This window comes from Aedes albopictus, unplaced genomic scaffold (assembly GCF_035046485.1).
Source record: "Aedes albopictus strain Foshan unplaced genomic scaffold, AalbF5 HiC_scaffold_142, whole genome shotgun sequence".
NCBI lineage: Eukaryota > Metazoa > Arthropoda > Insecta > Diptera > Culicidae > Aedes > Aedes albopictus.
This window is the reverse complement of record NW_026916835.1, coordinates 1-57,670: the sequence shown is the minus strand read 5'-3', so window position 1 is coordinate 57,670 and position 57,670 is coordinate 1. Positions and strand designations below refer to the sequence as shown.

The 57,670-nt window shown below is 39.1% G+C and overlaps 1 long non-coding RNA gene and 1 other non-coding gene across 3 annotated transcripts; both read right to left on the bottom strand.

Moving 5' to 3' along the window:
• Positions 1–20,179: 20,179 nt before the first annotated feature.
• Positions 20,180–20,251, bottom strand: Trnav-aac (transfer RNA valine (anticodon AAC)). Its single transcript has one exon. It is a non-coding gene; the product is annotated as a tRNA-Val (tRNA).
• A 7,841-nt stretch (positions 20,252–28,092) lies between these two features.
• On the bottom strand, positions 28,093–57,646 carry LOC134284454 (uncharacterized). 2 transcript variants are annotated; one of them, XR_009995780.1, is made up of 3 exons: positions 50,313–57,646; positions 28,223–28,482; positions 28,093–28,167 (listed from the first exon to the last, which is right to left on the bottom strand). It is a non-coding gene; the product is annotated as an uncharacterized LOC134284454 (long non-coding RNA). The 2 variants fall into 2 exon arrangements; XR_009995781.1 differs by lacking the exon at positions 50,313–57,646 and adding an exon at positions 44,191–44,209.
• Between the last annotated feature and the right edge of the window lie 24 nt (positions 57,647–57,670).

The window sequence follows — 57,670 nt, the reverse complement described above, 5'->3', positions numbered from 1 at the left end:
TAAACCACCCCGTACGAAGATAAGCACGCACACAGGACGACGACGCGATGCAACGACGAACCAAGACGGACTGAGGAAGTTATAAATATTCTAGAAAAAGTCATAATTATCCGATAGCCATTTTTGAACTGTTATATCTCTGGATTCAATGAACCAAATGCAATGGAATTTTGAGCGTTTATGACTTGTATAATAAGCTTTCAAAAACTTTTGACATTACCTAAAATTGTTAACACGGAAGAAAATTATAGCGTTTAGATTATTTTTCTGATATAACACCAAATTATCGAAATTTTCAACATCGCTTCAAAGTCAAGATTTTAATTGTAGTTTATTTAAATTCCCTCTAATTGACTTTCATATAAATATGTTTTGACAGAAAGAAACAAAATAATCGGCAATAAATTGAAAAAAAAAACAATGGGAAGCATATTGCAATTAGACCAATTTACTAAAAAATGATTAAATAAATAAAATCGCTGTTACTTTTTTTCTTATTAATAATTTCAAGTTAAGTCAAACTTTTTTCAAAGCTCATTATATAAGTCATAAACGCTCAAAATTTCATTGCATTCGGTTCATTGCATCCGGAGATATAACAGTTCAAAGTTGACTGTCGGATAATTTTGACTTTCTGTAGAATTTTTCTAACTTCATGTAGAATTGCCCGATCTTTCCCAAATTTTGATCACATGTTTGACCATAGTTGATCAACTTCCAGTAAAAATTTTAGATTTTTTGATGCATTTTCCAAAAAGTTACAGCTCTTATACTATTTTTTGAAAAGTGAAATTTTTGCCAGTCCCGATCATTTTGTCTATCCCCTGTATATTCGTCTGTTTGCCACTATAACTCAGTCAATTTTGAACCAATTGACTTGAAATGTTGTACACGGGTAGATACTATACCTATCTCACCACATTCTAAATGTTGTGCCAATTGGTTCAAATTTGATTGAGTTATAGTGGCAAAGAGACGAATATAGAACCTCCGCCCAAGTGGCGCGATTCCCTATTTGTTTGTGGTATCTATTTGAGGCCAAACAGTGACCCTGAGTAATTTGTCGCACACTCCGATTGCGTGGAACAAATTCTCAACAAGGCAGCATCCGGCGATTCCGTAATGATTGTCGGTGATTACAATCTGCCACGTTTGATTTGGTACCACGATGACGATGTTAATTCTTTCCTCCCATCGAATGCTTCTACTGAGCAGGAGCTTGTATTTGCCGAACACATGATGCCTACTGGACTACATCAGATTTGTAATGTATGTAATGACAACGGTAGAATGCTTGAATTGGCCTTCGTAAAGAACAGTGGTGAAGTTGAACTGATTGAAGTGCCATCGCCGATTTTATCTTGTGACCGTCACCATAAACCATTTGCCCTGCACTTGATCACGCATAGTATCAACGATAGTTTCGACGGAACTTCAGACATTCATGACCTCGACTTTAACCGGTGTAATTATGACGCAGTCATGGCAGATCTTCATTTGACGAATTGGGACGAAGTTCTTACCGGTGACAACGTCAACGAAGCAGTCGATACGTTCTACTAGTAATCCTACACGGAGAAACGAAACTACCCAAAAGTGAGTTCTTTCCACCCTACTTCGGGGTTGCGTGCGTCAAGCCAATTTTGAGTTGATGGAATCGATGTTTTTGTTGGGTTGTTCCCGCTTGCTTCCATGTGAAAAAAAATACCTAATTTTAAGTTTTTTTCCACCCAACCGAAATTTTGACTAGGTTGTATTCACTCAAATTTGAGTACTGTGCTAGAAACTCAGTGTTGGCTTGACGCACGGAACTGCAAAAGTTGGGTTGTTTCTCTCGTCACTCTCTGACAACAATAGAAAGAGCGCATGAAAAGGGAGATGAAAAAGAACTCAAAATTGAGTTTAAAAGTACCTAATTTTGAGTTTTTCAGTTTCTCCGTGTACATTATAGAGATCTGCGGAGGCGGCCATTGTGAGCCAATCGTGCAGAGAGAACTGTCAAAGTGTGAGCCAAATGAACATGCTTATCGTTCGTAGGAAGGCGTCGTTTGAACGGTATTGCAATCGGAACTAAATAAATTAAAATGGTTTATTTTTAATATCGAGATATTGGCGGCATATGTATGTTTAGTAAAAAGATAAAAAAATATTAATTCTGCTTTCAAAAGCTCATGCTTATGACGACACTTTTGTTGCTGAACTTGTCGAAAAAACTTCCATTGCTGCTTCTTGCTTCACTTCTGCCGATATGATTAGCGTAACACTTTTGCAATGAATTTCAGATTTCTTCGATTACTCCGCTATTTCTACAAAATTTTGAAAAAAAAACTACCATAATTAGAAAATGTAAACAAAACAACTTGAACCACAACGAAGTCACGCACAAAGTTTGAACATCTAGCTTTGTAGCAAGTGTTGGCAGCTGTTGTAAACAAAACAAACAGCGTTGCCGAATCGACGTATGTAACTTCCGCTCATCTCTATGTATAGGATTTCTACGTTCTACTCTCTGCTTTTTGACATCATCAGCAGACACACTTCGCTCCGCAGACCCTCCCTTCGGCATTCAAATAGTCAGCCGTGGTGGACGGCCGAACTTCGACACCGCCGCAATGTTCTCCGGAAAGTTCGCCGCCGCTTTTTGCGTCATCGAAGTGACGATAATAGGATCCTTCTTCGTAGCCTCGAGACGAAGTACATATAACGAGTGCTTATCTTCTTCGTTCCGTGAGTATATCTTTCGCATTGAAGATGAGGTGAAAACGAATCCTACCTCCTTCTGATGATTCTTCAAAAGTAGAAAGGGTTCACAATCCATTCCTTCGGAGGTTTTTTTTTCGGCGATAGAACCAGTCACGACGCCGTAGTATCAGTGGAGCGTTTCGTCGATTATTTCAAATCCGTTTATAATGCAGTCTCTCCTCCGGATTCGCCAGGACTGTTGAATTCTCTGCCATCTCATAATATTCTTCTTCCGCTCCTCACAATCACTACAGCTGAAGTCATAAGTGCTTTAAACTCTGTGGATCCGTCCAAAGGTCCTGGACCGGATAAATTGTCATCAGCTTTCATTCACCTTCTTCTTCTTTATGGCTCTACGTCCCCACTGGGACTTGGCCTGCCTCGCTTCAACTTAGTGTTCTTTGAGCACTTCCACAGTTATTAATTGAAGGGCTTTCTTTGCCTGCCATTGCATGAATGTGTATATTGTGAGGCAAGTACAATGATACTCTATGCCCAGGAAGTCGAGAAAATTTTCCCGACCGGAACGGGAATCGAACCCGCCGTCTCCGGATTGGCGATCCATAGCCTTAACCACTAGGCTATATGGAGACCCCATATGGAGCTTTCATTCAACGATGCGCTAATGAACTTGGACCACTCATTTGCCGATTATTTAACTTGTCGCTATCGTCAGCTGTCTTTCCGGATGTCTGGAAGCTCTCTGCAGTCACGCCCATCCACAAAGCTGGAAATACTCATGACGTTTCAAATTATAGGCCGATTTCAATTCTTTGTTGCTTAGCCAAGACATTGGAACTAATGGTGCACGAGAAAATGTACTTAGCTGCAAAACCTCTAATATCGCCAACATGGGTTTGTGAAAAACAGGTCCACTACTACAAATCTCATGGTATATGCAAGTGCACTTAACTCAAGCATGGAAAAACGCTGCCAAGTGGATGATATCTACGTAGACTTTGCTAAAGCTTTTGATAAAGTTCACCACGAACTAACGTTGAAGAAACTCGAGCGACTTGGTTTTCCAAAGTAGTTGGTGAAGTGGCTAGGTTCGTACTTGCATGAACGATTTGCCTACGTAAAACTGGGATTTGCTAAGTCCGCCTCTTTTGGAACTCCATCTGGCGTGCCACAAGGGAGTCACCCAGGACCTCTTATCTTTATTATTTTTATTTACGACCTGAGCCAAAAACTGAATTCACATCACCTCCTGTATGCAAACGATCTAAAAATCTACCGTATTATCAGCTCTACTCTTGATTGTGCTGCCTTGCAACAAGACATTGAAGCTATACAAGACTGGTGTGTTTTGAACGGTATGGAGATGAACGCGTCGAAGTGTAAAGTAATACCCGAGCAGAGGTTAAGTGCTAACGATCAAAATGTGATATTGGTTTGTTTGAGATAAAAGGTAAAAGTACTGAAAATAATAGCAAAAATTTGTTCTTGAACCATCTAACCAATAGCAAAATTTGATATTTGAAGATCAATCAAATAGCTCACTGCTATTGGTCAGATCTTACCAAGAGCTAAATGTACTATGATGATATTTATTATATACCGTCGTTGGGGGTGAGAATGGGTCAAAAAAGCATACTCAAAGATTGTTTGTTAAGTAACAAATGCAGTTGAAGTCGGAATAACTTTTTATTTGGTATGTATACTCTTCTATATGGTAATGATAGTTTAGCAAGAAAGCATCACATTATATTAATTGTCTACTTAACTACAAATGATTGAAAATTGACCCAATCTCACCCCTTAGAGGGGGTGAGAATGGGTCAAAGTATTCGAAGTCGCCTATCTAAGAATACAAGTTAGTTTTATTGATCATATCTAGTAAACCTGCTTAAAATACAATGTAACCATAACGAATAATAACTTAGGTAATTTTAAAAGATGATTAATCCACCTAAAAGGGCTAATACAATCGAAAAAATGGTTGAAATTTGATAAAATAAAGTTTGTATGTTGTATCGCCACTTTTAGCCACCATAATCATCCTGATTTAAAGTTTCAACCTCCATGAGAGGAGGGGGGGGGGGGATTACAATGAGGAAGAGGCGCATTGAAAGATTTATTGAAAAAAAAAAAACATGATATTTTTCGTCGTTCGTTCGTCTTCCGATATTTTGTCATGTTACCGGTTTTATGGCCCCAGTATTTCCTGAAGGCCGCTACCGACTGGTAGTTTCACGATATTTCCTTAAAATTTAAAAAAATAGTGGAGAAGAAAAACGCTATCAAGTCTATTTTGCGAGCTTACGATATTGCAGTACACTAAAGATTAGCTGATGATTTGAGGAGCAGTCCAAACGCATGAGTTTATTGTTATAAATGATTTTAGGCACTGAACGTATGAACACACTCGCTTGACACTTCCTCGACATATTTTCGAAAAACTCGTGCTTTTATGGTGATACGGTAAACATGGCACCATTCTAACGTCAAATGGGGGCTGGATAACAAGTTGAATATTTAGTTAAGGTTATGTGCACTCGATAACTTGCTTGACCCAATCTCACCCCCATTCTTAATATTTAGACATAGGGTCAAAAATATTGAATTTTTGAATAAAAAGTGCATTGACAGCTCGCTTTTTTCGTTGCATCAACCAGGTAATACCTACAGCTAACCACTTTTAAGATAATTTATGGTTGGGTACTTGTGTAAAACATTACGAAGGAGAAATTTTTTCAGAGTGATTTACTAGTAGTTTCATCATATAAGTTTAGCCACAAATTTAACAAAAAAATGATTATTGCTAAACACCTTATTTTTCATCATGACGTGTGAAAACATCTTCTCTTTGAAATAATATAAAGTTATCAATATAAATTAGCGATAGTTGATGAGCTATTTCCAATTTTATGTTTCTTCGTTTTGACCCAATCTCACCCCCCAGACCCATTATCACCCCCATCGACGGTATTTAGTTATCACCGTCTTCGACACTTCAATCGTACAGACTGCACTAAGTCTAGATTATCTTAAAATTACACAGATCTCATAATATAATACTTAAAACTAGTTTTGGACATGTTAAAATCAAATACACTAGATACGTCGTTAAAATGTCTAATACAAGAGTCCAACGAATTATTGTAATCGTAATTTGTCCTGTGATACGGAACTGCTAGTAGGGTGGAATATCGGAAGCGTCGAGGAGGAACATTGAAAGGTATGCGGACGAGAAGTTCTGGACAGTCTACGATTCCCATTATGATGTCGAAGATGAACAAGCGTTGATGATTTACGCGTCTGGTAGACAAAGGCTGCAAACCAATCAACTGGCACCGATCCGAATATGCAGGAAGGCCTCGGCAGGGAAGCCCTCGTAATGCAAATCGTACGAACTTCTTCGGTACACGTTCGATTGAAACAATGTGTGTAACATAATAAGGAGACCATACTGGAGCTGCATATTCTAAAAGATTCTGTCACATTCGCCCGAAAACCATTCGCCCGAATGACAAACGCCTGAATGACAATCGCCCGAATTCCAATCGCCCGAACCGACCATTCGCCCGAATAGGCCATTCGCCCGAAAAGACTATTCACCCGAAAGACCATTCGCCCGAAAGTCATCCGCCGTTTCCAGTTGTGGGAAATTAGCCTAAGTTCTTCTTCTTTCTTCTTCTTTATGGCTCAACGTCCCCACTGGGACTTGGCATGCCTCGCTTCAACTTAGTGTTCTTTGAGCACTTTTACAGTTATTAATTGAAGGGCTTTCTTTGCCAGCCATTGCATGAATTTGTATATTGTGAGGCAAGTACAATGATACACTATGCCCAGGGAGTCGAGAAAATTTTCCCGACCGGAACGGGAATCGAACCAGCCGTCTCCGGATTGGCGATCCATAGCCTTAACCACTAGGCTAACTGGAGACCCAAGTTCAAATTCACGAATAAAAAAAAATCCGCCGATTCCATGCAATTTCTTAGAACAAATTTTTTTCTGGTTTGTCACGATGAAAGTTTTAGGACACAAACATGGTGTACTAAGTATCCGATCAATCGCCAGAACAGCTGGACTGGCGCCAATAATAATCCAATCAGCTTAGTTTTTTGGGGAGCTATTGATAGCAAATCCAATAGTGTAGGAACTTGGAGGACTAGAGGATACAAAATTCGGTTTTCGGATCGGTTAACATATCGGATGTGATCTGATTGATGGTCAACTAATGACTAAAATTTATTTACAACAGTTACAGTTCAGGTCAATTAAACAAGTGTTGTGATAAGGCAAATAACGATGTTCATCGGTGTGAGAACACGAAGTTCTGGCTATAGTAGTGGTAGATCGCCAGCACGATGGTCGAATCCACCACAGTTTGTAAGAATGGCCTATGTTTGGAAGGCCCAGTGCTTTTGAAAGTATCACATTATAGATCATTTATTGTTATAGCATTGTTGATCGAAATGATAAAGACAAAACTTCAGCACGGAGTAGTCAACACTTTTAAATTAATACTGTTCACGACTGATCTACTCGAAATAACTACGTTCCGTAAAATGAACAATAATTGATAAAAATTTAAACGTGTGAGCTAACGGATGCTGCAAAAAACGTCAAAATCGCGAGAATTCAGCATTCTTATTTGAACAAGCTGTTCTTTTGAAACCATGTTTGGTATCCAGAAGTTGTAAGAATATAAAACGTCAAGGTTCCCTGTTAACTTAAAAGAACAGCCGATGATTGAAAAAAGGGTAAATTTCATTGGCGTAACTAGGATTCTTTCCTGGAGGGGGCCCAGGGGGGGCCTGACTTGAGATGAATTTTAAGCGGGATGGGCGCCCGATAAGTGAATATACAAATCAGTATTGTAGTTTTGAGTAATCAAAATGACTGTTTCAGATTTGTTCATAGTTTTGTAAACTATATGAGTACGAACAATTCCTCCAAGATTTTTTTTCATAGCTTAATTCAGTGATTCCATCTTGGCTTCTTCCAGAAATTCAATCAAGAATTCCTCTAGGGATTCCACTAGACATTTTTTCGGGGATTTGTCCTAGGATATCTATAGAGGTTCCTCCAGTAATTGTTCCAGTGCTTTTTTGAAGTTTCCTTCAGGAATTTCTCCAGAGATCCTTTAAGGTATTTCTGCAGGTATTCAGAGATTTCTACAGGGATATCTCCATAGCCTTCCAAAATTCCACTAGAGATTGCTCCAATAATTACATCTGGAATGATTCGAAGTATTTCTGCAGGAATGTATTCCAGAAATTCTTTTAGAAAATTTTACTTAGAGATTCTTTAAAAAAAAAACACTCCAAGAATTGCTTCAAAAATTTGTACAAAAAACCTTTAGGGATCCTAGTTTTTTATGTGTATTAACGAGATTTTTAGCCCTAGGCTAGTTCATCTCGGGGCCCACGCTTTATTTCCCTTCCGAAGGAAGAAGTCACATTTTGCGAGTTGTCGGGAGTGGGATTCGATCCCTCGGCGTGATAGTCAAGTGTTCTAACCATCCCACCAGGTCCGCTCCACTAGGGATCCTAGTATTCCTTCAACAATTACTGCAGACATTGATTTCTTCATTTTTTTTATCCAGGAATATTCCTACAAAAAATCTTCTGGGTATTCGCTAAGAAAGCTCTCCTGAGATTCCATAAAGAGTTTTTAATGGGGCTTGCTTCCGGGATTCCTCATCGGGTTTCTTCAGAAATTACTTCAAGAGTTCCTCCAGGAATCCACCGGAAATTTCTTCTGTTATTCTTACAAAAACGAATTCCGAGATTATTTTAAACATTTCTAGAAGAACTCTTATTGGGATTTCATCAGAAACTCCCGCAGGAATTAATCCAAGATTTCAGGATTTCCTCAGGAATTTCAGCGGTTTCTTCAGTATTTCCCCTGAGAATTCTTCAGAAAATCCTCCTGGAATTCCCTCAGAAATCGAACTTTGTATTTCATCAGGAATGAATCTTGAGATTCCTCCAGCAACTCCTTCGAAAATTCCTCCCGGATTTTTTTCAAGAATTATTCCAGGTATTCATCCTGGCATGCCTCTAGGATTTCATTCAGGCATTTCTCCAGAGACTTCTGCAAGAGTTCTACCAAGAATTTCTCCAGGTATTACCCCAGGTATTTCCTCAGGAATTACTCGAGGAATTTATTCAAGTTTGGATCCAGGAATTCTTCCATGAATTCCTCCGAAAATTTTTCCTGGAATTTCTTCTCTAAGGTTTCCTCTACACATTCCTCCAGGATTTATTTCATGGATCCCTCCAGGAATTCCACCGATGATTCCTGCAGTAATTCCTCCAGAAAATCCTCCTGGAACTCCACCAGAAATTCCTTTCTGAATTCCTCTAAAAATTTCTCCTTGAATTTCTTCAGAAATTTCTCCATGGATTCCTTCCAGAATTCCTCTAGAGATTCTTCCAGGAATTCATTCAGGGATTCTCAAGATATTCATTTAGGGATTCCTCCTGCAGATCTTCCATGAATAGTTCCACGGATTTTCCTCAAGACTTCCTATAGAGATTTGTCCAGGAATTCCTCCTGAGGTTCTCCCAGAAATTGTTTCAGGGATTCCTCCAGTTTTTTTTTTGCAAGAATTCCCCCAGGAATTCTTCCAAGTAATTCTCTAGAAATTCCTCTAAGGATGCCTCCCGGAATTCCTCAAGAGGTTACTTAAGTAGTACCCCAAGGATCCCTTCAGAAAGTCCTCCAGGAATTGATCCAGGAACTCCCATAGGAATTCCTTTAGAAATTTATTTATTTTTATTTATTTATTTATTTATTTATTTATCGAGATTCCTCCAGGAATTTATCCAAGAATTCTTCCAGGGATAGTTCCAAGGAATTTCCACAAAAATTCCTTTACAGATTAATCCAGGAATGCTTCCTGGGATTCCGCAAGGAATTTATCCAGAACTTCCTGCAGGAATTTGTCCAGAACTTTCCAGGCATTCCTCCTGAGGTTTCTCCAGAAATTGCTTCAGGGATTCCTCCAGGGATTTCTCAAAGAATTTTCCCAGGGATTCTTCCAAGAATTTCTCTAGAAATTTCTCTAAGGGTTCCTCTAGGAATTTTTCGAGAGGTTTCTTTAGAAATTTCTCCAGGGAGTTTCTCCATGGGCTCATCTCAGGATTTCTCCAGCAATTCATCTAGAGATTGCTTCGGGAGTTCTTCCAAAAACTCTTAACTCCACTAGATTGCTCCCAGAATTCTTTTGAAAACTCCACCAGGTACTCATCTAGAAATGTATCCAGAGATTACTCCAGGCATTAGTCCAGGAATTTCTCCAGGGATTTTTCAAGGCAATTCCCCAGGGTATCCTCCAGGGATTTCTTAAGGAATTTCTCGAGAGATTCCTCCAGGAGTTGATACAGACATGTCTCCAGGAATTTATCCAGGGGTTACTCCAGGCATTCCTCCAGAAGTTCCTCCAGAGATTTCTATAGGGATTCCTCCAGGCATTAATCCAGGATTCCTTCAAAAATTATTACCGCAATTTCTCCAAGAATTTATCTAGAGAATCCTTCAAGGGATTCATTTAGAAATTACCCCAAGAATTCCTCTCGGAGTTTATCCAAGAAAAATTTCAATAGTTCTTCCTAGGATTCCTGAATGATTTCCTCCTGAGATATCTCTAGGAATTCCTTCAAATATTTTTTCAGGAATCCTCCAGGAAATCCTCAAGGGATTCTTTTAAAAATTTCCCCGCAAATTCTTTCTGGAATTTATTCAAGAATTATTCCAGGTATTCCTCCTGGGATTCATCCAGAGTTTCATCCAGGCATTTTTCCAGGGACTCCTCTAGGAGTTCTACCACGAATTTCACCAAAAATTACTCCAGGTATTTCTTCAGGAATACTTTCGGTAATTTATTCAGGAATGGATCCAGGAATTCCTCCAGGAATTTCTTCGGAAATTCGTACAGCAATTCCTTCAGGAATTGTTCCGGGAATTCCTCCAGAAATCCTTCCAGGGTTTCCCCCAAGGCCCCCCTCTAGTTACGCCAATGGCGATTTCTCGAAGAATTACTCCGGAGATTCTTCCAGGAATGCGTCCAGAAATTCCTCCAAGGGTTCATCTATTTTTTTTTCTAGTAATTTCTGATGCTTCAGATTTTTTTCCTGAAATTCTCGCATAATTGCTCTTCGGATTCCTCCAGGAATTCATCCTGGAATTCCTCCAGGTATACTTTCAGAAATTTCTCCAGGGATTCCTGCAGGTTTTGCTTCGAGAATTCTTGTAATGATTTCTTCCGAAATTTCTCTCTGGATTTTTCAAAAATTTATTCAGCGATTAGTTAAAAAAAATTCAGTAATCCGTTCATAATCTTTACCACGGATTCACTCCAGGGTTTTTTAGGATTACTTACTTACTAGGGATTAGGATTACTACAGAAGCCAAGAAATTCTCCAAGTAGTCATCCAGGAATTATCTCCGAGAAATCTTTAAGGAATCCAATCATGAATACCTTCAAGATTACCCCTTGCAGCAAAAGCCAATTTCATCAATGGCCATTTGAATGTGTGCATTGTTTGATAGACGCACAAATACCCCTGGCCCACGAAACAAAAGATATTAGTGACCGACTAGAAATCACCTCCAGCATGGTTTTAAAGAATACACTCGCATTTATGCTTGAGCTACATGGATCATTTCTTATTATGTAACATCTATTCTCACTAGGAATGCAAAAACTTTTGCTGGAAGTCCATTGCAAATTAAACCAGATTTTTTCCCACATGATACTTGAATTCCTCTATGGGGTCAGCAATGTTGGGGAGAGAATTCGACCCATGCATTGTTACCTGGGTACATGCTATGCTAGCTAATCGAATAATCTCCTCTGAGCTTAGCGGTTCATGCATTACTGCAGTACTTCCCAAACTATGCGCCGTGGCGCCCTGGTGCGCCGTGAATCTTTCTCAGGTGCACCGCTGGTTCCTGAGATGAAAAAATAATAAATTCTGACTGATTTAAACCACAAAATATTTTTGTGGCCTTTTGATATTATTTTTGCAAAGAAAAACTAATGTCAAAACGTTTTTTTTAATCATGAATGTTTGATTGCCATTCTTAGTTTGTATCTAAAAATTCTTCATTGTATTTTATGGTATTCTGAGAATTTAAGTCACGATTCTGAAATTGTGTTTATGCTTGCCTGTTTTACATCAGCTTAGTTTTCTACTTGTATTCAAAAACTTGTTCTCCGAAGTAAATATTTATTTCTTTTCAGAATAATCACTCTCCCGGTCTTCCGGTATTGATGCCAAAGCATTGTCCAGTTAGAATCCGGACGAAAAGGATAATTTATTGTGACCCTCTCAATGATCATAATCATATTTTTTTACAGCAGTCTGATCATAAACAAGTCCTCTATTGATGGTGAAATTTTCATCGATTTTCTTGCTACGAGTTAAAAGTTATTGCAGATTGAAGACAAGTGAAGGAAAAAAATCTTGCACAAACACGCTGAAAACAAAGCGTGGTCAGGTACGACAGTCGCGAAAAATGTTAATGTCTCCATAACCATTATGTGTGATGTGCACAGATGTTGTTAACCATGCCATGAGGAAGTGCCCAAGGAAGATTGAAGTTTATGTTCATGGATAAATCTGCTTGGAATTCCAAGATTTGCCAGGAAGTTCGAGCTCTGGACATCGTTTTCTCACACACACACGATTTTGACACCAAATGTGTAGGGTAGGGCGGGGCAAGATAAGCACCCTAAGGATCACGTTGAGTTTATTGAAAGTTAACACAATTTTTCAAAGTACCTCTTAGTAGTTCTTTTCTATATCATGTTTTCTATCACTCATAAACATGGGAGGGTTCAAAATTCACAATAAGGATGATTTATTTGACTAAACAAAAAAGATGTTTTATAGTCAGTTTGAACATGCTACGGGGCAAGACGAGCACCCCTACGGGGCAAGAAGAGCTCTTCATTAAAATCCGAATATTTTAACAATAAATTGGCCATACAGTGATTGATATAGTGAACCTTGTTTATAGCTATGGTATCACGTTCTAAAATTATCAATTTTTTTCGGTTTTTGGAAAAAAAGCGATTCTGACATAAAAAACCTTATTTTATTCTGATGATTTCTTATAAGAAAATACTAAAAATTCATGCTATTGACTAATTTGACGATATTTTTTAATTCGTTCATTATGAAGTACCTACCTTTTATCAGGTTTACAAACAGGATGAACATTATTCTAACGGATTATGAAGTTGTTTGGGCAAAATTCATCAAAAAATGAAGTAAAACGGAGGGGTGCTCATCTTGCCCCGAATGGCCATATTGCCCCGTCCTACACTACAAAGATGATAACCTTAAGAATCGCGAGCTGCTTTTCAAAAATGCACACAAGGGATCTGTAGAGGTTTGAGCCAATTTGGTGAGCTATCACGACATGACAGCCTAAGATGTGTAGTGGTGTCATCACTGTTGGATAGTGTTTATTAACGAAAAAACACTCAAATTTCGCTTCTTTGGAATTCACTGAATAGCCCTTAATTTCGCAAGAAGAGAAATATTTGGCAAAGTTTCTTTGGAATCCTAAGCAGATTAGTAGAGGGTCTCAGGACACTACAGAGATGACCTTATTGTTAAACAAATCCGCCGAAGGGTAGTTAAAATTTACTACCATTGTGCAGATTTTTAAGGAAGTAATCACGGAAAAAATGATAAAATGTATTAAAAATTAAATTAAATAATTTTAATGATATTTTTCCATGAAACTACAGTAAATTATCTTTGTTTCTAGGGGTTCACCTTTTCTGTTTGTTATTCCACCTCTGAGATATAAGTGATTATCTGCGTCCGGATTTTAATTGGACAATGCTTTATTAATCTCAAATTTTCTGGGACACTTCAGCGATAACCATTCGTCCTGAAATGATTTTTTTTTTAAGTTCCTAAACTTGCTAAAGTTGGCGACACTGCGGAGCATAAAAAATACTTTCTAGAAGCTTGAACAACTTATTCACTTTCTTGAGCGTTTGGGGTTGTAACAGTTCCCAAAGTTAGAAGTTTTTTCCTAATTCTGTGAACCCTTTCGATTGAGTTTAATTACTTCATGTTTTGCCACAGTTTGGCAAAATTGTCGAAAAATATGGAGTTTTATACGTACCTATTAAGTTTTTAACAAATTTGTAGAGGTTTCACGAATGAGTAAATATGAATTTTGAAATATGAAGAAGGTTTTGGAATTCCCAAGAAACAGGCTTCTCTTATTTGAGTTGTTCTTTATATCTCGAAAAAAAAAAATAAAGCTACAATGTTGCCGTCTTGAGAAGAAACAGGTATTTTATAAAGTAAACTGATTTTGGAGATTAGTATGAATAGATAGAACAAAATGTTATTTCAAAGTCATTTTCTACAACTTATTCGAAGACAATATCCCTCCAAAATTAATTTTCCGGTTGATTTAGGGGCATCTGTCGAGGCAAAACGCACCCCCTTTGTTTTTCAGGGATTATCGGTTTTAGAGATTTGAAACCTTATCAGTCTAATAGAACGTCTTAATAAATGAGCATCTGGAAAATTTTACATATCTGCGTTACGTAATTAGTGAGAAAAATGAATAAAATTGAAAAGCACGATTCTGATGTAATTTCCCCCCCCCCCCCTAACTTAAACAGTAGTCTACGTAAATTATATGTTTTAAACTATTTTATTTTTTGCTATTGATTGGGGCAATATGCACTCCATTGGTTGGGGCAAAACGCACCTAAAGAAAACAAGCTGTAATAATATCTATGAGTGCTCTGTAAGTAATCGCAAACAAAATTGAGCTATTGTTTGTCTTAAAACCTTATAAAACATGCATTTTGTCTAAGAAGTAAAAAGATTTCTAAACTCGACGGTGCATCTTGCCTCAATGTTGTGGTGCGTCTTGCCCCTTTGTTTGAGTGCATCCTGCCCCATTGTTGTAGTGCATTTTACCCCGAGCAAGGGTGCATACTGCCCCGCATAAACATACGAAGCCGTAATGTTGGTCTTTACAAAAAACGTTATTTTCAAGAGTTGAACTGTATTAAGGCTGAAATTTTGTTTGGTTTCTCTTAGAATGAAAGTATATGCAATGAATGCATGCATTAAACCAATAAATTATTGCCTTTTTATATGCATTTGTGTTAGTGAAGGTAAATAAATCGTTAGCGTTTTTAGTCGATCGGTTTCCTAATCCATATATTTTTCTGTTTCGACCATCCTGTGCGAAAATTGCTGACTCAACGTTGAATTTCAACATCGCTGCATCGGAATTACCTGGAGTACAAGTGCTTTCAATTGCAAACAACGAATTATTTTCAATAAAAATTCGCCGCTACGCCCTGCATACAATGGACGCCGCCTCGGTTTGCTGTTCGTGTACTCTGGAGATGAACGGAACGGATGTAATTGTGTGTAAAGGTTTCTGCCGTTCTACTTTCCACTTGAAATGTGTAGAAATTTCGGATGCTACCCGTGATGAGGTTAAAACCTGTGCGCAATTATTCTGGATGTGTATTGCGTGCACAAAAATGATGGAAAATGCTACGTTTTGCCAAGCAATTTCATCTACAAATAGTGCGATAGAAGCTTCCAACGAAGAGCATAACAACATCCTCACGGAGTTGCGACAAGAAGTTAAACAAAACACCATCAAAATAAACTCGATTTTGAATCACTTGCCGACTCCTTCGCCAGCTCGTATAGTGACACCACGCAACACGAAATTCGACAAATCAAGGAAACGCCCTCGAGTCGATGATGAGCCGAGGACAGAGACATTTGCTGGCACCGCTGGCACCAAAGAAGCTGATCCATCCGTGATAGTACCACTAGCGGCGCGTCAGGAGAAGATTGAACTTTTTTGGCTGTATCTTTCCGGATTCGACCCTCAAGCGACGGAAGATAATATTCGTGACCTAGTGAAGTCAAATTTGGGCAGCAATGAGACCGTCGACGTCCGAAAGTTGGTTCCTAAAGGTAAAAGTCTTGACGAACTAACTTTTGTGTCGTTCAAAGTTGGCATTGCTCCGGTTCTGAAAGAGGCCGCACTCTCTGCTGCTACTTGGCAAAGAGGGATAACTTTCCGGGAATTTGATTTTCACATCCGAAACGATCGGAACGTTTTTCAATTTCAACGTTAACCACGACCAATCACCGAACCACACACATCTAAACTTCCCTGCTTTTGATGAACATCAGAATGCAACTGCGAGTAGCACAGATACCCATCCATCACCGATCTCCAATCAACCTATCTTCGTTTCAAATCGCCTACCTAATCGATCTCTCGTTCACCCGCTCACTCTGTATTATCAGAATGTACGAGGGCTTCGCACCAAAACAGATGCGCTTCACGTGGCTCTTTCGTCATGTGACTACGATATCATTGTATTTACCGAAACCTGGCTCCACGATAAAATATTGAATTCAGAGCTGACTGATGAGTTCATCATGTACCGTTGTGATCGTAGCCCCGCCACGAGTCAATACAAGCGTGGTGGTGGAGTGTTGATCGGAGTGAAAAAATATTTGCAGAGCAACAGAGTGCATATTGCCAATACTGATCAGCTGGAACAAGTTGTTGTGCGTGTGGTCGAGGAAAACAGCGTTATGTTTGTGTGCGCTATATACCTCTCACCCAACACTGCATCAATCAATTATGAACGACACGCTGTTTGTATTTCGAACATATGTAATCTGATGAAACAACAAGACCAAATCATCGTTCTAGGAGACTACAACCTACCACTGTTGCGTTGGAGGTTTGATGAGGACGTCGGATGCTTAATTCCAACCAATGCAAGCTCCGAACAAGAGACTTCCTTGGTGGAATCTACTCTCGCATCTGGATTGCAACAAATTAACGATTTGACGAAAGACAATGGGACATTGTTGGACTTGGTTTTTGTGAATGACTCGGGATTATGCGAAATTTTTGAGCCTCCTTTGCCATTAATGAGAGTAGACGGACACCACAAGCCCTTTGTGGTTAGGCACGCTGCACTTAGAGCGACAACGATAAATCGAGAAGAAGAGTACTACTACGACTTTCGCTCATGCAACTTCGACGAATTGAATAGACAAATTTCTTCAATTGACTGGGCAGAAATTCTTGCTACTGGAACCGTTGATGATGCTGTGAGCAGATTTTATCTGGAACTGGATACAATTATTCACCTGAACGGGCCGCTGCGGAAGCGATATGTTTATACGCAAAACAAGCGACCTTGGTGGAATGGAGAATTGCGGAATATGAGAAACCGATTGAGGAAAGCACGTAAGCGATATTTTCGAACGAAAAGCGAGGACCAGAAAGCAGTTGTGAGGGAATTAGAGCGCCAATTCAACTCTCTGAACCAAGCCTGCTTTAGGTCGTACGTTTCCCGTGTCGAAAACGATTGCAAGGAAAACCCGCAGCATTTATGGAGACACATTCGCCAACGATCAGCGACCAATGGAATACCACAAAACGTTTTCTACAGAGATGCCACCTCTACGTCACCGTTCGAGCATGCAAATTTATTCTCGTGTTTCTTTCAAAGTGTGTCAAGTAATAACTCACCACCTTTGAATGAACAATACTTGAATAGTCTGCAGACGTACAATCTCAACATACCGCTAATCCCATTTGCTGAGGAAGACGTGAAGACGAAGCTGTCTCGCATGGACGCCTCGAAGGGTCCCGGCCCAGATAAGCTGCAACCTTCGTTCTTCAAAGCGTGCTGCTCCTCGTTGGCCTTTCCTTCTACGTTGCTCTTCAACCGTTCGATGAGAGAAGGATGTTTCCCCGAGTTATGGAAGATGGCGGCTGTTACACCTATCCATAAAACTGGTGACATCCACAACGTTGAAAATTACAGGGGAATATCTATCCTGAATTGCCTGCCGAAGGTATTTGAGAGTATAATGTTAGACATCATATACCCGTCGGTGCACCGCATCATCTCTGACGAACAACATGGGTTTGTCAAGAAAAAGTCCACTACTACTAACTTGATGAGCTACGTATCTTTCTTGAAAGACGAAATGGAAAAACTACAGCAAGTGGACGCCATCTACGTGGATTTCTCGAAAGCCTTCGACCGTGTTCCCCACACCCTCGCTGTCGAGAAACTAAAGCGATATGGCTTTCCAGCATGGTTTACCAATTGGATTCATTCGTATCTGACGGATCGTAGTGCATACGTGAAGGTTGGATCGTCAGTTTCAGCACCGTTTCCTATCGCCTCAGGTGTACCGCAGGGTAGTCACTTAGGACCGCTTCTTTCTGTGCTCTTCGCTCTTGACCTCTGCACTGTGATCAAATCACCTAAAATAATGTACGCTGTTGATCTGAAGTTCTTCCGTGTTGTGACATCGCTCGTGGACTGCTGTGCGCTACAAATAGATATTGATGCCTTGTTGGACTGGTGCAAGAAGAACGGTATGGAATAGAGTCAGTCTAGTTAGAGTCTGGCGGACTGTCACTTTCGATCGGAGCCAATCGAGCATGACGTCACGGTGTAGCATTTATCGGTGAGGACACTATGACGTCATGCTCGATTGGCTCCGGTCGAAAGTGACAGTCCGCCAGACTCTAATTATAGGGACTCTAGTATGGAAGTCAACATCTCGAAATGCAACGTAATAACTTTTTCGCGACTGCGCTCACCGATTAATTTTGAGTACAAGGTGGGTACTACCGTAGTAGAGAGAGTCGCAGCTGTCAAGGATCTCGGCGTCATACTTGATTCGAAGCTAACTTTCTCGGAGCACATTTACGTTGTTACCGCAAAAGCTTTTGCTATGTTGGGAATGATCAGGCGCAATACTCAGGCCTTCACCGACGTCTACTGTCTAAAAACGTTGTACGTGTGTCTAGTTCGCAGTATGCTAGAGTATAGCGTTATAGTTTGGACTCCATATCATGCTGTTCAAATCGCACGACTGGAACGGGTGCAGAAGGCCTTCGTTAGATTTGCACTCAGACACCTCCCGTGGCGCGCCGATCATCAGCTTCCTCCGTATGAACAACGTTGTGCTCTTATTCGTTTACCAACTCTGCAGCAACGACGAGTACAGCTCCAACGTTTGTTCATCTTCGATATCTTGAAACACAACGTTGACTGCCCCGCTATTTTGGACAGGCTTCGCATCAATGCTCCGGTAAGGACGACCAGAAGATACGATTTTTTTCCGACTGGCTGGGCATCGCACTCAATATGGCCAGAATAACCCTCTAAATGTGTGTTGTAAACGTTTTAATGAAGTGTACCATTTGTTCGATTTTAATATGTCCAAGAATGTATTTAGAATAAGAATTAGTTTTAGATAATAGTCTGTATGATTTTTAAAGTCGAAGACGATAAATAAATAAATTTGGACGCATCTTCCTTAAGTGGTGCGTATTACCCCAGTATCCCCTATCTTTATTTGAGAGACTTTCAGCCCTTGGCTGGTTCGTCTCTATTAATTTTCCGGGTTAAAAACAATTCCGATTATTCTGGTCTTGGGAAAAACTGATTTTAGGGAAAAATGAAGAAAGTTTTTCACGATATCGATTTGCTATTTTAAAACCCGAAATTGAGTAAAAATGATGAAAATTTGTTGAATACAAATATTGGTGCGCCACGACATTTTTGAAAATTTCAAAAGGCGCCGCGATAATAAAAAGTTTGGGAACCTCTGCATTACTGTTAAAGCAACAAGGGGGTGTTCGCAAGGCGGAGTGCTTTCTCCTTTGTTGTGGTTACTGGTGGTGGATGAGCTTCTAAACAGCTTAGAGAGAAGAGGCTTCGAAGTGGTTGGATATGCTGATGACGTTGTCATTATTGTACGAGGCAAATTCGAAAGTGTTATCGTGGAAAGAATGCAATCTGCCCTAAATCACACTTTTTCTGGTGTCAAAAGGAACAACTAGGCATAAATCCTACAAAAACTTCCATTATCCCTTTCACCAAACGGAGGAAGGTCCAACTGAAACCCCTTTTCTTGAATCATACACAACTAGTTTATTTAAGCGAAGTAAAATATCTAGGTGTCATACTCGATGCAAAAATGAATTGGAACTGTCATCTCCAATCAGTTGTGCAGAAAGGTCTCAATACACTTTGGGTTTGTTCAAAAACCCTGGGTAAAAGATGGGGCCTAAAACCAAGTATGATCATGTGGATATATAAAACCATTGTCTGTCCCAGGACTACTTACGCTTCCCTTGTCTGGTGGCCTAAAACTAATGAGGCTGCTGCAAGGGCTAAGCTCAACAAAATCCAACGCACCGCTTGCATAGCCATCACTTCACAGTGTTTTATTTTGCCTATTTCGTGCGCTTTTTTAATAACGTTTCAACCGATGATTTTAGCGATATACGACTCACTTGAAGTGCAAATTTTCGGTAATACCAATTCGTGTGGTCAAATTATGAAATTCAAATAACTCAACGTACATATGTACAGATGGGTACATTATTGGTTAAATTGGGAAAAAATCCACAGCTCAGGTGAGATTTGAACTCACGACCCTTATTCGTTAGACAAGTGCTTTACCAACTAAGCTACCGAGCCAATTAAAGACCCGGCAACTTAGTTGTCATAAGGTTCAATTCTAATCTCATCGATCTATATCATCTTCCCCTAAACCGCAATTATAACCATCTCTGTTGTACATATGTATGTACGAAGAGCGAAAGCGATTTGTTTATTGTTTGAAACTGTTTGCCTATCGTACAGGCAACGCTTCCTCAACCACTTGTAGAGGAAGAACAATGCTACCTGGAAGGCTATCAAACGCGTCGTTCGCATTCTATTTGATACGACGGGTAACTACGTAGAGGTAGATGCTAGTCAATTATGACTTACCTTACGTTGTGTTCATTCCTTCCCGCCAGGAGGTGGACTCAGCGTTCCAACAGGCTCTATAAATTTCTTCACATATGGTTCGAAAATGAATAATCTGACAGGCTCCGGAATCTATGGCCTTAGAACAAAAATCTCTGTCCACTTAGGACAGGGGCCCACAGTATTTCAGACGGAAATATATGCAATAATAGAATGCGTGTTATTATGCCTGAGGAGAAAGTATACACCGAATAACAAGAGAACCCAAATTTAAGTATTTTTAAACTCACTTTTGAGTTCTTTTCTGCATCCTGTTTCATTCACTCTCTTTATTGTTGTCAGAGAGTGAATAGCACAACAACCCAACTTTGAGAGTTCGATGTGGTAAGCCAAAATTGAGTAAGTGGCACAGTACCGAAAGTTGAGTAATTTTTACTGACGGTTGAGTAAAAAGAACCTCGACTTTATGTACTTTGGCCGTATACGCCTAAATGCAAACCACCTACCTAAACATCGACTAAAGCAACTCAAAATTGGCTTCCTGCACGCAACTTCGAAGTTGGATGGAATGAACTCACTTTTGGGTACTTTCGTTTTTCCGTGTAGGTTTGCAAAAATATGTACAGGGTGCGTGCGATATTTTTGCACTAAATCATATTGTAATCTTAAAACACGTTTTAAAAATAATTCGACAACAGATCTATAATGATTTTTTCGCGAACAATTGTGATTATTTCAATGATTTAGGAAGAAAAAAGTGGTATTAATATCGATAACCTTTTTTGAACGATCCTGAGAACCGCTGCAAGTCCGTTTTAGTGTTGTTCTCTATACTTTGGTCAACAATTGTGTTATTTTAGGTAAAACTAGATTATTTTTTTGTACAAGGAGCTCCAATGGTATCATCGTTATGTGTGCCGTTCAAAAAATGTCCCATAAATTTGAAAAAGAGGTTTTTAGAAGAAAATGCAAACCACTTGAGTATAAATATATGGAGCAGCTGCATACTATCTGCATTTTCTCAGCTGTCAAAAACGCTATGTAGCTGATTTTTTCAGTGTAGTTGGGGGATTCCATAGGCTTGTTACCTACAAAAAACAACATCGCTGGAATGGAAGATAGCGGAGAAATAACTGGAAGCATAAAATGAGCAGCATAAAAGAAATGTCAGATTGAATCAAAACAAACCACACCAACCGAGAGAGAGAATCTCACGCACGTGTTGCTCCTACGTTAAATATGTTAAAGCGATGTGTCAGTTTGATTGCTGTCTCGCTCTGCAATCGAACGACGATTCCAACGGCGATTCGAACGGCGATTCCAAAAACGACGGTTCTGATTCGTCGTGTTCAGTTAGCAAATCCACGTACAATAGTATTCGCTAGGTTGCGAACAAAATTTTATTTCGATTGGTATAATATGTTGAGCAGCTTTGCTGAATATATGGCCATTCGTAGCACTTTATTCTTACACAGCTTCCCTTATGTAATGATGGTGATACTACAACAGGCAGAATCGCTCACGGTTTTGTTAATTGGCGGCACATATTGGTTACTATCGTCGGTAGGACCTATCGAGGTGCTAACGCCAGCTCTAACCATTACCCGTTCATGGCAAATTGCGCCAAACACTAGCTAGAACAACTGAAGCAACCGGATCACATTGGTTCCGCCATAGGTCATTAATCCAAAAATTTGACCTCAATGAAACTGTGATATCATCGCGGTAACATCAACTTTAATGCTTTAATAACTAGGATCAATCATTGCCTTTATCAATTGTATGCCGAAACTTTTCCGCAGATCTCATGAAAGTGAATATTTTTTTTTGTCTGTATTAACGAGATTTTTAACCCTAGGTTCATCTCGGGACCTACATTTGATTTTTTTTCTAATTTCAGTCCTTTGCATTCATCACTCTATTAAAAATTTTCATCCACTCGACATGTATTTAGTTGATTGTGTTCGATTCATACATAGTTGAAATCGATGTTTATCATACATCAAGATACCATTCTTTATCATTTTATTTGAATAAGTGTGACTGAATAAGATTCTTTTTCCACAAAGTACATTTGATTTTTTCTAATTTCAGTGCTTTGCATTCATCACTCTATTAAAAAGTTTCATCCACTCGACATGTATTTAGTTGATTGTGTTCGATTCTTACATAGTTGAAATCGATGTTTATCATAAATTAAGATACCATTCTTTATCATTTTATTTGAATAAGTGTGACTGAATAAGATGCTTTTTCCACAAAGTACACAAAAACTGAAAATTTTCAACGAGCTGGAAAAAATGTTTCCCCTTCCGACCCCTTCTGAAGTTCAACTACAAAACTTCCCTATAATCATAATAAATGATTTACTGGCAAATTTAGCTGCGACCAGATTGGTGGTAGTCATTTATGTGTCGTACCTTCAATATACTCAAAAACTAACAAATACATCCCATATTGCTTGGCATGGATCACTTTTTCCCAACTTTTACAATCTCTATCCATCACATTTTGCGTGCTTTCCTATTCTTGAGCAGTTTTGACTATCGTGATCCACCTAAACTAATTTTAGTTTATCCAAATGAGATGGTAACCCAAACTGAAAAATAATGATTTTCGGCTCCGTAAAGCCAAAAACTCGATTGAGCCCATTTTCAATAAACAATAGAAAAACGCATTTGCAATGTAAATATGCATCAAATTTAGCGGTTTCATTGTAAAACTCGAGAAAATCATATTTATGACCGCCCTTATACACACTAAGATGAGCTCGGCAAATGTCGGCACCGCCGTGTCTCAGCAAATATTTTTTTCTGAATCTTGGTAAATAAATACGTTTGTTAGATGAATTTCGGCAAAACATTTGCTGAACCTCAGCAAACCAACTGTACGCTTGCTGAGATCTCGTTGAAAAACACGTTTGCTGAGCGCTCGGCGGTGCCAATGTCGATAAAAAGCAAGTTAAATTGACAAGATTCAGCGAAAAAAAAAATAAGTGTGTATGGGGCTGGAACAAGTGTGCGGAAGTCGTCTTTTCATATGTGAAAAATTCTCGAGGCAGCGTGAAACACAGTCGACGATACAAATAGAAGCACAATCAGCAGTCTTCTTTTGGAAAATGATACGCCTCCGCGGAGTGCAATGGAATGCAACTGCACCGAACTGAACGTCAGCTACTCCAATTCATAGATCTACGCGATTGTACGACATTTCCCCGAAAATCAGTTCCCCGAGTGAAGTTTCCCCGAAAGTTTTATCCCCGAAAAACGGTTCCCCGAACGAACCGTTTCCCCGAATGGACCGTTTCCCCGAAATATTTATTATACTATTTTTAGAACTGGTTTCTGATAATTTTCTTGCTTATTTCCACTGTTCGACCTGGGGCCTGTAGCATAATGAAAATTTTACTAATAATATTAGTCTTGTAGCTTGTAGTTTGTGATTTCCTGTTGCATAAAAATTCTGCAAGTACAAGTTACAAGTCTAATACTACAAGTCGGTTGGACTAATATTATTAGTAGAATTTACCAGTGTCTGTTGCATAAACAAACTACAAGTATAAAGTATTAGCTATGACTTGTACTTTCGATTACAAGTCGCAAAGGTCTTGTAAACAATTTTACAAGTTAATTTTAATTATTGCAGAAGTCATATTTCGTTTGAAATATATTGATTTACCATTTTGAAACTCATTGGGAGATAATTGCGTTGATGTGCACGTCATTTTGTATACAAAATATCATTTCTGCTAAGTTGCTCAAGTTCTCCAAAGTATCTACAATACCCATCTTTGATTTATGTATTATCACAGACAATGTTATGGTTACTGCGGCACTGCATCAAATTGAAGGTGCAACTTGAAGCACACGTGAAGTTGCATATGCGAAATACATTTGAATCAATTGTTTTTATTGTGCATAATTGAGCTAATTAAAAGCTGCAATATGCACTGATCCGAATCGAGTGGATACATATAAAAGTAGGTAAAAGCCTAGGGGAAAGACACTGCAAACGAGAGTAACTCTGAGAAATTGTGAATAACTCTTTGTACCTGTGATCGATGAATTTGGTTGAAAAACATCCATAAAACTGCAAGCAAAGCGAGATATCGGGCAATATTGTTTTGATTTTGCGATAAGTCAGGCAACATCCATATAAAAACGGGAGTAATCAGGAGGAATTCTGAGCAACTCTGTGACGGAAAATGTACCCTCCAGCAAGCACAGTGTCTTGCCTCAAGGTAAAAGCTCAATTATCGCATCCTAGGTCACTTTGGATTTAAACAAGAAGTATGATACCTGTTGCTAAATCTTTATCCATTGTTTTTCAATTGAATCTTTGGGACATTTTATTAAAAATCTCGATACTTTGTTCAGCATATTCACTAATGCTGTTCCATGTTTTGTGTATGTATATTTGTCATTTATATGTTTATTGTTTTTGACGCTTTAGTCGTTTATTTGTCTATGAAAATGCCATAATAAAACAACTTGTAATAATCTATAATAGTAAAATAAAAAAAAATGTGTTACTTTATTTTGGTAATTGAAATACCATACTTAATAAAAAAAATATTTCGTTAGAGCGGCCGAAAATGATCCAAATAGCACATGCTTTTCTTCATGTATCGTATAATGCCTATGATCGCATAACTGTCCCATATGAATAAGAAACCCAGCAAATATGGGACTGATATGCGATCATAGGCAGTATAGAGATTGCAAAACTTCCTAATCTATGAAATTATTTTTAACGAACATTCTGTTAACTTTTTTTTCATTTCTCTTCCGGATGCTCTTCGAAAAAATGCAGGAAATAAACAAACAACAACTGCCATTTCAAATTAATAGTGAACTGTCGGATGAATTTTGTCAGGTAAATGAACCAAAACAACTTGTATTTTCATGGTCACTAATATTACAAGTGCTAATAATATTAGTGGAAAATCGAGCCTTTATGCAACACAAATTATTAGCACTTGTAATATTAGTACTTGTAACTTGTAGCTTGTAGCTAATATTATTAGCCCGATTATGCTACAGGGTCCTGGTTGTTGGAATAAAGTTGCGGAAAGTTAGCCTGAGTACAAAGAGGGCTGATATGCAGGCTTTAGAAAGATTTCAATATTTTTTACCTCCTTAGATTTGAGGAAATTTACGAATGGATGAAGACATCAAGATCATGGAAACTTTCTCACCTCATTGATGTTGTGCATCCCTTAGGGAACGTTCAAAAATTACGTCCAACATTTGGGGGAGGGGGGGGGTCTAGAAAAGTGTGACAGTATGTGTATTAGGTATAGGAAAATAGCGTGACAGAGGGGGGAGGGGGGGTCTAGAAATCCCAAAAAATGATGGACGTAATATTTGAATCTTCCCTTATCATCTATTTTACGAGATAAAATATGATTCATAAAGTTTGCTCTTCTTTTAAATATAGGTCGTTCTTTTCTGTTGTACTGATTGAAAATGATATGGCACTCAACTAAGAACACGCTCATCATAATTTTCCCTTCTTACATCCATAGGCTGTTCTTTCGTGTTATATTTTAATATTCAATCGATGAAAACACCCTTTAGAAACAATAATACCTTTAAAACGAGTAGTCGTAATTGTGGTAATCTAATAACGTTCATTATCAGCATAAAAATTGTATACTTATTATAACACACGTGATTGCGATAATGTAAAGTATGCTCGCTTACGAAAGATGTCTATGAGCTCTACTTTAATGTTTATTAACAGGCTTTGAAACGTAAGGTAATAAAATTTGTTTGACAAATAGATTTTAAACTAAGCACTCTTCAGAATTTTTGTAAATCGATACAAGTTTATCTTGACCGAACTAACATTTGAAATTTCAATTTCTGCAGAAAATATTAGTAGTTAGACTGCCGCCAATATTTCGACAACATATTTTGAAAGAACAGTATATGATGAAAGAAGGGAGAATTTCTGATGAGGATTTCTACTACATATAATGCCTATAGATACTAGAACAGTTGTACACGAAAACAAAAAAAAAACATTAATAAATATAGCAGCACTTAAATTACTGATGAGCTGTTCATCTTGAAAGAACAGCCTATGTTTGAAAGAAGGGAAATTTTATTATAAGATTGGTTCAATTAGGCTAAAAAGTCGGTTATTAAGCAGAAGTATGCCAGGCCGAAGTTCGTTGGGCCGAAGTTCATTTGACCGAAAGGGCCGTGAAAGTGATGGGTCATCAGTCCGATTATGTTCAAAGTCATAAACGGGCAATCTAGTGGAATAATTTGAATAAATTATATGAATAAACGCCAAAAAGGCGCCTAATAAAAAATGGAAACATTTGTGATAGAATAGCTGTTATGAAAAGAAGAATAAAAAACCAGTTTGACCAACAATAAAACCCAATACTCAAAAGAATATCCGACTTCTCAAAGAAGGTGCCATGATGTAGTCAGTAGTTTAATAGACTACTACTTATAAACTATGCAACAGTAAAACTCGAAAGAACTACATGTAATACAAAAAGAAAAATCTCAGATAGTATGTTGGCAGATTGATCATTAATATTTCCGTAACATTATAACATCAACATCAAGAAGTCATCTATGAGAGAAAAGGGAAAATGATAAAAGCATTCCATAAAATCATGGAAGTATGTCCCAATATCAATATGTATAATGCGCTAGATTCGAAGAATGTTAAAAAACTCAAGGGACTCAAACATCTTCTAGGACTTCAAAACCAAATTTGAACATCGTTTATAAAGAAAATTAGAAAAATAGCCAACTGATCCATTCGGCCTTATGAACTTCAGCTGAACAACTCATTCGGCTTAACGTGCTTCAACCTGACGTACTTTGGCTAAGCGTACTTCGGCCTAATAACCAGACCCCTAGTTGTGCATTGTAGTCATTGCGGCCCACGTGTACTACGTCAGTGTGAGCGTCAGCTGATGCTTGAAGAATGTTAAATGGCAGATGCAATACTCTTTTCGGGGGAACGGTACATTCGGGGAAACGTTTTTCGAGGAAATTGTACATTCGGGGAAACATCATTCGGGGAACTGGTTTTCGGGGAAATGTCGTACAATCATCTACGCATGAAATATGCTTAGATAAATAAAGAAATTTGATAAAAGATGAACGGTAAAATAATTCATGCAATTTCAGAATTATTTATAAAATTTGTTATTTTGGATGGTACGAATGGTTCAAAGACCACTGTTTGAAAACTCAATTCAAAATTAAAATTCGGAATAATAAAACGATGAGCTTTTAGTTCGTTCAGTTAGATATTAGAAGACGATGCAGGAAACTCTGTAGCCTGGTACTTTGTTGTTTTTAAATATCCCATGTATATAATATATTCAATATTTAAATTGCATCTGAAAATAAAAGCGTAATGTGAGTTTTATGAAAAGTATGAAGCGTTACGCATTCGATTGAAAATTAAAGAATAAAATGTAATAACCACAATTACAATAGTATCTGGAACGTGAAGTCTTTCCACAAGGAAAAATTATTCAACGTCGGTGATCTCACGCCTAAAACATGGAAATGTTTGGTTGGTGGTTCATCTTTTTTTGTCATCTCGACGACGTCATTTAATTGACAGGATCCGGGTAGACATAACCCCATTAGCACAGTTCTAGGCTGGAAAAGATTTAAACAATTAAAGGCAATATAACATTTGCTAAGTCTCACTTACCGGTCCTAATGTATGTGTATTGTTCAGCAATACTTTGAGCATATAAAATCCAGGTATGAAAGGCGGATTTTCATGCATCATTTCTGATGCTCCAAGGAAGTTTCCATTGATGTAAGTTAAATCGGTGTTTTTGTTGACCTTTGTTATGTTTTTGCTAGTTGTACTTTTTCGGTAGATGAAAGAACATTGCGTTATCGATCCTGTCCAGTAATTGTTACCCCAGAAAAATCCTTGATTGTATTTTCCGGATGAGTCGTCCACTGAAAAGAAGTAAATTAACGTAAAGGGTATGTGAGTTTCCTAGATTTGTGGTTTTAACAATCGTTACTAATCAAAATTGTGTAAGGGGTCTGTAAGGATCGAGAGGGGTACTGAGAAAGTGAGAAACAGGGCATATAGTATTGGCAGCGGAAAAGCGCTTTCAGAAAAACAAAGAAAACGGTGAAAATGAAAAGATGCTTCAGTCTTGTAAAGTAAATTGAACGAGAGAGTTGTGCAGCTCTCAGCTCTGCTAAACGCGGGTCAGTATCGGAGGAATCTGCTGCTCCAGGTGTGTCAGTCCCTTCCTCCGGACACTACACCCAGTACAAATGACGGACAAAATGGTAGAAGGTCAAGAATGTAGATGAAGGAAAAAGTATCAACGATATAGGATAAATGATAAAGGATAATATGGATGTAGGATGAAGAATGAAGAATAAATGATGAAAGATTGTGGATAAAGAATGGAGGATTTAGAATGAAGTATAACGGAAGAAGAATACAAGATAAAGAGAAAATGATGTAGGATGGAGAATGAAGGATATAGAATGTAGGATAATGTAGGAAGGAATAACGATGAAGAAGGATAAATGATATAGGATGAAGAATAAAGTAAAAAGGATGTATGATGAAGTATAAAGGATGAAGTATGTAAAATAAATAATGAAAGATGATGGATAAATAATGAATGATGTAGGGAGAAGAATGAAGGATATAGGATGTACGATAAACAATGAAGGATGTAGGATGAAGTATGAAGGATTACACACTATTTTTATTTCGCTGGAAACCAGCAAAATTTTGCTGGTTTTTGACAAGCTGTAAATACAGCAATCGATCCAGCAAAATATTTTTTGCTGCATCTCCAGCAATGTGTATTGACAGCATATTTTGCTGGTTGACCAGCAATTTTGACCGCGCTCGACTCCAGCTAAAAATTTTTGTTCTTTTTTTTTAATGTTTACAAATTGTCAAATTTTAAAACTAAATGGTTTAATCAGCATTTTTTAGCTGACCAACAATGCTCAAATGCAGGAAATATCAATAATGGATGCGATGCCTTACATTTCGGGCTGCAAGAGGCTTTTTTGTCGGAATTTCTTTGAATTCTCGGTAATCCAGTGTTTTGGAGAGGATGACTGCGCAACATTTTTTCCGGAACTACAAGTGTTTGACAACTGATTTGCTGATGATTCAGCAATTGCAATCATTGCTGACATATCAGTTACCATTACGGATGTTGCAGCAAAATGAAATTTTCTGGTTGCGTCTCAGCAATTCATTTTGCTGGATGAGAAATCCATAATTTGGTGTGTAAGGATGAATAATGTATAATACAGGATGGGGGAAGAAAGATGAATAAAAGATACAGCATGTAAAAAAATGAAGGATGAAGGATGATGGACAAGAATGTAAGATAAAGAAAAAGGATAAAGGATAAATGATAAAAGCTAATGTATATTGGATGAAGGATGAAATATAAAGGATGAAGGATGATGGATATGGAGTGAAAAATGACAAAGGATACAGGATAAAAGATAAAGTATGAAGGACAAAAGATAGAGGTTAAGAATGTTGTATGAAGGATGACGGATAAAGAGCAAGATGAAGGAAGTAGAATAAATGGTGAAAGATGATGGATTAAGAATGAAGAATGGAAGAAATGAAGGATAATGGTGATGATGAAGGATAAAGAATGTACGATAAAGAATGAATGGATGAACGACGAATGATAAAGGATGAGAATTATGGGATTATGAATTAAGGCTAAAGAAAAAAGGATATACGATGAAATATGTAGAATGAAGGATGATAGATGATGGATAAAGAATCAAGGATGTAGGATGCAGTACGAAGGAGGAAGAATGTAGGATGAAGGACGAAGAATAAAGGTAAAAGATATAAAAGAAAGGAAAAAAGATGAAGGATGAAGAATAAAGGATAAAACATAAATGGTAAAGGATACAGGATAAAAGTAAAAAGAGAATGGACTAAGGATTTATAATTAAGGATAAAAGGCAAAGTATAAAGGACAAAGGATATAGGATGTAGGCAGGGATTGGCGGCATGCACCGTGCGGTGCGAAAAAAGCGTGTGCTTCACACAATCGCAAGTGCTCGTCTCCCGTTTTGCCGAGAGACAAGAGACGTATGAGTGAGAGCTTTCATAATTGTGCGAGAGACAATCGCAGCACTAGCTCTACGGCGTAGGGAGTAATGCACGGTGCTTGGGACTGCGCTTGTCTCCAAACAGAAAAAAACAATTAATAAATTAATTGAAGAGTTTGTGTTTTCGGCAAAGTTGTTAAGCTTGTCAAGGGTTGACAAGTGATGGGTCGTTTGATTCGAAATTTTTCCAATCGTGCGTAGTATCAAGCCAAGCGCCAAGCACGGAGACAAGCACCGAGAGAGTGCATACGACAGAGCGTGAGAGACAGGAGAGCTCCAGCGCGCGGCAAAGTAAGCGAGCAACACACAACCGATTGCGCGTACTCGTCTCCTTCTAGATTGTTGTGCTGTCTCGTAGCAGAGTGTGCGGCACGCAAAGAGTTTTGAGTCGCACCCTATCCCTGGATGTAGGTGAAGGATTAGGGATGAAAGATAATGATGATGAGTAAATATGGTTGATAGAAACATAAGTTCCTTAAAATTTTCAATATTCATAAGAATAAAAGGGTAGGACAAAAGGAGGATGTAGGGATCGAGAGGGGTACTGAGAAAGTGAGAAACAGGGCATATAGTATTGCGGAAAAGCGCTTTCAGAAAAACAAAGAAAACGGTGAAAATGAAAAGATGCTTCAGTCTTGTAAAGTAAATTGAACGAGAGAGTTGTGCAGCTCTCAGCTCTGTTAAACGCAGGTCAGTATCGGAGGAATCTGGTGCTCCAGATGTGTCAGTCCCTTCCTCCGGACACTACAGGGTTGTTCATAAATCACGTAGTTTTTTTGGGGGAGGAAGGTCTGGGTAAAGTCTAAGGTCGGGACAGGCTAACAAGGACGCGATTTGTAGAACAAATATTTTTTGATTCCTTTTTGCATCCAAAGTAACTGTGCTGAATTTGGGTGCGATTGATTGTGTCTTCGTATTCCGCATTGTGATTAATATTTGTGTGGGATTTAAAATAGGAAAAAGGTTTTTTTTTGCATTTTTCACTTAAGTTGAATAAAAAGTTTACAATAATGTAACTTATAACGTTAAATCACAGGCAAACAGACGTCTTACTCTACCTTCTTCCCATAGTTTCCCTTTTTAAGGACTATTAAAATATTTTGTAGTTCACAAATCTCTCGCGCATGGCGCTTGCTCCTGTTTAACGTTTGCTCACTACCGCCTTCTGCTCAGCGAGTTTGCGCAACACATCATAATTAGCATTGGGCGATTGTAGTTTTGTGACGATAATTTTAATCGCACTTTGTTCAAAGTGATATACGTCTGTTTGTCTGTGGTTTTAGTATAGCCTAGGGTAAGCCGAAATATTTTGTAGAAGACCAGTTAGTAATCCGACGCTTATGAAAATAGTTAGAATTCTAATATGGCAGCACAATTTACAATATTTCCGAAGTATTATTTCTGATACTTTCCACAAAAGTATTGCAGAAGACCAAATACTAAAGTTATACCATATTCATTATTTGGTCTGCATTAGAACGCTAGAAGCACCATGTCAGGCATTATGCACATACAAAGTGTCATATTCATTGTTACACCTTGCTAAAGTTAAATAAATGATATGTGCTAAAGATGCAGCATTACTGACTGATTACATTGTTACAGAGGCTCGTAATAATATCGCAAAATTTAACAGTCTCAAACGAAACTGATGCCTATAACAAACTTGCGTAAAACCAGCTGTGCGAACTGCTAAGTAGGTGATGGCTTGACATCATTAACTGCACCATGGACAATCAATATGTTGTAAGCATAGTAAATTAAAAATTAAAATTAAGTCACGTTCGCCCGCTTCGCAGTGGCAATGACATTGAGTTTTCGAAAACACGTTGTTTTTAAATTGATTGACTTTGCAACCGAAGGAAACGACGAAAAGAAAATAGAAAACTATGCATGATATCTGAAGGAATAAATCAGTCTCTTAGGTGGTATGTTTGGGTTTGAATATTTACAGATGATTCAGGTGATTAATGGAAATGTAGCTGTCCCGAATTAACAATGTACAACTACACTATAATAATCTGCAAACATGATGAATTCGCTATATCTATATAAACAAAAACGGAATGGTGTTTGTATGTCACGAGTTGGCTCGAAAACGGGTTAACGGATCTGCATAATTCTTTCATTTTGCATATATGCAGGAATCCGATGTCTTCGTGTGAAACAAAAACAAATAGTTGTGAAAATCGACCGGGAAAGCAGTAAATACGGGGAAATTCGAATCTATAAATTTTGTGAGGCATTTCACGTATAGTAGGCAGGCATTATGGTGTTTGCCGGGACAGCTAGTGTACAATAATGTTTACCAATTTCCTTCGGGCAGCCAAATAAACGCCCCAGAATAAATGAAAAAAAAAAATCATAAATAATTTGAAAATTGCCAATAAATAAATAGGGGTAAAAGCAATGAGAAACTATAAAAGATCCATAAACAAACCAAAAATTGCATTAATAAATCAAAATTTAACATAAATAATTGATTTTCGAGCAATAAAAAATGTACGAATTTCCACAAATAAATCAACATTTGCAATTCCAACAAAAAAAAAATGAACATTCTATTTTATAGAACTATAAAGACTGAAACTATGTGTGCAATTCAACAGACAATCGCTAACGCTTGTCGGACTTTAAAAAGGGATAACATCGCTGTTGGCATTATACCGGACAAATTATTGTATCTGTGGATTGTCTATAACTGAATCGACGCAGTTACGGCGCGTCGGATTTCGGAAACTTCTGCGGCCTTCTGCTACCTCGGTTACTCAATTCTCTATGCGGCTTCACCGCCTGACTCGCCTGATACTTTTTGCTAGATTTTTTTTTTCAAATTTCAATTGTTTTTTTTTGTAGTTTTTTAATTTATAATTGATAAATCAGATTTATTTTTGAAAAATTAAAACTTTTTTTGTGGAAAACTGTAGTTATTTATCGCAATTATTAAACTATTCGTGGAGATTTCGACATTTTTTATTGCTCAAAAAACAATTATTTATGGGAAATTTTGATTTATTTAAGCACTTTTTGATTTGTTTATAAAAATTTTGTAGTTTATTATTGCTCTCACCCCTATTGGCAATTTCTGATTACGTTATGGAAAATGATCACTTTTTTATGAGTCGTTTGTATTTTAGCCATTTTCTTCTAAATGTACACGCAAACAATTCCAACATTAGTCTCTATGTTTCATAACACATACTTTTGCGGGAAAGTTCATTCCATTCTTGACCGTGTTTACATCCAACGATTTGGTCTTGTTGACGTTGATGGTAAGACCTGCCGCTGAGGAGCGATAGACAAGATCATCGAGCTTGCTCTGCATATCAGAGCGCCGTTGACCTAGGAAAGCAACGTCATCAGCCAGTCCGAAGTTATTTAGGTGCTCCATGGTTATGGGCTACTACAGCAATCCACGATTTGGTTCACGGTCAATCCCACCTACCAGGATCTCGTCGATTACTTTTCATCACTCCAGCAACGACCCGGATGGGATCGGACAAAACACCGTTTTGCAGTTCTCTTCTCTAAAATTTCCTGTACTGTGCTTCAATGAGGCCGATGATTATCTTAGGGAGACCCTTGCGCCGGAGGGTTTCCCACATGTTTTCGTGATTGAGACGATCGAAAGCTTTTTCGTGAACACCAGGTAGAGAGACTTTTGGAATTCATTGATTTGCTCCAGAATGATACGGAGCGTGACAATGTGATCCACACAGGATTGTCTGGCATGTAATCTTGCTTGCTGCCGTCGGAAAGTTGCGTCAATCTTCTCCTGTATCCGGTTATACATCACTTTGCAGAGGACTTTGGGAACGATACACAGTAACATGATGTCCCGCCAGTTATCGTATACAGTCAGGTCGCCCTTTTTGGGTATCTTTACTAACGCCTTGCATCCAGTCGGCCGAAAATGTCTCGATTTCCCATATGTTGCGGAATAATTGATGTAGTAGCTGTGCAGATACTACGTGGTCAGCTTCAAGCATCTCAGTTAATATGCGATCGACCCCTGGGGCCCTGTTAGTTTTCATGCTAAGGATGGCTGTTTCTATCTCCTGCACTGATGGAGCTTCGGTGTTGACACGGGTAATGCGTCGAACCTTTGGCGGATCATGCTGAGGTGTTGATAGCGTGGCCGACACTTGAAAAAGGTTTCCAAAGTGCTCGAACCAGCGTTTAAACTGCTCAGTAACTGTCCAGACGTGTCTTTCGAGGGCATCGTAGCATTCATCTTAGTCCCACTAAGGCGACGTGAAACATCGTAGAGGACACGGATGTTGCCGGTGTTTGCGGTTTTCTCGCCTTCGTCGGCTGGGGAGTCCGCCCACACTCTTTTGTCCCGTCTACATGAGCTTTTCACTTCCTTCGAGAGCCGAATAGCGCTGACGGGCTACGGCTTTGGCTCCTCGTGTTTTCGCTCGCTCTATCGTGGCTTTGGCGTTCCTTCGCTCCTCTATCTACCTTCAGGTATTATCTGTAATCTACTGCTTTCTTCGGGTGCATAGCTCACCCAAATTATTCTCGCCGGTGGCGATGAAGGCGTTCTTGATGGCGCTTCATTGATCTTCTACGCTTTCACCTACTGGGATATTCGCAGCACGGTTTTCTAGCTTCTCGACGAAGGACATTTTCACCGCAGCGTCTTCCAGTCGGCGTGTGTTAACGAGAAAGCGAGTCCAGATCATTTCCGAAGCGCTAATTGGAAGAAGCGAGTCCGGTCATGCTCCGAAGCGTTATTGAAAAGATGTGAGTCCGGAATTATTCCGAAGCTTCAGTTTAAAAATAAGCAAGTCCGGTCATGCACCGAAGCGCATTGAAAAAGACGCGGATTCGGAATTGGGATTAGTTCCGAAGCGCCAGTAGAAAGAAGCGAGTTCGATTTTTGTACCGATGCATGAGAGACAGGTCAGCAAGACGCCGTAATGGTGTGATTAATTTTCTTTTGTTTCATTGTATGGAGGCTTGAACAATGGCGGACGAAATCCAAGACCAACAATTGAAAAGGCCACATCAACATTGCGTAAACAAACATGTTTCTATCGACTTGAGGCCTTTTGAACTCCACCCACACACCTCACCACCATTAACAGAAAGCTTGATGTTTGCGCTTTCTGTTAGTGGTGGTGAGGTGTGTGGGTGGAGTTCAAACGGCCTCAAGTTGATAAAAACATATTTGTTTACAAAATGTTGTTGCAGCCTTTTCAATTGTTGGTCTTGAATTTGAAAGTTTAGGATCATTGTCACGGACTCCCGCTTATCACAAATACAAGCCGGATCATCGAACGTGAAAATGTGAACATCCTGGATGCACGCCACGGCGCAGGCAAAATGTTGCTGTTTACACCGGACAAAGCATGAATCTTCCGAACCCCAATGTTGTAGAACCAAATTTATCTACCATTACACCTGAACCGGTAGCAACAGCAACGAGCAACATCGGAAAATCTGGATCGCCGGCCGGTCGGAATGGAATTCTATTGAGAAGTGGCAACCAACTGCAACAGTTTTGCTTCCACGAATTGGAACTGGCAAATGCCGAGCGGTAGCACCTGTAAAATAAGCATAATCGCGAGGACGATGACGGAGAGGAAGCAGGGGATCATGGAGAAAAAGAGGAAAGATTTGTAAGTATTTACCTAGGCTCAGTGTACCAGTTATGGCTATAATACCTCAAATTCGCCATAGTTGATTTTCAACCTTTAAAGATACAAATCAACAAGAAAAAAATCGTGAACAACAGATCACATTCACAAAAGATGATTGCAATCATTCAAACTTCACAATTTGCTCAAATTCTTATAGAAATAAATCATTTTCCTTAACTTTTCGGCCTCCTTGCACCCTATTTCGCCATAGTGTACCAGTTATGGCAACTCCCATAAGGAATGCATGTAAATAGTGCGAAGTGGAACCTAAATTAACAAATGTGTCCATAACTGGTACAGGGTTCCTATCATTGGCACACGCCGTAATAAATACTTAAAGTAGTTTTGGCTCTGTTTTTATATTTTTCCTGTAAAGTATGAAAACTAATCAATCATTTGACATGTTGTTTACATTCGTCGGTCTTCTTCTTATTTTTGTAGAAATTGTTTCTCTTAGGTGGTGCGATAACTGGTACAGGCACCCTATATATTTTTTATTCTACCCGTAGCGATGTTTCGTTCAGTCCCAGGTTCAGTCACATATTTTTATGATCTTGCCAGAATGCCACCGAGGTCAATTTCAACGAGGATCTGAGTCTAGTACCCGGGCCCAGTGGTATCAACATCTCTGCCATCGATCGTCACATTGCGGTTCCGGCGGCAGCAAAAGGCGTAAACTTCTCCAATATCACCGGAATGCATTTTCGTCGACACCTCCCATATCCCCACAGCAAAAGCAAGCGAATCTATGACATTTCGTCGAATGACATTTGGTCGAATGACGTTTGGTCGAATGACATTTGGTCGAAAGCACATTTGGTCGAACGGACGTTTGGTCGAATGGACATTTGGTCGAAACCCATATTATGGAGTAGGAAACATATGACATTTAGTCGAACGGACAATTCGTCGAATGGACATCTGGTCGAAAGGCACTAACTGATGAAAAGACACTAGACCAGCCGATGACTAAAACCGCTAGATAAGAGTTATGTGCTTAGCAGGTAGGGCAGTCCGCGCACTATTGTATTTCCGACTTCAGCTTGAGTAGGTACGTTCCGAATACTCAATAGGGAGGTGCGTACCCAAGGTGGTAGCCTCTTGAGCGCCATGTAGGCAGAGCAGCCCCGGTAAGGAAGCCTGTTTTAAACCATCACCTACCAGAAAAAATGCAAAACTAGAGAAAACGGATTGATTTAACGGCAACAGACCAGGCAACGATTTACGGATAACGATTGGAAAATCAAATCTTGGAACGTGAGAACTTTAATTCAACCCACACGTCTTGCGCACCTGGCTCGTGAACTGCAGAATGCCGACGTTAATGGGGCTACTATTCGCAGATCAACGAAAAAGAAAACTTTTGTTGAACCTGTCATTGGAAATCTATCATCTCGTTACCAACAATATTGCTCTGCGGCTTGTGGCATTCGCTGCTAGAGCAATGCAAATCAGCAGTACCTATTTACTTCGTACGTGGGAATGTCCGAAAATACACCTAGCGATACCCGAATGATGATACTTGCTTGCAGTGCATGATACTACCATAAGAGGAATATACATACCCTTGAATGAAATATTTGCTGTTTAATGTTTGATATTTTTATTATTAACATGAATAAATTGCTATACAACTTAACGTCTATTCTTTGTGGGGTTTTTCGTCACCGTTGAATTTTATGTTTCGAGATTTGTTTATTTTTTTTCGGTGAAAACATATTTTTCGTCCAAACATACTTTCAACCAAATAAGTTCAGTAACAAATAAATTCAGATACCCAAATCTAGAATATTTTTTTCCACTTAAATCTCTTTTCATCGGTTAGCGCCTTTCGGCCAAATGTCCATTCGACAATTTGACCATTCGACTAAATGTCATATGCTTCTTCTTCCACAAAATGGGTTTCGACCAAATGTCCATTCGAACAAATGTCCTTTCGACCAAATGTCCTTTCGACCAAACGTACTTTCGACCAAATGTCATTCGACCAAATGTCCGAAAGCCAAAGCAAGCGGTTAATCGTCCTCTGCAGCGTACTAGTTTGATTGGTTTATATCACGGCACTACATAATTTCGGTGTTTTAAGTGAGCCGCCGATTTTTGAGAAGCAAATCAAAGCCAATCGGTATCGATCCATCATCGCAAGGATATCCAAGAGATTCACAGTCGGAATCGTCTGAAAATTTCAACTATGCCAGTAGATCGTTTAACGGCGGAATGTCCGGCACCGATCTTCGGTTGGAGGTTCCCTCTGCAGATGCAGCAACAACAGCTGCAGGATGAAGGAACTATGGAAGAGTTTCGGGAAGAGGACAGTTTGCTACCCAACGGTAATTCGGATGAGGGCGCGACAAAGAGTAGTAGCGTGTCTAATGTGAACTCCAGTCAGACGGAGGGACACGCGGATACCGGTAGACGGTTATCCGGATTCATGGGCAACAGTCGATATAAATGGTCTAGAGTCCGCGGTCCCACTGGCGATTTGCTTTTCGTCGCATTTGGTAATGGAAAAGAGTGCAAAAGAGCTCCGTTCTATCCGGACGGCCAGCGTTCATGCATCGCTTTATGAAAACACTACGTTGCTGGGCGCAAGGCTGAGCAGCAGTAATAAGCCTAATCAGAAGACGTTTCAAATCAGCTGATATTGGAGGCCTTTGACAGATCTCCTATGAAAATGACAGTGCAGCGTTTGCGCCTTTGTTCGGTAGTTGTGAACAGTGGCATGGTATGGCACGATAAAGGCTGGGTACGCTGCGCAATTCAGATCCCATTGTGATCCACAAGCCTCTGCCCAGCAACTCCTATCCCTACCTCCTCGTGGTACCGGCCGGAAACTATGAGCAACCTTAGGGAAGATCGGGTAACCAACCCCGGTGGGAACTTTGGTCATAGGCTGACAGGGAAGGGGGGGGGGGTTCCTTCGGCACACCTGAGCGTCTGTTCTCCAGGAGGAACGGCTCACAACAGCGTCTGATCCCCATGTTAGGGGCGGTTGATCTACGTCCGAGTGCCAGGGAAAGATTCTAAGCTCAACTGTGCACTATGGTCCTCCGGAAAGTAGGGGGTTGGTGTCAGGCCCTACGAGCCAGCCGTAAAAAAAAACATTGTAACGGGAAATCAGCAACAGAATAATACGAACCGAGACCAACGGCAACGAGCCCAGCGAACAAAAAAGACTTGCGATTGGAAACTCGGTACGTGGAACTGCCGGTCTCTCAACTTCATTGGGAGCACCCGCATACTCGCCGATCTACTGAAGGACGGCGGATTCGACATCACAGGAGGTGTGTTGAACAGGATCCATGGTGCGAACGTTTGGAGGTAATCATACCATCTACCAGAGCTGCGACAACACACGCGAGCTGGGAACAGCTTTCATCGTGATGGGTGATATGCAGAGGCGCGTGATCGGTTGGTGGCCGATTGACGAAAGAATGTGCAGGTTGAGGATCAAGGGCCGATTCTTCAACTTCATCATAATAAACGTGCACAGTCCACACTCCGGAAGTAATGATGATGACAAGAACGCATTTTACGCGCAGCTCGAACGCGAGTATGATCGCTGCCCAAGTCACGACGTCAAGATCGTCATAGAAGATTTGAACGCTCAGGTAGGCCAGGAGGAAGAATTCAGACCGACGATTGGTAAGCGGCAGACGATTGGTAACGATTGGTAACCAGCAGACGAACGAAAACGGCCTACAACTCATTGATTCCGCCGCCTCCAAAAATATGGCCATACGTAGCACCTTTTTCCAACACAGCCTCTCTAATCGTTACACCTGGAGATCACCATAGCAGACGGAATCTCAAATCGACCACGTTCTGATTGACGGATGGCACTTCTCCGACATTATCGACGTCAGGACTTATCGTGGCGCCAATATCGACTCCGACCAAACCTCTCCGTCATCAACAATGCACGGTACCGGCGACCGCCACGGTACAACCTGGAGCGACTGAAGCAACCGGATGTCGCATCAGCATACGCGCAGAATCTCGAAGTCGCGTTGCCAGACGAGGGCGAGCTCGATGAGGCCCCTCTAGAGGACTGCTGGAGTACAGTGAAAGCAGCCATCAACGACGCAGCCGAAAGCACCATCGGGTACGTGGATCGGAATCGACGGAATGAATGGTTCGACGAAGAGTGCAGAACGATTTTGGAGGAGAACGCAGCGAGGGCGGTAATGCTGCAGCAAGGGACTCGACAGAACGTGGAACGTTACAAACAGAAGCGGAAACAGCAGACCCGCCTGTTTCGGGAGAAAAAGCGTAGCCTGGAAGAAGCGGAGTGTGAAGAAATGGAACTTCTGTGCCGTTCCCAAGAAGCACGGAAGTTCTATCAGAAGCTCAACGCATCCCGCAACGGCTTCGTACCGCGAGCCGAAATATGCAGGAATAAAGACGGAGGCCTCTTGACGGACGGACTTGAGGTCATCGAAAGGTGGAAGCAGCACTTCGATCAGCACCTGAACGGCGTGGAGAACGTAGGCACGGGAGCCCACGGCAATAGCGGGAACGACTACGCCAGTGCAGCGGAGGACGGAAATGAACCAACTCCCACGCTGCGGGAAGTAAAGGATGCCAATCACCAGATCAAAACCAACAAAACAGCTGGTATGGATGGTATCAAGGATGGTATCGCAGCTGAACTCATCAAGATGGGTCCAGAAAAGTTGGCTACCTGTCTGCATCGGCTGATAGTCAGGATCTGGGAATCCGAACAGCTACCGGAGGAGTGGAAGGAAGGGGTAATCTGCCCCATTCACAAAAAAGGCGACCATTTGGAAAGTGAGAACTTCAGGGCGATCATTATTTTGAATGCTGCCTACAAAGTGCTATCCCAGATCATCTTCCGTCGTCTGTCACCTAAAACGAATGAGTTCGTGGGAAGTTATCAAGCCGGCTTCATCGACGGTCAATCGACAACGGATCAGATCTTTACCGTACGGCAAATCCTCTAGAAATGCCGTGAATACCAGGTCCCAACGCATCACCTGTTAATCGACTTCAAAGCAGCATACGATAGTATCGACAGCGCAGAGCTATGGAGAATCATGGACGAAAACAGCTTTCCTGGGAAGCTGACCAGACTGATTAAAGCAACGATGGACGGTGTGCAAAACTGCGTAAGGGTTTCGGGTGAACTATTCAGTTCATTCAAATCTCGGGGACTGCGACAAGGTGATGGACTCTCATGCCTACTCTTCAACATCGCTCTGGAAGGTGTGATGCGACGAGCCGGGCTCAACAGCCGGGGAACGATGTTCACAAAATCCGGTCAATTTGTGTGCTTTGCGGAGAACATGGACATTATCGCCAGAACATTTGGAATGGTGGCAGAGCTGTACACCCGCCTGAAACGCGAAGCAGCGAAGTTCGGACTGGTGGTGAATGCCTCAAAAACAAAGTACATGCTGGTAGGCGGAACCGATCGGTAAGGTAAGTAAGGTAGGCGGAACCGAACACGACCGGATCCGTCTGGTTAGAATGTTACGATAGACGGGGATACTTTCAAGGTGGTGGAGGAATTCGTTTACCTCGGATCCTTACTGACGGCTAACAACAACGTGAGCCGTGAAATTCGGAGGCGCATCATCAGCCTACTACGGGCTCCACAAGAAACTGCGGTCGAAAAAGATTCACCCACGCACCAACTGCACCATGTACAAAACGCTAATAAGACCGGTGGTTCTCTACGGGCATGAGATATGGACCATGCTCGAGGAGGACCTGCAAGCACTCGGAGTTTTCGAGCGACGCGTGCTCAGGACGATCTTCGGCGGTGTGCAGGAGAACGGTGTGTTGCGGAGAAATATGAACCACGAGCTCGCTGCACTTTACGGCGAATCCAGCATCCAGAAGGTGGCCAAAGCCGGAAGGATACGGTGGGCAGGGCATGTTGCAAGAATGCTGGATAACAACCCCGCTAAGCTGGTGTTTGCAACTGATCCAGTTGGCACAAGAAGGCGTGAAGCGCAGAGAGCACGATAGGCGGACCAGGTGGAGCGAGACCTGGCGAGCATTGGGCGCGACCGAGGATGGAGAGCGGCAGCCACAAACCGAGTATTGTGGCGTACTTTTGTTGATTATGTCTTGTCTTAATGATGTTGAACAAATAAATGTATGTATGTATGTATGTATGTATGTATGTATGTATGTATGTATGTATGTAAACAGTGGCATGACCGTACATGACCCGCAATAAAGCATCTCGCTCAAAGTGCACCTGTTGCAAATAGGCAAAATATGGTTCTATGCCGGAAGATGGACCTCTCTTCTCCTTTGGAAGTAGACCAGCGTAATGCTCTTCTGGTGCCAAACTCAGCTTCGGAGTCCCACTAAGCTCCGTCCCAAGACAGGATTTTCCTTTGGTGTCCCGTCAGCTAGCTTGACCGCAGGTGCATCGACACGGGCTTGACCAGCGCCCGTAGCTTCGGAAGTGTACCCGGATCTCGTTCTTACCCGAAGGATCTTCCTTTTTTTTCCTTTTTATTTAGGGATTTTCTGCCGTAGGCAGGTTCATCCCGACAGGAGGATCTTGCTGCAGCAGCTTCGACTTAAAAAAAAAACTGCTAAAAACGACTAAAAAAATATTTGTTTTCATGCTGTTCAGAGTGGATCAAAACAAAAAATATCTTACGTCATATATGACAGTCATCTGATTGAAAATTCTCCGCATCTCTCCGAAAAAGCCGTTGGGAGAAAGGGGTTCATCGGGTTTTGTGGAAAAACATATTATAAGTTAAAGGCTTCAAAACATATGGGTTTTTTTAGAAAAGTTTGCTCAATAAATTGTCAAAAAGCCGTAAAGCACTTACAAATTTTTGACGGGAATGGTCTATTGAAAAATATTGAGTAACCGTGAGTTGGAACCTTCAAAAAATATCAACAAAGGCAGTTTTTTTTTTATCAGAAAATGAGATTGATTTGGACACAAAGGTGGTAAAATTTTTTTGGCAAGCGATCGAAGGTACTGTGCAAAACTTTACGAAAGGACTCAAGCGCAAAACTCGAGATGCCGGATATAATAAGTCAAATCAACAATGCCTTGATGTTGATTTAAAGTAAATTAATGCATTTTTTTGATGAATTGCTTTTGGTTTGGGAATAAGTTAGAATGCATTCTTTGGCCAGATTTTGCTGTGCGCATACCTTAGGTGCCAAAGTTGGCCATTGTGGCGGCTATTTTGGGATTCTTACAAGTCTGTCGTTAAGATTAGCATCCACGATTCGTTTGCGATCGAACCCTATGTGCTCATACTTACGATAAAACGGAGCATAGCTAGTGAGTTACATAAACACAAATATAAACACCAACATAAACACAACATAAACGAACCGTTGTCCACAGATTCCGAGAAAGGTGCAATATAGCGACCGAAACGTCAGATGAAAGCTTAAGAATTCGTTTTTAAGTTATTCTTGAAAAGACTGAACGCCATATCAGGCCAAACATGTCTAAAGGTCCAATCTGCTGAAGAGATGCTCTCTTTGGTTTCTCTCTCTTTTGTTAACATCTCAGCTGTTAATTTGTATTTTGATTGCCTCCTTGCATTGAACGATGTTCAAAACAATCGTCTTTTGATTTGTACTGCAAAAATAGTTGAAAAGTGTACCATTACATTGTAATAATTGAAAGAGAAAGTAAACAAAGAGAGCCTCTCAAATGCAGATAGGACCTATTGAAATGTTTGGCCTGATATCTCCTAATCATATATATATCTATCTATCTTCTATTCTAGAAATAAAAATGGAATGGTGTTTGTATGTCACGAATAGGCTTGGGAACGGGCCAACAGATCAACACCATTCTTTCAGTGTTACATTTGTGCAGGGCTCCGACGTGTTCGTACGAAAGAATAATTGGGTTAAAAGACCGGCAACTCACCGAAAACGAGAAAGTTTGAAATTCCCTTTTGCGGGGCATTTTGCTGCAGTCGCTAGACAGTCGTCGTCGCTAGATGTGAAAAGAGCGAAGAAATAAATAGTTACAGTGTTAATCCTCGCGTTTTATTGATCATGATCTTGGAATTCAACCCAGCATTCGATTCAACATGGGGTCCAATGTTTTTGTTTTAATTGCCTAATTCATGAAAAAAATGCGCTGGAAACATCGACACTGCTTCGCTGCTACATATAATATAGTGCAAAATGATAAAGAAAGAGAAACAATCATCAAAAATAACGTTTTCGTTTGAAATGTGTAATTTCCTAAATAAGCACTAGAAACACACACCCGAAAATCAGGAGCAAGTTAGGGTAAACCGACAAGAAAGTGGGTGCCAAAACGTGCCGTTCCAAAAACGATGATGGGTGGAGCCGAGTTTGACAGTTGTGTCACCCCACTGGGTGACCCTAGAGTGACTGGAAGGAAGAGTGGCGTCATGTTCCAATTTTGACAGGTCTCCTGCTCGTTTGGAACTGGGACGGGACGTGACAGCTCATTGGTACAAGCCCTCTTATTCTTTTTGTTACTGTTCATACGGGGGTTTCTCTAGTGTTGCCAACACTTTTCATATGCATATCAATCAAAACTTGTTGACTAGTTTTATTTAGCATTCTACTTCAAAGAATGAGTTTGAAAACAATCTGATCTTCCTCGTTTGGATCTCACACACAGACTTCCATCCCTTGCCGACAAACCTTCGGATTCTTCTAAAATTAGTAAAAATGAAGCCCAGAATGATACACATCACTGCGCCCATAATGTATCGTTTTGCACTTCATTTCACCATGTCAAGTTCCGGATAAAAGCAGCACAGAAAATTAGAAAAACGAATAATGTTGTTAGTTATTAATTATCAATCATACGAGGTTTGAAAAACCCGTGATTACTAGCAACACGGCTAACTCAACAACAACGTTCTTGTAAACGAACGTAACGCGGCGCAACGCTGCTTTTGTCAAATCGACCAATCAGAAGTGGTCTTTTTTGACAGGCAAATGGTTTCGTATTTGCACTAGCACCTGACGGGTCCCGTCCCAGGTTTGGAACGGGAATTTGTATGGATTTGACAGATGATCGCTGTTCCGAACTTTGACATTGACGCCACTCTCCCTTCCAGTCACTCTAGGTGACCCCAACGTGATCTCGGTATCGATCATCGAGTGTTCTCGAAAAAATACGCGCGCGAATTGTAGTGTCAATGATTGAAAATCGTGGATGTTTGTTATTCGGCGAAGCCATTTTCATTGTTGCGCGAGCAAAAGGCGTTCTTCGGCTTGATAGTAACCTTGCAAAATCGACGGTAAAACTCATATGAATTCGATCGGCGGAATGGCAACAGCAGTGAGCAGTTGCTGGGCTAGTCATTTGCATTACTTCCCAAAAAAATTGTACAGTGGCAATTCGTGTGGGACTATCGCGCCTTTAAAAACTGACGGTGCACCTAACTCTCCTAACTCTCAGATTATAACAATATTTTCTACTAATTTTTAAATTTTTACTGATAAAAACTCACTGTTTTCTGCAAAAAACGTTGTAAAGATTCTGCCAGAAGCAACACAGTGCATTAAAAATTACTGCGGGCATCTTGTTATTATTATTATTATTATTATTATTTTATTTTTTCCTGTATTACAGGCAAAATAATAAGTTTTTGCCTTGTATTTAAAACACCTTTCCCACTATTGCCCACTAGGGTTTCCACCCTCAAGAGATAGTAAAAAGTCTAATCTTTCACCTACCGACTGAGCCATCTGCGCCATTTTGCGCCTGAAATAGTTACTTAAGGTGAAATTACACCTTAAAATATGATAAATTTGCCTATTACTTTTTTGTTTTAAAATTAATAACTTAATGTCTTCGGAAGAAATGTGTATTTTGACGTCTTGAACAAGTTTGTAGAAGGTCACAAAACTGTAGGATTTTATCTGTTAAAGCTACACTGAAAAAACTAGTTTTAGGGGTACTTCGCATAAAACGCTCCATATCTCGAAAACCGTAAGAGGTGGAGCTTTGGCATGTTCTACGAAGTTTTTTCTCTTATTATGAGCTACAACTTTGCCAAAGACGTCAAACCTCTAAAAAAAATTTGAAAAAATAAAATTTTTATCTCATTTCTAGAGGGATTAATCATTAATTACATTTTATCAGAAGACGCTTTTTAACATGCAGAAACATTTTGTAGAACACGCCAAACCTCTAGAACCAACCTAAAAAAAGTTATTTAAATTTAATCGCAAAATCATCGATTTCGAACACTGTGCCCTATGGGGTAAGTCCGTCATATATATTTTTTTAAATACTTTTGAAGATTTCAATTTAAAAATGTTTTCAAGACATTTTTGAAGTGTAGTGATGGTTTACCAATCATTGTACAGTTGATACTCTTATAAAATCACTGGTCGGGGGCGCAATTGGAATCCGCTTAATAGAAGAGTAAGCTTATGGGATTTGGGCTTTTTGGGGGTGTGGCCAATTATCTCGAGTGTATTAAGAGATAGCGCAATACTTTCTTCGGCAAAGTTTTAGGGATTGAAAAGATCTACCATTTAGAACTTTGGTTCATATGATTAGTTGGTAACTTTGCCGCCAGAAGCGCCACCAACAGTTTGATGCTAAATTGCACTACCGGAACCATATTAGGCAAACGTTACGATATGCGACAGCTCATGACCCTGATAACCCTCTAATACCCAAATTTTTGATTTTGATCTAAATATCATTTTTCGTCATCTAAAATCGATTTAAACATGTTTTGGGGGATGATTCATTTTTATTATCGATTTAGTGATTTTCAGTTTTTGAATTTTCTAATTTTTATTTTTAAACATCCCCACACTTTTATATTTTTCCTGGAAGCCTACTTGGGGTACGTATTTTTTGAGATAAAAACATTTTGAGATTTTATGATAATTGTTGAAATATTATTATTTTAAACTAGCTGTACCCGGCAAACTTTGTCTTGCCTACTGCGTTTTTTGACGTTTCAAGTTTCTAGCCAAACCAAATCCCCGGTCAAAATGTATGGAAGATCGATTTTCAAAAACTCTCAGTTTTCCATGTTTTTTACTTCATAAACCTTCCTTGGGTGAAAACTAACAGAACAAAACTAAGACGACCAAAATCGGACCTTCCGTTCGCAAGTTATGCGCGGTCCCACGTATGCCACTGCATTTTTATATATATAGATTTTTTTCATAGAAAATTTTATTTTCCGTGTAATTTTAAGGAAAATAATTTTAGAGTGTATTCGATTCCCTTAAACTATTAAACTAGGCTAGAATGATTTGGGAAAAATTTAAAACATGTTAATTGTTGCGATTCAATATAAAATAAACAATGACTTCTGAAAGGTGACCAAAACATCAATTTTTCAATTTTTCAACCCGTTGACAAACGCGCTTGCATCGAATTCACCGTCGAGACTTCCGCATGAGGAGAGGTATCTGAAGTATATTTCGTAGTTTTCAAACGACATAGGTACGGCACATTAGTGGAAAGAACAACTTTGTGGCGGACGCTCTTTCAAGGGTAGATGCAATACGTTCACCGAAAGACGAAAATTCTCTATTATGTAAAACAGTCTGGGAACGATCAGTTAAATAGGATTTGAATAACTGAACAGCTTTGCTTGGATAATCTGTTAAGCAATTTGCGATGAGAACAACGATCATTGGCTTTTGCGAAGTCAATTAACAGTAGTATAGCGTTTTTCTTTCTATCGATTGCTTGAGCAATATCGTCATGTACTTTTAATAAAGCAGTAGTTTTACTATAGAAGAATTCGAATGACCGCCAATTGTAGAGGCGCTAGGCGACATGAGAAGAAAATCGTTTGTTTACATCAAAAATTCAATTTTTCGTCTTAAAAATTAACTAATATTTTGCCTTGGTAGTTGCTAATTTCCATTGGTAATGGCTTCCATTATCGTCATTCTTGATGCCCACGCCGACAGACATCGGATTGGCCAGCTAACAAAAAATCCGGAAGATCGCCCGCCGGAGGCATAGCAAGAGCTCCTCAAATTAATCACATAAATTGTTCGTAAGTACCTACCGGATCTAAGCGCATCTGAAAGAGAATCAAATTTTCTTTACGAAAAGTGCTCGTTTGATTCTCTACGATGCGGAATTCGATACAAAAAAGTGAAAAAAGTGCACTTTCCATATGCTGCGCCACGGAAAATTTTGGCGGAGCCACGTTTTTCATAGGGTTCTCATTCCTGCCACCAGATGCGGAAGGATCGTTAGCTTCCGTTGGATTTACCTATGCTGTTTCCGAAAACCATATTGATACTGATTCAGAAAATTCGTCCTACTTATGAAGGCGCACATCTGGCATTTCAACAACTTTTCGACCACTTTGGAAAGTGAACACAATAAACTGATCGGTCTTAGATTAGAAACATCAGAGAATAATTATTCTTTTTTTAATGGGAATAACCTTCACTTGTTTCCATTTTGCTGGGAATTTGGATGTAGCAATGATTTTGTTGAACAAATATTTGAAAAGAGAAATTGCGGAAATTGCTAACGGTAAAATGATCCATATAAATTTAATTGGAATTTTATCTAGTCCCATTGCATTGGATTTGATGTCGAACACTGCATTTACAATATTGGTGTCTTCAATCTCATGAAAAACAAAACCATGAAGGTTTGGTTTTATAGCATAGTCTTGCATAGGATGACTATCTGAGGTGAAATTGGAAGAAAAATAACTATTAATTTCGTTTGAAGACGCACCACAAACATTGTCCTATGTTTTGTCTTTTGAATTTCCAAGCTTCCTTATATTACTCCACAATTGTTTATCAGGTAGATTGGTATTAATCAAACGCTTCTCATAATCTTCTTTAGCGCTTCTTATCATGAAAGTTGCTCTTTTTCTAGCTCTTTTGTATTGCAGAGAGTTGTTTTGTCCTGCACCCTTAAATGAATCAACACAGCGCACGAGTAACTTTCACGCAGCGAGCAAAAAGATAAAAGAATTTTCACTCATATTTGTGTGCGACTAGATCAACACAAAAAATGTGCTGATCCGGTGTTACACAAATCTGCGTGAAAATTGTTTTGTCTTTTCGGTCGCTGCGTGAAAGTTACTCGTTGCGCTGTGTACATCGAGTTTTGCATGTGCACTGTGCAGCCAATTCTTATAAGCAATATTCTTAGAGATAATTGCTCGCTCAATATCAATGTTGAACCACGGATTCTTCTTTGCTTTGATCTTCCTTAGGGGTATGACAGTATCATGTAAAAATGTCAATTTATCATTCAGAAAATCTAGTAGTTATCAGGATTGCTGAGTGAAAAATAATCATTCCAGTTAATTCTGTTAAAAGGCATCTTGCATAATGCTATGCAAGATGCCTTTTAACAGAATTAACTGCATCAAAGTGATCGTAGTCGCAAAAGAACGTACATTTTTCACATGGCTATTGCACGAAATCAAGCCCCTCATCTTAGGAATGGCAGTTTACCGCTTTATTCCAACAATGATCTCGAAAATAGTTGCTGTGCTCAATGAAGCAAGATCGAAAAGGTGAACACTTTGAGATTCAATCACAATAAACACTTGTAGTGAGCAGGAATTGTGTTATGTTGTTAATCATTTAGTAAAAGTGCTGTCGAATCGACAAGATGACATCATGTCCATTTCAAGTATGCATAGAGCCATAGAAGATCCATCTGGACTAACATATTAAATAGGTGAAACGTTCCTTACAAATCGTTTTTTTACGTTGTTCTACGTTGAATTATGTATCTCTAACCGCTGCTTGCAAGAAGGCCAAATTGCCTACTTGTAATTGCTTGAGTGAGTTGACGTGTCTTGGATCAATTATAGTAGCTGTTCCGTCCTTTTCACTTGTTTGCCTAACTTTAAGCAATGTAAGTAGAAAATGAAAATAAATTAATACGTAACGCAAATAATACCCACCTCACCCTTGCGCCCTCACGGCCATCGATGGTATACGAGTATTAGACTTTGGAACTCGACAGATCGCAAGTTGTTTCGCGATAATTGATATTCCTGTTATAAATAATTACAGATAATTGACACTTACGTTATATATGTTCTGCTACTTGAGCGTCCACAAAAGGATTTCCTTTACTTGCTGAGAAAAAAAAATTAAAATTTCGTGAAGTGGTTGAATTCCGGATTGGAGAAATGTTGGGTTGTATTTGCTTCCTAGTTCAATAAATTTCTAAACTTGTCTTCTGCCTAAAGTCTAAGTCCTTAACAATTTCGAAAATTGTGTATGGACAAAAGTCTACAGATGGGGAGTAAGGCCTGATATGACCAAATATGTATTAGTCTACGTAGTTGTCGTAGTTTACGGACAGTGCAGTCCCTTATGGAAAATCTTACGCGCAACGTAAACCAAAGTTTGTTCGCAGACATGCAATTGTAAGTAAAGACAATAGACACATAACATAAGTGGAACTCTGGCTCAAAAAGTTGATGCCTTTCCAAGTTCGTACGCTGGTATACAGGGCATCGAAATGTCAAATGCATTACATCATTATTGCCATACTATTTTTCAGTATGTATACCATTTTTGATTGCTGTGAAGTAATACAAAGACCTCATAGATCTAGACTGGCAGCACGAGGAAATCTAGAATAGGGCATAAATTGCAATTAAACTTTGTAAACTCAAGTCAAAAATACGTTTTATGGCTTTAAATATAAAAAGAAGGTCGATATGTGAACCGTGGATGTGTTATTTCGAAGATTTCAATGAATTTATGACAAAATGAATAAGTGGATTGACAGCCGTTAGATTTGCGCATATTTCAGATGCCATTCTTCATTCCTGTGTTCTTTGCCAAAACTGGAATACTGGTTGGATCAGATGTTTTTTGTTTACCAAAATAAATGACAGTTCGATGCCTTTTATGAAAGATATACAGTCCGGATTCGCTGGTTGGGTCACGACTGCGCCCCGATTAGCGAATCGTATTCGTTCGTTGGGGCAACAGACATCTGATCAAAATGCTCTAGACACACGCGAGTGACGAGAAATACGTCAAGAACCACTCGCATACTTTCACAAACGTTCTGTATACAGGAGCTCCGATGCAACGGCGGTCAGACGTCAAACACGATTTGACTTCTATTTTGACATTGATAGTGCTTTTTAGTTGGGTTTTGCCCCAACCAGTGAACATTCAACCATCGAGACAGCTCATCCATCGAGCCACCAACAAACGAATCGGAACTGTAACAGTTTCACGTACTGGAAAAGGATACAACTTTTTCCTTCGCTCTGACCATGGAGTTCCACTTATGTTATGTGTTTCCGTGCTTTAGAAATAGAAGTTATGCTGAGAATTACACCAAAAGCTACACCAGGATTTTTCCAGAAAATGCACCGAGATTTTTTGTAGGAGTCAAACCGGGTATCCCTTAAGGGATTCATCGATAAATCATCTAAAAGTTCCGCGGAGAATTTCTCTAAGATTTTCCCGGAGAATCTACTGAAGGAATTGTCAGGTCGATCTCGGAACTTATGGAAAATTTATGGCATAAAATTCAAAGGAACTCTTGACAAAATTTTCGAACGACCACCCGAAGAGAATTCCTGAGAGACTACTGAACGATATTCTAGAGATCTACCGAAGAACTTTCTGCTAGAAAGATTCTTGGTAGAAACCCTAGAAGTTCCACCCTTGGGGTGGAACCCCAAGCAGCACACTTTGTTAAAACTAAATCACGGTCATATCTATGCGACAAATGCAAAAGTCGATTCTAAATCACTGCAACATCGATTCCCACAGCTATGCAACTGAAAAAGCGCAGGAGGTGGAGCCTCTGTGCAACATGTTGTTTGTTGCATAAGAGATTAGATTGTAGGGATAGGCGGGGCATAATGAGCAGGTGGGGCATAATGAGCAGCTTGTATTTTCACTGTAAATCTTCAAATTAACAAAACAAATTGCTTGATTGTAGCCTTATTATCTAAAATCCAATGAGTTGATGACAAAACATTAGTCAAAAAATCCGTTTACCATGAAAAATTAATCAAAATGCGTAAAGTAGTCATGTACTGGGAAAATATTATAAGAATCAGGTGACCGAAAATAAGGTTTTGGGTATTGAAATCACAATTTAGTGGGCATCTATCGATTTTCTTGATATTCCCTAGGCCAATGACATGTATTTGTAACACTTTTCAACTATTAGTATAATTTTTTTGTTTTAAAAATATGCTTCAAAGAGTTGGTAGTAGGGTGGGGCAGAATGAGCAACTAGTGAAAAAATAATGAAAATAATAAACATCGTCAGCAAACCAATTTTAATTTTGGTTTTCTCTGTTTTGATGCATATAGCAAGGTTTTGTCTGTAATTTTCAATTTATTAGCTTGAAAATTTCAGTATTTGTATATTATCATCGTTTAAAAATTCCTCAATAGAAGACTCCTTGGAACCCCACAGTTCCCTACAAATTAAACCCCGTAATCCCTTCAAATTCTTATTGATTGTTGCCGGTATGCTTTATCATTGACAAGAATAGTCAATTAACATTTGATTGTGTACAAAACTGATATTGATCATCCTGCCCCACCTAGGGTGCTCATTATGCCCCACCCCAAAAACGCAACTCACGATTTTATACGTTTTTAAAAACATAAAATTTTACAACATTTATAACTTTATTCTGAATTTCAACGATTAGCTTTTGTCAGTTAAGGTTCAAATGAGGATTGAACGTTAAAATTAAACATTGCAATTGCATTTTTCCGGAGAAATTGCCAATTTTACTAACAGAAAACCCACGCGCTTGCGAAATTCGTTAATTTCAGCATATATATTTGCATGTCTCACTGTTTTGTTAAACGGTATTTGAATGGGAAGATGGATATTAGGCTTGTCAGGCCTTTTTTCGTAAAATGTAGTTTGTTTTCTTTTCTATTATGTTTGATTAAGACTCCCAAATCATAACTGAAGTAATTTTATGTCACTTTTTGTAACTGAAACAAGTACTCGCCATTGTGGTAACTGGGCAGAACCTACATTGTCGGTTGGATGTCTGAAAATATCAATATCCACTTCATACATTGTTTATACAGGACTCTAAACTACAGGATTTAAAGCAAGTATTTTTAAATGCATCTTTAACATAATAAGGACAAAATATCGAATTGTTGTTCGATAATATTAACATACAAACATATCTAATTAGTTGATACTTTTGACATGCAGTGTTGATCTCAGCCTGTTAGTAACTGCTAAGTTGCACATTTGTGACCAAGTAATCGTACGTTTTTGTGCGTCTCATATGTTTTTTAAAGACACGGACACGTTTAATGCTTCCAGTGAGCTTTTCGCTCTTTGAAGGAAGCATGACACTAGAGTACTAGACAACGGACTAGCATGCAACGCCCAGTGGCACAGCCGAAAACTTTTCCTGTGTTTGCAATGAAACAACAAAAAGTTATACTGTCGTTATTTGGAAACGACTTTCGGTAATATGGTACATAGCAACCAAACATTGACTTCGCAGCAACTGGTCTGGTCATTTGTTTTGGTTTTTGGTTTCAGTGTAACAGGATGATGTCAAGAATGCAACTTTTTGAATTTGACAGTTCAAGAGCATGTTTCACGAAAGCCACCATGTGACATTGATGTAGCTTTTGCAAAATTAAGGTTGCATTGTGATGTCTGAGCAACCAGAATGTATACTGCAAAAATTGAATTGTTACCATTAGTCTGAAGTGAAACGGCTATGCAATCTTTATTATTTTTCTAAAATATTTCCTAAGTTACAGGTGCTACTTGGGACTCTTAGGACAATTCCTGTGAAAGTCCTTGAGGAATTCCTGGTGGAACTGTTTTTAGTCGAAAAAAAAATCGAATCGAATAAAAATCTTTGAAGAATTCCATGTAGAGCATCCATTGAAACTATGAACCAGAAACATTTGGCATTTAGTGGCACCCCTAGAGGATTGCCCGGTGAAACTTCTCTGGGTGTACCTACTATTCTAGAGGAATATCCGGTGTAACTATTGTAAATTCAAGAGGAATTTCAGGAGGAGCTAGAATAATTCACGAAGTATCTGTGTTGCGAAGTTCCTACAGGTATTCACAGCAAAACTTTTGGAAGACTATCTGATGGAGCTCTCAGAAAATTTTCCGGTTAAACTTCTAAACAAATTTTTACACAAAAAAATGCGTCATGGAGGGGGCGGGGAGGGTACGAAAATTACTATTTTTGTATTGACTAAAATATTAACGCGCACTGAAACGGCAAAAACTAGCAATAGCCCATATCTCAGAAAAACTTTGATGAAAATTTCCCAAGTCTTTGGTAGCAGAGAGATGTTCCTTCTTTTTATCATCTGCACGAAAAACTACTGAAAAATATTCATAGAATTCACAGTAATTCAACATAAACCTGAATTTTTATTGCTTCGCCCATATAAAGTATTAGGCGATTTTGATCAAATTAATTGCTAATTTTTAATTGCGCGATAATATACATAGCTGCATTTTTGTATTACGTAATAAATTGATGCTGCCTAGATAAATTTCCAAAAGAACTCCTAGAAGACTTTCCGCTTAATTTTCCGCGGAAATTTAGAGCACTATTTGGTGAAAATTACAGAGAAATTCTCAATGGAATTCCTGCAGAAATTTCTTAGTGGAGCTCCTAGAGGATTTTCCAAAGGTAATTAAATCTTTTAGAGGAAATTTGCGGCGGAACACATAGAGAAGTATTTCGAGGAATTCTTGAAGAAATTCTCTTTGGAACTTTTAGAACGATTTCTAAAGTGATTTTTAATGAATGAATTAATTAATTAATTAATTAATTTATTTATTTAACTCCGTTTTCAGTAGATACTGTACAGACCGATACTAAATTACGTAAATTAACGTAAATAATCACCAAGGTATAACAATTACTACTAATTACGATTTACAATGCATACATGAATAAACATTATAATACAAACATACAAAATACATAGAATTTATAACATACAGCAACTCAATTCAACTCGGAAAAGGACAGAAAACGGAAAATTCAGCCATAATTATTTTTGGTATTCAATAGGGCACGTTCAATGGAGTACTACATGGGTTTTCGGTGAAACTTCGAGAAGAATTCCCACAAGAATTCCCGGTAAAACTCTTGTCGGACTTCCCGATGGAGCTTCGAGAAATTACTCTTACTCCTTTGGGCATATACAAGTGGTGCAAATTCGTTTAAACTCACTTGACTTTTGAATTGTAAATTGTAGTTTAAGGAAATCTGTGTTTTATTGGGATATATTTTGATAGACACTCCTGTAATATACTACCTGCACGAGTAACGAAGAATTCTTTGCAATTCGTTTTATTTTAATCAGAGAATAAATATCCAATTGTTGGAGGAAAATTCGTTTTAACGCACTTTTTTCGTTTTTTCATATTTGTTAATGGCAAAATATTTCACTATTTTTGATATCAATATACACCGTGTCCAATAAGTTCTCATACAAAATCAAATTCAATTCATTTCACATCTGTAATTAGGATTTTCAAAGTAGATTTATTTATTGAAAGGCCAAATAACACCAATCAAATACAGCATATGTTTTGGAACAAACTGTCCTTTATCCTTCTCTGCTGATCGCTTATGTGTCGTAAGTCCATTTCAACTGGCACGCACGCCATTTCATTTGTATTTCGTCGTATTTTACGAGTAATGGTTTTAAATTGAAATAAATTAGGTTCCCGTTCTCCCCATTGCTAGTAGCAACTATGACCAGAAGAGAAAAAAAATATAAGATCCTGTATTGGTAAAGTACGAAGCCCATTTATTTTGTACAAAATAAATCGTTAATCAAACAAAAATGTCCATTTACCTGTTTTAATGAGATTTGTTTTGTTAAAGAAGCACCCGTGCATCTTATCTGGTTGATTCACATCATTCTCACTTTTAAAACATGCTTGCATTCCTATTGTGGTAAATTTTGTCCAAAATTTAGGTTTTATGATGTTTATCTTTGACATAACAGTTATTTTCATGAAAATCAGCCCAAGTTGAGCTTACTTGCAAATTTCTTACCATATCATCACTAAAACTGTATTGTTTAAGCCTTAGTATATCCATTTGGTACATAACTTGAGACACAAACTCAAAATTTATCCATATGGACTCTATTTCGCTACCGTAGAATGAAAAACTTTTCGAACATTTTTCATGCGTGCCGGAGAAAACGGATTACAGAAAACGAAAGAGTACTGCTAGGCTTATAAAAACAAATAGAAAATAAAGTTTTTCTAAACCGTATGCTATATTCAATCAGTATTATGTGGCCTTTCAATACATGTATTCACTTTGTAAATATGAATCACATATGTGAATAAAATGATATTTTCTAAATTTGTATTTTGTATGAGAACTTATTGGACACGGTGTACATTTCAACAAGTACTATTACTAGTAATTCTTAGAGCGTTATTATCATAAATTTTAATTCGCAGCAACATAAAGAGTATGTTTTGAGAAGTATGTGCGTTTAAACGAATTTGTACCACTGTAGTACCTTCACGCAACCGGAGATTGGCAGATTCTAATACAATGCGGTTTGAAACATATACAAATATTGTATTAAGGCTTTGCAAATACAAAAATTGGTAGGTGGCAGTATACCAAAAATTATATTGGCTTCCTAGAATCTGGAAAAGGAAAATTTCGCATGTGTGCGTGTGCTCTGTCGCATTGGTTTCTCTTTATTTGTTCTATATTTTTAGACTGGTCATGGCAGCAGCGGCACCATTAATTACCAAAACACGTTTAAAAAGAATTACGGGCGGCGGCGGGAATCGAACCGAGACAGTATCATGATGATACATAGTACCCTGCGTTCTAACCAGCACGGCTACAACTGCACATGGATAGACGAGAGGCTGAAAGCCATCATTAACAACACAAAGTGGCTTAGTGATGGAAGTGATACAGCCACCACACTGCACAATGGGCCCAGAGCGTATTTACGAAGACAAAACTGTTTTTAGACACATACATGTATTGTGTTTTAGAAACTTTCTTTTTAATTGTTGATCCTTTTCCCCATTATTGTTATGTCAAACATCTGATTTAACTGATTCAAAAATCTGCTCTCTAAAAATTTTATTTACGATTCCATGATGGATGGTGATGGATCGTTTAATTGGAAATTCCACCAATAAGCTGCGCCAGAGATCAAGCAAATTTTAAATTTCATATATCTCAGGACTCTCACCACTTAGAAAGATGGTGTCTTCGGCAATGTTATTTAGTTAGCCAAGAGCTTACAGTTAATGGTCCACTTGTTTCGAAATTTCGTCACTAAGTGGCACTAGTTACACATTTGAAAATCATTCAAATGATTGATTTTTTTTCGTGAAGTAATCAACCATCTGTAAGTTTTGTTTTCTTTGAACGTGTCTA